The sequence below is a fragment of the Saccostrea echinata genome, unplaced genomic scaffold (assembly GCF_033153115.1).
Source record: "Saccostrea echinata isolate AGI-Se365-2 ecotype Australia unplaced genomic scaffold, CSIRO_AGI_Sech_v1 ptg000005l, whole genome shotgun sequence".
NCBI lineage: Eukaryota > Metazoa > Mollusca > Bivalvia > Ostreida > Ostreidae > Saccostrea > Saccostrea echinata.
Genome location: NW_026889754.1, coordinates 208 through 72,296, shown reverse-complemented (window position 1 = coordinate 72,296; position 72,089 = coordinate 208). Strand labels below are relative to the sequence as shown.

Sequence of the window (72,089 nt, the reverse complement as noted above, 5' to 3'; positions counted from 1 at the left end):
ATTTCGTTTCAGTATGTTCTGTTTCTTTCATAGTTAACGGATATCTTTGAGTCCCTCCCTTACATAAAAACCTCTGACTTAGGGGCTATGAATTTCAGAATTTTGAAAGATGCATGCTTGCTAATCATAACCATGCGGTCATTTTATCTGCTAAATACCCATAGACAGAGAAGACGTTTTTTAAAAAGAAAAATACATTTTATATGTAATTTTGGGAGATAAAATCTTCCAACAATATTGACGACCTTTTATCAATAAACAATATTCATACTCATTCGTACGTTGATTCAATATATCCTTTTGACGCAAAATAAAGGACACCATAGAGTCCGACACATCTGTTAAATAATTGGTTATTTTACAGGAAAAGGCTTTAATGGCAACCTAACAACAAATCTTTATGATAAACGTAATGATTGTATCTTTTTCTGTTATCACCTTCCATCATAAATGTAGCAACGTCATGCTCTACATTCGAATAATTACTTAAACGAGGCAAGATATTGTTAAGTAAGCTGATGATACAAAGATATCAACAGTCCCGTTTAAAGTCAACATAATGAAAATTCCATGGTCGATACAATGACCTTGTAAGCAAATACAATCTATCGTTAAGTCAAATGTTGAATGACGTTTTCTATGCAAATTGTGAGGCCATTTTTTTCACCATGACTTTTGTACGGATTTTTTCCGTTTGCTTGATCATGTCAATTAGCACACGGCTTGAGTGACTGGTCTACAAGGGATGTTTACTGTTCCATGGCACCTGATCCATCCTCTGATCTTTGAGACATCTGTGTTTGCTCTGCTCGCATTACAACATGTAGTATTCTTCCAATGGACTTTGAGCCTAATTACTATTTGACATCTTCATATTTATTTTTTTCACTATATGATCAATTAAGCTCTGCTGTCACACCAGAACCCCTAACCAAGTTTCCAGAAAATTAACAACTTTAGAAAAGGCACCCCTGTTTGTCATAACCATGCATTTAAAACTTTCTTAGGTGAATACCCTGGAGCTTAGAAGAGGTGTTTCGAAGAATTCATACATTTTCTGTATATGATTCCTGCTCTAAAAATAATAAAAATGGTCCGTAAATTTTATGTAAAAAAAAAAATCGGCCTCAAACGTCATGTACCTTGTTTATCGCAAATAATGTGTCATCATATTTTTGGTAAATATTTTAGGCTGTAACCGTGTAATGAAATTGTCAATGTGTTCCAGTTTATTCTATACGGAAGCCTGTAGGTGCCAGATAAAAATAATATTATTTGGCGGCCGCCAGATAAATTTATCGTCAAATAAAGACATCTGGCGATCACAAAATAAATATTTCTAGTAGTCACATGAAACTTATCAGGCGGTCGCCACATCAATTAATGACCATATAAATTTCATGCGGCCGCCAAAGATATAGATCTGAGGGCCACCCAATAAATATCCATCTTTTTAAGAGAAAAGCACTGTGAGTGGGGTCCATATTGGTATTTTTATACAAGAAATATTGCAAGTGCATGTGTACTGGATAAATGGTATGTCTAGTTAAATAAAAAAAACTTTCTTAAAAAATCACTGGGCTCTGGTGTACTTACTGTGTATGTGTGAGGGGGGGGGGGGGGTTAATGTTCACATGCCAATGCGTAATATAATGTTTCCGGACAGGAAAATACTTCTGTCTTTTTTCACAACAGAGAAACCTTGGCAGATTAATCCTTGTCATTATAGATTTTTACTTTCTCTCCACTTTCACTGAGGCCAGTGGGTATTGTTTTACAATTTTACAACATTTTTTTGGAAGGTAAGGAAAATTGAGAGTTTTGCCATACTTCTGATATTCTTTTACACTGCAACAAAATATCTCTTTTATATTCTTTCAAAATGTGAAAAAATATCACTAAGCTCTACAAAGTTCGTAAAAACAGTCAATAGGAAAGAGATGGGCTACCCGAATATTTTTTGCATCCCTTTACTACTAAAGTTCATATTGTCAGATTTATTTCTTAAGTTAAAGATCTATTCTTGGTATATACTTAAACTTCTTTGCCACGCATTTTCTCCAACTTTGATGAAAGTTTTATCATTATTACAACTTGACACTATAAACATATTTCATAAAAATGTGTTTGCTATGTGTCTTGGTTGCCATGGTAACAGCCGAAAAGATTGGGGAAATTGAGATTTTCAGGTACTTTGAATTTATATTGAGCCCATAAAGACCAATAAAAACAAACAAACCATTCTCACAAAAAAACATGACACATTGTTGCCACCTCTACTATAAAGAAACAATTTATAATATATCTCTAAGTAATTAAAAACCATGGGTACATTTAGAATTCACTTTTTTAAAAATGCTAAAAATTGTTGAAAAACTCTCAATATTCACTTATAATAGGTGTTACATGATCAAACTCAATTAACAATTCTCAATTTTTGAAAAAATCAACTCAAGAAAAAAAAAATTTTTTTCCTAGATTTTACCCAGATAACTTATCCGAATTTGAACAACCCACGCACAGATTTTTTGCTTACATTTTTGTTAATTATTTCTTTTATCCGATAAACAGTCCTAAAACATTTCCAAATGACATGTATAATGCATCTAAATTATTTCTCTTTGGTTTCTGTTTATCAAGTAAAGTTACGCTATTTTGAGAGAATAAGACAGTGTACGATTTACTGCTTGGCCGTAATTGATTAGCGATAATTGATTCGTTCAATTAAGTAAATCGCACCTTACCAGAGTACACCCGAGAGACCGGACGTATTTCATAGCGGTCCGGATTTCTTTCTTTACAACTGATTATAAACTTCAAATAAACATGTAACATTGTAAATAAATAGTATTTGGTAGTTTAGTAGTAGTACTAGCCGTTTTTGTTTTTCTATTTCTTTTATTTTTATGACTTCTTAACTTCTTACTTTGTCCTGAGGAAGGGACAGGACGTCCCGAAAATTTGACAATTTCTATTGTTCCTGTCGTTGGTCATTTTTAGTGCTTATATATATATATATATATATATATATATATATATATATATATATATATATATATATATATATATATATATATATATATATAAGCATGAAGTCCGGTGGCAGAATTGATTTCATTGTTAAACTTAGATAAATGAATAAAATATAAAATAACTCTTACCAATCAATTCGTCATTTTTTACCAAAAAAATGTGTTCGTAGACATGAAGTCCTTTAGTCGATTCTATTTTATTTATTTCGTCAAGACTTTTTCCCAATAGTCTATATAAAAGTGACGTTTTGCCAGCTCCAGCACATCCTACCACGATTCCTCGAGCGTGGCGAACTGCAGTCTTTCCTTTTTTCATATATGCCATAAACCTTTGAGGTGGGATTGTTTCTGATGTTGAACTGAGTTTTTGCGTAATATTTGTGAGGTGATGACCATTATGTTTACCAAGAATGATGCATTTAAAACAGACGGGAATGTCACATTTCTCACAGTAAAGTTCACAATGTTCCTTGGTGTGGTTTGGACATTTTGGGTACTTATGCATAAAATTTCTTTTTTTGTATGGTACAACATTGTGTGTTTTTGAAATATGATACTGTAGACAGGAGGTACATACATAAATATGACAAGTACTACAATAACTCTGTAATGCAGGTGCGTTACACAGGGCACAGAGAGGATCACTGTTTCGGAGATTCATGACACAGATACTGTAAACAAAATTAAAAAAAAAAAAACATCAATATACATAGAATTGTTTTATACTTGTTTTTAAACGGAGGATTTAAATATATAAAGACCATCAAAATTAATTTGGTATAAAAAAAAAATAATAATAAAAGCCGTTTTGTTAACAAAGTAACGACTGCACTTATTCTCCTTAGAATTATTTTCAGATAAAAAGGTTAAGATATTCAGATTAACTCGCAAGAATTGATACGCTGTAACACAAAAAATGTCCAAATGATTATATAAAATTAAAGTTTTCCTTAAATGGCAAATGCTTCCATTAGACGGCAAACTACACGACCAACAAAGAGACCATTTTCAAATGTAACATTTGTGTCTTATTTTCTGAATCTTCATTGTGTGTTTTGATTCCGTTTTATCTTTTAACGCCGAATACTTACAAATCAGATTTTAATTTAAACAATACAATGATTCCCTGTTCATTTTTATTTAATTTAAATTTTAATCAGTATATTCGAAAAGGGGATTAAATCAGATGTTAATACTTAAAAACTCAAAGGAACTTTTAAGGAGATGGAAATCAAAACATCAAAACGTAATGACTTTTAAACACTTCATACAACCATTCCCCACGAGAAATTGAAGTCAAACCTTTTTGAAATTACAGGAAGCTTATTTTTCAATAAAATAATCTCTTAAATTTATTTACCCTGTTATTGGCCATTTGCAAAATCTTTTTGCTAACAACATTCTGATTGTACACAAAAGTACTCTGCAGTTGATATGAAAAATATGCTTTAGATTCTGATTGAGAATATCTTTGTAGTTTTTTGGAGATCAAGTTTTTAAACAACTTCTTAGAATTTCCGTGGGTACCAATTGCGCCCCGATATTAGCAGATCAAATTTTGTATTCATATGAAGATAAATTTATTTAAAAATTTATACATCTGCTATGGCCTTCAACTCGACATTTAGATATATCGACGACTTATTATCAAATAACAATAGTTTCTTCCATTCATATGTTGACTCTATATATCACAGTGAACATGAAATAAAAGATGCAATAGAGTCTGACTCTGTTTTATATTTGGATATTTTACTTGAAAAAGACGTGTATGGTACCCTAAATATAAAACTTTATTATAAACGTGATGACTTCACCTATTCTATTGTCAACCTCCCTCACATATGTAGAAATATGACCCTTATCACTTGCACATCGGGTTTATGTCTCCCAGTTGTTACATTCATAAAATCCTGTGTATTGTACATGAAGGAGAGAATCCCTGAGTGTACCGATTTGTATTGTTTCAATGGACTGTTATAACGTTTGAAAATAAATTCAAAGTGCGTTAATTTTGGGACCAAGTTAACGCACTCTGACAAAAAATATTTCTTTTCAAAGTGCGTTAATATCTACCATATTAACTTATTTTGAAAAAAAAAAACGTGCAAGGCTTGTTTTATATTCGTGCAACTTTGGGTATGATAAATAATTATTTGAGTCTAGTTAGATAACTTTTCGGTGATGAAGTCACTTCAGGATCTGAGATATAGACGTTATAAAGTTATAAAACTTTTAGAGGTTGGTTTGTTCCCGAAGGTTCTCGTAAATGTTATAAAAGGAAAATGGGTCTTTTAGAAATGATGAAAGAATGATTGTTTAATAGCAAAATTTCGTTTCTCTTTTATTTTATCCAGTCTGAAATAAGTAGGGGTCAATAAGTGACTTAAAGCATCGCATTTTTCTTAGGGAAAAGGGAGCAATTATGATTTTTCCATACCATGAAAATTCTCTCTCTATCTCTCATTCTCTAAATTCTCTAAAATCTATCTATATATCAGTCTATCTATCTATCAATCGATTATATTCATCTATCTTTCTATTGTGAACATATATGAAACAATGGTTGATTCATTTATTTGATGGTTAAAAAAAATAAGCTTTAGCCACATTACTCACTCGACTGAAATTTTTACCTCGTTCACTAATAACTTTTTCTCAACAAAATCTTGTAAGCGAAAGTTATGCAGTCAGAATAATTCTAAATCTGTAATTTGATATCATAAAAAGGCTAGACATGTCAAAAAGCATGTTTTAGTTACCCTGAAATGCCATTTTTTTCCTGAGGAATCATTGTGGATACATTTTGAATACCTGTCTTCTCCTCGTTCCCGAGTCCAGAATTTTAATTTTATACATATTTTTTCAGAGTGCATTAAGTGTCTCCATAGTTTTTTCAGAGTGCGTTGAGTGTCTCCATAGTTAAAATGTTGATGTACACTCTTAACGAACTTTTTAAAAAAATTCAAAGTGCGTTGATTTTGTCCCAAATTTTACGCACATTGAATTTAATTTTCAAAGTGCGTTGATTTTGTTCCAAATTTATTGTACTTTAGTGCATTGCCACAATGGATTTATGAGCTTAATTACTGTTCGTTATCTGCATATGTTATTAATTCCTCATTCTGGATCATTTGGTTTGAGGATATGAAGTTTAAAGTTAAACTTGATAGATTTCTACGTTTTGTCAAAATTTCGCTTTTTTCAGCTTACGCCCCTTACCTTATTCTCAGGAATAATTGGAACATATGTCCATGTATTGTGTTTTTACAGAATTGGATGGCTTTTTGCATCGAATTTATAGTATAATTTGAAGTTTATCTTCCAATGGAATGGATTTAAATCATGAGTATATAATTTTACAATGAAAAAGGTGAAAAGTGATTTATCTAAAAAAAAAATCTATTTAAATTACAAATCTGTGAACAGGGCATAAAAAAGGAAACCGGAAATTTCAGAGGTGAGATCAGATACTTAGATCCCTGATGATCGGTCACACCGACCGTAAGTCTTATGTGTTGATCAGTCAGACGGAACATTCCGTACTCGAATTCAGTATAAAAAGAAAGGCCTTACAAATGGAAGAAGTCAAAATTCGATCCAATGATAAACTATATTTTTCAACATAGTCATTATAATGACCATAAAATTTATCAAACGCTGACTTTAAATGAGGTTGTTGAAATCGCTTAAACGTCAACTTATCTGTCAAAAGCCTGTCTCGGTTTAAAAATTATTTATACTCAGAGCTTATTAGTGCGTATAGAATGAACGCCATATGCTGTTGATAGCGGATTATTACTATATTAATGAGGAGACTTAACGATGGAAAATCTGATTTATATATTGGGTCTCTGCTGTGTTCGACCAAAGCGACGATATTAACCCGGCTGTATATCATGTGACAAATTTTAAACTTGAGAAATATGTACAGATTCAAAGATCATAAAAGTTCAACGATATACGGATATCTTTTAGTTATGAAATTAATTGTGAGAAATTAATCATATGGAGACGCAAAGTTCTTTCAACGTTTATAGAATAAAAAATTTACAGAAAAGGGTGACTTGGAAAATAAAAACAGGTGTTTATTAAAAATTTTCTCACCTCGCTCACACCTTGACGCGGATCATAATTTGAATTTATAATTTGGATAACTTATAAAAAAAAAACTAGATTAAGATAAAATGATCACATAGATATTGAAAAATAATTTAACAATTATTTCTAACTGTAAATCCTAGAATGATTATCACAATTATGGCAAGATAAATTTTCTTTAATTGGAGGAAGTAACTCGAGTTTGTGATACCAATAACGCAAACCGCGATGATGTGGAGGTGTGTACGCGTACCGCGAGTGTACTTCTGATTTTCTCTCTTATCCAAAGATTGGCTTTATATACCCTTTGGCTTGTCCGTACCTAGGGATGTCAGGTCATTCAACTATTTGAGGTCTTCATTGCAATTTACACACACATGCCCCATAACAATTATATTACACACGCTCTGATATGTAAAAGGTGAAGGTTCGAACAGTGATCGTTCTCAAAAAATCTATAAATAATGCAAATATGTGAAGAGATCATAAAACATGGACCCCTGGAAATTTCAGAGGTGGGATCAGGTGACTAGGAGGAGTAAGTATCCCTTGTTGACCGTTCACTTCCACCGTGGGCATATATATTGATCAGGTAGACGAACTTTTCGGTACTAAAATTCAGTATAAAAAAAAAACAAAAGCCTAACAATTGCAAGATATCAGCCGAAATACGACCCAATGATAGGTCATACTTGCTAACAAAGTAATTATAACGACCATAGAATTTACGAAATACCGACTTTCGACGAGGCTGTTGAAATCCCTTTAACATAAACTTATCAGTAAGCAGCATGCATCGCTATAAAATTTGTCGTACAAAGAGCAAGCTACATACAAGGAAAATTGAAAATGGAAAAGCTGAAATCATCTCGTTTGTCATACAATTTAGTTCCTTTCCTTATCGTCTATAGTCAGTACAGTATCTCGTGAATGTTGCAGGATAACCTTTGAAGTCGAGAAATGTTGTTTGGAAATATAAAAGTCGAGATTTAGATCCGAGACGTTTATATTTCGAACAACATTTCGTGACGGAGGAGGTTATCTTGGATCATTAAACTTTTTATTACAGTAAGTAATACATGTACATGCAAAATTGTTTTTAAATGCTAATGTTGTCTCCAAAAAAGGGAAAAGGTGTTCCATGCGTACCCATCTTAGCAAACCAAGGGTTTTTGCCCCCCCCCCCCCACCCCGAAAAAAAACTGGACAGCTTACTCAAATACAACTAAACCGTTCAGGTAGCTCAGTCGGTAGAGCGCTCGCTGCGTGATTGGGAGGTCGTGAATTCGAATCTCGGCCGCGACTGATGTTAGTCAATAAAAAATGGGTAGCAACTGTTCCTTCGCTATGCGCTCAGCACTTTGAAGTGAAAGTTGAGGGTCCTTTGGATGAGACCTTAAAACCCAAGACCCCGTGTCACGACAGATGTTGGCACGATAAAGATCCCTCACTGCTCAATGACCCTGAATGCCGAATAAAGGTCAAAATTTGAAGCCCTTCACCGGTATATGGGGATGTCTCAATATGAGTGAAAATACTCGAATGGGACGTAAAACAACAAACAATCAATCAATCAAATAAAACTGTGGCTGATATGGTGTTTCTTCCAAGCTACACCCCCGGGGCCAATGAGTAGACATCTTTCATGTCGCATTACGTCATTAAAAGAAACAACTGACAAACAATCATCTATAAACGTTTTGCTACTCCGTGTTCTCTGCTGTTCTTCAGTCTTTTTTTTTTTGTGTACATCTTCATTTTTGTTAACAATGGATACCCAACTACAACTTATAAACCGTTACTTGATTGGCTAGAATCCAGAGTTAAGATTTAGTGCGTCCAGAAGGTTTCTCATATACAGGCCAGTTTAAGATGTGTATTCTATCATTGTTTGTGGAGACTAAAGCATAATGAAAACCCTTGGCTTTGCGAAAATGATGCTTACCATTTAAATGTCTTTTGGTATTTTTTGTGTCGCCTGAAGAATAGAGCGACATCTATTCGTCCGTCTGTCATCCTGACCGTCTATCACACTTAATAGCTTGAGAACTGTTAAAGGTGGGATTTGATATCTTAATCATATATTGCATGAAAAAAACAGGGGTACTGACATCTTGACCTTTAAACTTGACTTTGACCTACTTTTCAAAATACACCATAGTGCCGATAAAAACATATTCTTTGACCTCTGAGAGGTACCCCCGGTAGGTCTGTGATAGTTGACAAGTGTACAGCTTCTCATAAAAAAATGTTGAAAAGATATCAGTTTTAGAGTTCACCTAACATCTATTTATCAAGAATACTGCAAACCATTCAGTTTAGATTTTGAGAGGTGAGGCTTTGATAACTAACATTAATATACATGTTTACAACCTCAGAACACTTATATTCAAGCTGGAATAGCTACACTGACCACACAAACTAAAATTGAAATGCTTAACAGTCGGATTGTCACAACACCTTTTCCGTAACCCGAGATAGGTATTTTTAAGCATTGACTGAAAAGACCTTGTGATGTTTGGATCAATATACCAACTTGGCTTCGTTAAAAATGGGAGATTGTTGAAATGAACTCATGAATAAATATTTTTTTTGAAATGTTAATTCAATTCAATTATTCATTATAACTTGAAATTCTATTGATTGTAACTTTTCTAACTTTCTATTGATTATTACTCTTCCTTTTTATGATGCTATAGCAGGCGACACATGTGTTCTTTGAAACACCCAAGTTTATTAATATTAAGAATGCAAAACTTTACTTTTATATGTGTTCTAATCAAGTAATGACTTGCAACCTTGTATGAAGTCAAACAAAATTCAGCTTAATTTAAAATTGTTTTTTAAAAAATCATACATTAGAACTAAAATGTAACAGTATTTATAATGTTTCCCAAGAGTTGCAAAAATGTGACAGAGTGATATTTTGATTATTTTTTTATAGATTTTAAATTTTGTTCAGGTCTTGCGTGAAATATAAATGGTGGCAAACAGTAAACGAGAAAAAACAATGGCCTAGATTGAAAAAGTATTTAAATGCATAATTAATATTAAAAGAGCAAATGTTAAGTTGAAATGTAACTTAAACAAATAGCTATAAAACTAACTAAATGTTTGTGCGAAAGGGCGGTTTAAACCGTTTACTACCTGAAAAGGAAATATTGTTGGCCATTTAAGTTTCGGCCATTTTCAGAATAGCTGCCATAATTTTCAAAATAGCGTTATTTCTCATATTGCAAATTTCATTTTTTTTTTTGTCAAATATTTTAAAATCTGATCAAACTAAGACGAGTAAAGTGTTATTACACGTATTTATCCAGTTAGTATGCGTTAAAGTACAGGTTATTGCTGTTTTATAGTTTTATAAGACCAGATCTTTAGAGTAGTTAAAGCTGCATAGAGCAGTACATGGTAATTGTACCTGAAAGTCATTATCCCCGAGACGATGTAGTATAGCCTTAAAGTTTTTCATATTTTTTTTATAGCCAGCAAGTTCTATATTTATATACATATATACGAACCTTACATATTTTTATAAGTGTTCTGTAGAAAAAAAAAGAGTTGGATTAATTTTTGATATATGTTTAAGTCATTATTATATATACTGTGATGATAATTGTATTTATCTATTTTTACCTGCACTGTGATCATGCAATCGTCCGTCAAATCAGCTTTGGGTTCAAATCGTCAGTCAAATCAGCTTTGGTTCTTTAAGCAAACAAAAAAAGTACTGTGACACTGAACTCCAGTTGCTTAATACATTATTAAAAACACATTTCTCGTTAATTTGATAAAAGAACCGGATAGATACCGATCTCAACATCATTTTCGTCAACTGCTATACTAGATTTCTACTTTCACTTTCATATCGTATAAAATATGCAAGCGTAGCTATTAACAAAAGGGAAACAAATCTGAAAAATTAGTAATGCTAAATTATGGCTTTTACATTCATCGTAAACAAATCCAAAATTACTTATTGATCAGGTTTGTCGGCTTTTTACGAACTGCATTAATTTAACAATTACATACACACAACACACGATACAATGACTTTATTCTCATAAAACTGGTTACAGTTGTAGAAAACAATAATTGAAACAAATATATGTAACCAGGGTTATGTACTATTAAAATATTGAATGCAAAATATGCTGCGTATGTGTGAGTATGTGGTATGAAAGACTTTGTGTGAATGTGGTATTGTTAGTTTTAGACACTGGTCACATGACTTTACAATTCTATTCACTAAATTCCGGCTTTCATTTACTAACATCGGGCACTCCTTGCCTAGCCATTGAATTGGATAGACGTAACTTCCAAACAGATAGCAATATTTGTTACTTTGCTCATGTGTCCCGATAAGAACTTTAAGTTATAAAATGTTTCCTAAGTAAAGTATAGTATGTTTTAAATGTCTGTCTAAATGTTCGTCTATGTGTTTTATGTCGTCTATATGTTGTGTGTAATTGTAATATTTCAGGTTTTTGTTTACCATCTTATCAAATATTTGAACCTGAACCAGTCTCAATTTTCTGATATATCTACCACTATCTACATATAAATGACAATGCGCATTGCTTGGTAAAATTAAACAGGAGAGCGAACTCTCTCGATAATCTTTTCTATAAATTTACATAGCTTTATCAACTGTTTCTTTTTTGTAATTTTAAACAGATTCTCAAATTTGTATACATTCTGATTCACAGAATAATAATTAGATAAATGTTATGACCTTGATTGTTTTAATATTGCGTCAGTACAATTGAATAAATAATGAATCTCATCACAAAATTCTTTACAATTACATAGATTACAGAGTCTTGATTCTCTAGATATACCGTGCCATCTCCCTGTTTCAATAGGGAGCCTAGCGTTATCAGTTTTCTAAATATAAAAAAAAAAAATTCAGAAATTTCACTGGTAAAATGTCAAAACATTTCTCAAAGGATAATGTACTCTTAAATAGCCTATAATTAAGTGCTTTTGGTGAATTGGACAATTCACTATACAATGATTGTTGAAATTGATCTATAAGAGTATGACATACTTTACTTTTTAATCACTTGACATTAATCGTATTACATTTCCACATATATGATAAACCACATTCATTTAAAATTTGTTGTACAAATTTACACCATGTGTTTCAGGAGTTTTGAAGATATTTTTGAATTGTTTGATGCAATCAACTTAGCCCAAAAAGTAATCATTCTAACCTTAATATTAATTAACATTGGATATCTTCCCAGTTTACCGTATACCATTGAATTAGGAGTAGATGACTTCACATTTAAGATTTAAGATGTAGTTTTTCAATTAACAAGGACTTATTAAAACCCCATACTTCACAACAAATTAGGTTTAACAACTTTATCAAAGAGGCCAAGCTTGCATTTCATAGATAAATTGTGTCTTGTGGCTTTGCTAATTACTCCATACATTGCTCTTGTTGCTTTGTCATAAACTCTTTTATATTCAAATTAAATGACACACTTTTGCAAAATGTAATACCAAGATATCTGTACTTGCTAACAACTTCCCATGGGACTTCATTATATCTAAAAACTATATTGTGGTTCACTTTATCTCTGACAAAAATAATAATCTTAGTTTTGTTAATATTCACCTTTAAATGTCATTTTTCACAATATTTAGAAAAAAATATCTAATTGATGCTGAAAGTCATGTTGGTCTTCTGAGAGCAAAATAGTATCATCTGCATATAACAAGACATACAGTTTCATATATAAGCCAATACTCTTTTCTGTTATATCTGACAATGTTGATAAATCATTAACATCATTTACAACAAGAAATTCTTCTAAATCATTAAGATATAGTGAAAAAAGAATAGGTGACAGGTTTTCCCCCTGTCTTACCCCAACAGTACAAAAATCAGAGCTTTGTCCATTACAAAATACTTTGGACTTAATATTTTTGTACATATTTTTAATTATTCTAAAACACTTTCCAACCAGCTTGATTTTCCAATATAAGGGAAATGCTTTCTGTATTTATACTTATTCTATCATTCAGAACAGAAGTAAAAAATTTACCCAGACAACTAATTGAGGTAATTGGCCTATAATTCTTTGGATCAGTACTATCACCCTTATTTTTATAGATGGGTATGCGTATACATATAGATACCTCTTCAAATGTAAAAGGTTGATTTATATCATGATTTAATTCTACATTTGAGAGAGGTTGAAGATCTTCCTTATTTAATACATAATGGCTTTCATTATCTGAAGTTAGATTACGGCATTCCTTGTAAGAATTAAAAAGACCCTGAATGTCAGCATTACATTTTGGTTTATTCTCATTAGTATTTAGAATTTTCCAATATTCTTTAGGATTTGTTGTGCTTAAAAAATTCAATTTCTTAGTCATTTCCGATCTGTGTTTATTTCTTGCACACTTAAGTTTATATTTATCCTTTTTCTCAAGTTCATACAGATTGCTTTCAAATATACAACTTCCATATTTTTTATAAATCCGTTTTGCTACTAGTGATGAGAGTACTAGAAAGTTTGTAGTTATAAAAGGTTTTATAAAATAGTTCGGGTTCGGGATGTATATATTTGTATACGTCACGATCAGCTGATCACTGAAATACCATATCAAACCAGTTGTGAATTTACCCTGGATGTATACGGAAGTCTGTTGACACCTGTCCCGTCCGGAGTCCACAGCTCAGGTGGGTTGTAACCTATGTTACCCCTCACCATTTTCACAAGTTATACTAACTAAATATTGTACTCCCTTATACTAACGCACTTCACAACATTGGCGTCGCCGGTAGGATTCCCCGATCGGTTAAGTGCGACATTGTGTGTTCATATTTCGCGCCATTTTTTTTCTTTGTTTTTTCGTTATTCTTATCAAATAAAATTCTTTTTCAAAAAATAAATTCAATGGCGGTTTCTATCATTTCCTATCTTTTTTCTCATTTTTTCATTTAGATTTGATTGTTGTCGGATTTTCTGATAACAATCATAAACATTTCACTCTCGATTTTCTGTCGGACTTTCTGATAGTTAATCAACAACACGTCTGTTTCTTCTATCTTTATTTTTTTTCAACAAAGTAGAACTTAATCAAAATGGCAACTAGTGAAAACCCTGTAGACATAAACAATGCCAGCTTTGGGGAATTAAAAACAATCCCAAACATAGGAGAAAAGAGGGCAGGGTTAATCATGAGACTTAGGGAAGAAAAAGGGACACTTTCTGTTGAAGACCTAAAAACATTAACAACAATCCCAAGCACAATCTGGGACCCCCTTGTAAGTGAGGGTGTGATTGTTTTCAGAGAGAGAGTGACACAACCAGAAAAAACACATCCAAAAATTGAAGATGCTATAAGTCAAATTACAAAATTACGATCAGAAATTGGTAAGCTAACAAAAGACATTGAAAGAAAAAAATATACAAATTTCTCAGTCAGAAAAAGACATCACTGCTAGACAACAACAAATGGAATTTTTAGAACATACATTAAGATCTGAACATGAAGAACAAATGCACAAGTTACAACAAAAATTTGAAACAGAGTTAGAAAATACAAAAGCACACTACGAAAACACAATTAGTAAAAAAATGACAGCAAAGGACGAAGAACTTGCAGTGATGGAACAAAAACTTTTGGAACAAGACAGCAGGTGGGTAAGTAAACTACAACATTTAGAAAATAAAATCAAGCAACTTGAGGATGAAAAAATCAGTCGAGAAGTAGACAAGTTAGCCCCACAAGGAGTTTACAGAAAATCTTCGTCGGTTAGCCTTGACACCAATGAACCAAAGGGACCAAGTCCACCAAAATGTCTACATTTGATGGAAAGAGTGACTGGAGACCCTTCTTCACACAGTTTTCCCACATTGCATCAAGATACAAATGGTCCGATGAACAGAAACTGGACAAACTTATTGAGAGTCTTCGAGACAAAGCCTTGAAATATTTCAGTTCCAGACCAAGTTCAGATCAGAGAAGCTTTAAGAAATTGAGCGCAAAAATGAATGAGAGATTTGGCAAGAAAGACCTGCCTCATATAATACGAAGACAACTTCAAGATGTCAAACAAGGTCCTGAAGAATCTGTAGAAGACTTTGCAGATAAAGTTTTGGAAATGACAACAGACGGATACCCAGACACACCAGAAGACTGTCGACAAACTGTTGCAATAGATGCATTTTTGAGAGGCTGCACAAATAAACAAGCTGCACTCATTGCCATGGACAAAAACCCACCCACATTAGACATTGCAACACAGTACATAAAAAGTGCAATCCCAAATCAAAAGCTTATTTTAGGTCTTAAAAAGTCTGAAACAAGAAGGGTGAAGTTTGAGAGTTCAGAGAGTGAGGGTGAGGAAGATGAAGAGAAAGTTAACAAAGTTAGGGCTATTTACAACACAAAACAAACATCAACACCATACACAGAACAAACAAAAGTGTCAAGACTAGAGTCAAAGGTCAAAAGATTAGAAGATGACACAAGAGAAATAAAAACAGACATTCAAGATATCCTAAAAATTTTAAAATCCTCTAGTCAGAAAAACAATTACAGATCAAACAGTAGAGAGAGTGCAAGAGTTAGATCTCCTTCGAGTAGCCCAAGCAGACAAACTTGTTTTAAGTGTAATCAAGAAGGTCACTATGCCAAAGACTGTCCTAATCGTAGGAATAGGTCACCATCACCCCAGTCTAAACCTTTAAACTTCAACAGGTTGGAGATGTAGGCCATTCTCCAACCTTTTCAGATACATCAGACAGGCCTCGTCCTAAAGTAAAATTTAAAATACAAGAAATTGAACTTTACAAAGATGATAAATTGCGCGGATCATCAGATCAAACGAGACGCGAAAACAATTGATGCTGTGATAGATACTGCAGCACAAGTCACTGTTATGAATTATGAACTTTTTGAAACCCTCAAACCCAAACCAACACTGAATAGAGAAATAACTTTAAAAGGGGCAGGTAAACATAATATCATCAAAGCCAAAATAGCAGAAAAGGTTAAGTTAAGAATAGGGCCAATTGTACAAAGATGGGATATAGTGGGTGGGGAGATTGCAGACTCCTTATTACTTGGCCTTGATTTTTTGAAAGCACACAACAGCATTATCAATATGCAAAACTTGACTCTTACATTAGATGAAACATCAGTACCAATCACTAAGATCAAAACAGAGGGTTCTAAGAATGATGTTCAAATATACAGAATTTCTGTACAGAAAAGAACTGTCATCCCACCTCAAACAGTTCAAATTACACCATTAAATGTTGACAAATCATTCAAAGGTTCACTTTGTATTGAAACAGAAAAAAACTTTTCAAAGGGTATTATGCCTCCCAATTCTGTGATAAATTCAAAAGAAGCAAGAATTCCCTTTAGAAATCCAACAGACAGATTTATAACTTTAAAAAAAGGGTCAAAATATAGGTTTTGGAATGGAAATAGATGAAGTAGTTGATATGGAAGATGACGAACAAATATCTGTCAATAAAATTGACATAGGTCACTCCATTATTACCCATACTTCAGAAAATTTAAAATCTCAGTTACCACCTCACTTACAAGACCTATATGATAGATCAATTACTAACCTAAACAAGAAAGACCATTATGAAGTTTTCTCTTTGTTAAATAGATCTCAACATGTTTTTGCCAAAGATGATTTTGATTTAGGTCTTTTTAATGGGGAGATAACTCATAAAATTAACACTGATGGAGCAAACCAAATCAAACAGAAGTTGCGTAGAACACCAATGGGGTTTGAAAATGAAGAGAAAAAACACATTGAGCAAATGCTTGAAAAGGGTATAATTCAACCTTCTAATTCAGAGTGGGCCTCTCCACCTGTATTAGTGAGAAAGAAAGATGGGAAAATGAGATTTTGTATAGACTATAGGGCCCTTAACAAAGTTACAACAAAGGATGCTTTTCCCATACCAAATATACAAGATTGTATTGACACTTTAGGGGGAAATACTTTTTTCAGTTCACTAGATATGGCTTCAGGTTACTGGCAGGTACTAGTAGATGAACAAGATAGAAGCAAAACAGCATTTACAACTAAGTATGGCTTATATGAACATGTTAGATTACCCTTTGGTTTATGTAACAGCCCAGCCACTTTCAGCAGAGTTATCCAACAAGTTTTAAGGGGATTAACATGGCAAGAATGCTTAGCCTACTTAGATGATGTTATCATTTTAGGTAGTGATATGCTTTCCCATACTAGAAATCTTTCTGCAGTAATTTCCAGATTTGAAAAATACAATCTGAAACTCAAACCCCAAAAGTGCGATTTATATCAAAGAGAAATCAAATTTCTAGGAAAGTTAGTCAATCAAAATGGTGTTTCAGTCAACCCTGAAAGTATAGAAATTATCAAAAAGTTGCCAGTCCCTAAAGATACAAAGCAATTAGAATCATTCTTGGGATTTGCAAACTACCATAGAAATCATGTTAACGAGGTTGGATCCTGCCATCAAAAGTAATGAGAATTTTTTATCAAGTATATTTTTAGAACTTATACACGTAGCTTTATTAAAAATCAAAACAAAAAATGGGGGTCAATGCGCTTCTTTTGGCGCTACAGAGCATTTAGTTTGACCTTTTTGCACTGTAAATACGTCTTACACATAACTCAATTTTTAAAGTTTCTACTCCAATAATTTTTGTTCAAATAAATAATGGGGACAAAACGGTCTTATTTCATCTTAAATAGACACATTAAAATTTGTGACAATGAAGAAATTTTCAAATTACTCCGCATGTTCAATTATTTGACCTTTTTGCACTCAAACATTTTCATTTTTCTGGCATTAAAAATTTAACAAGCAAAGAAATCATTTGAAAGTAATGACATTTTTGCTGAATTTAAGAAGAATGGTTAAAAGTATCGTATATATTCAGAAAAGAAAATCAAAAGTGGGGGTATGTGATGTTAATTTTTAGATATTACTAAAACAGTGCTAATTTTAAGCTTAAATTAGGGCTATTTTTTTCCTTCATGTTCACAATATATTTGCTATATTCATCATATATGATGATAGAATTCATGACAGTTTATTTAATAGATAATTTAGGACCAATATAAAACAGTCCAATGCACAAAATAACTATGTGTGCAGGCTGCATGTAAAAATAGGAATCCAAAGTTAGCATACTTTAAATACTTCGAAAGAGAAAAAATGATCATTTTCTTCTAAAAAACCTTCCGCCACAAAATATAGTTCCTCGCTTAATGCTTTTAGTATGGAATTTAATCATGGAGTTTTAACTGAATATAGTTAAATTGGCATTGTAGAATTCAAATTTATTGTAAGAATTAAAACATTATGCAGAATTTTTGAAATATAGGTTAAGATAAAAATTTGCTCAAAAGCTCAGGAGCGAACCTCGTTAAGGGTTTTGCAGAAATTTCTCACTTATTATATCAACTTGTAAAAACATCAAAAAAGTCAAAATTTGAATGGTCACAAGAACATCAAAATGCATTTGAAAAGATCAAACAATGCATCATTCAGGCTTTGACATTAGCATACCCAAATTCACAAGATACCTTTATTTTAGACACAGATGCATCAGATAATTCAATTGGTGCTGAATTATGTCAAATACAAAATGGTAAAGAACAAATTGTAAGTTTTGCTAGCAAGGTATTAACACCAGCCCAAAGAAAATACTGTACCACTCGAAAAGAACTCTTGGCAATTATTACATTTACAAGACAATTCAGACATTTTTTGTTGGGAAATACCTTTATTCTAAGAACTGACCACAATAGTTTAATATGGCTTTTAAATTTCAAAAACATTGAAGGTCAGCTAGCAAGATGGATTGAAGAATTGTCACAATATAACATCATTTTACAACATAGACCAGGAAAAAACCATAGTAATGCAGATGCCCTTTCCAGAATACCAGAAAGTCTAGATCTTTGTAATGAATAAAGACCTGGAATAGAATTGAGTCAATTACCTTGTGCTGGGTGCCATTTTTGCACTCGAGCAAAACAACAGTGGGCTACTTTCGAGAATGATATAGATTATGTTATTCCTTTGACAATAAGATCAGTTGACAGTTTTGATACAATTGCTTTCGGGTTGTCAGATATTTTTGATCCAGGTGAATTAAATAAAAAACAAAATGAAGATAGTGATATTCACAAAATCAAAACTTGGATAGAGTCTGGGATAAAACCATCTCAGAAAGAGTTATTATTAAGTGGTCCCAGTGTTAGATATCTTTGGTCATGTGAATCTCAGTTACACCTAAAAGATGGTCTTCTATATTATCTATGGGAAGATCATGTTAATCCAAGATATTTATTTGTGGCTCCAAAAAATATGCAACCTGAAATATTGAAACATTGTCATGACTGTAAAACAGCAGGACACCTAGGTCAAACAAAGACTTATGAAAAATTGAAACAGTGCTCAGTTTGGTATGGTATGTCACAAGATTCCAAACTTTATGTTGAAAATTGTAGTATATGTAACAAAAATAAAAAGCCCAACATCAAAGCTAAGGCTGCTCTAGGTCAATATCATGCAGGCTATCCTCTTCATCGTGTACACATTGACATACTGGGGCCCCTTCCTGTAACCAAAAATGGAAATAAGTACATCTTGATGATCATCGATCAATTTACTAAATGGTTAGAAATTGTCCCAATACCAAACCAAAATTCTGAAACAGTAGCAAAAGCTGTGGTTGATAATTTTATATCAAGGTATGGTTGCCCTACAGAGTTACATTCTGACCAGGGTAAAAATGTTAATGGTGTACTTATGCAAAAATTGTGTCAGCTATTACAAATAGCTAAAACCAGGACAACACCCTACAACCCTCAGTCTAACGGTCAAGTTGAAAGATACAACCGTTTAGTACTGCAGAGTATTCGATGTTATTTAAAAGACAAACAACATGAATGGGACCTCAATTTACAACAAATTGCAGGTGCAATTAGAGCAACTGAAAATAGACAAACTCAGTTTACACCAAACTTTATGTTTTTAGGAAGGGAAACAACTCAACCTATAGATTTGATACTAGGTACATACAACTTGAACAGCTCCGAGAAAGAAATTCCTGAATACTTACAAGATTTGAGGTCTAATATTACAGAATGTCATCAAATTGCAAGAGAAAATATTTGTAAAGCCCAAGATAGACAAAAAAGATACTTTGACACCAATTTATATCAAAGTATATACAATGTGGGAGATGTTGTACTGAAAATTGATTCAGCTACAAAATTGGGTCAAAGTTCAAAATTAAAGTCTCCTTGGAAGGGTCCATATATCATAACTGAGGTCAAATCTCCTGTTTTATTTAAGATCATTGATAAGAAAAACAGAGAAACTGTAATACACCATGATCGTATCAAGCTCTGTAAAGATCTAAATCATCCCGGCTGGGTAAAAAGATTCAGGAATAAGTTTTTCAATCAGAGTGATGGGTCTTTGAAGCAGACTGATTGTCCTTCCTCAGCTACAACATCTGAATCTGATGATGTGATCTCAGATTTTGTAAACCTTTTTGCTAGGGATGATGCGTCGGATATTCTGATGCATCATCAAAACTCCAATACAGCTTCAAGTTCTCTTTCTACAGAAAAAGAACAGGTTAAAAGAGGTCAAAGGACAAGACAAAGACCCCGTTACCTATCTGACTATGTATAGGATTAAATTAGCAGAAGTGCATGTGAATTTTAAATAACTAACATGTTTTATCAACTTTATTAACTGTTTTTAATGTTTTATATATATAAAAAAAACAAACAAACAAATCTAACTAATAGATAAATACACATACCTATTTTTATTTATTTATTTATTTATTTATTTATTTATTTATTTTTGTATATTTATTTCATTTTACTTAATTAGTGCCATTAGTGCCAGTGGTTTATATCTGTATAATAATATCAAAAACCTACAAACATCAAGCACATTTAAATTTTGACAAATTTATATATTAAGAGTAACTTGTATTAAATGTAGAGTACAATTGTTTTAGAAATGTAAGACTAAGAAGATCATTTTGTTCCTGACTATGAAGAAGAACCTCAACCAAACCCTGTGCAAGGTTCCACTTTAGGTAAAAAAGGAAAAAAGTGCCCTGTTTATAACTCGAAGTTTACACATGTTCGACGACATGTTATTCAAGAACATATTCCTTGGTTTCTTTATCCAACGACATCATGTTGGACATGTGAATTAGGTTTTGGCCAGGAAAGATTTTTAAGACTACATATAGAAAAAGAACATTTTGATGACTCCAGCTACTGTAGATATGATACTAACATTCATGGTCAAATTTGGGTTGAAAAAATATCTTCTTTAATCAACAGATTCAACAAAATTAATGTGATATCGTCTATAAATTCAAATGAAAAATTTTCCACATGTTTAGGAACAATTTGGCAAGAAGATGACCTAGTACAAATAAAATATTACTTGGATGCAACACATCAACACCAGGCATTAACAAAGACACCTTATCCCGCTAAAAATTTCACAAGTCTATTACACTGGAAAATACTCAGTATTCTTTTGGATATTAGCAGCCCTCCTGCTGAGGTTCTACAAAAATGTGAACTTAACAAAAACAAAGAAATACTTATAATAGGATCCTCAATTATTCATTGGGCCCATCAAAGATCAATTATATTTAAATGGCATTAAGTCGGATGTTCTGATTTGTGCCATACCTTGGGGTTCGTTAAAATGGGGAGGAATGTAGTAATAAAAAGTTTTATAAAATAGTTCGGGTTCGGGATGTATATATTTGTATACGTCACGATCAGCTGATCACTGAAATACCATATCAAACCAGTTGTGAATTTACCCTGGATGTATACGGAAGTCTGTTGACACCTGTCCCGTCCGGAGTCCACAGCTCAGGTGGGTTGAAACCTATGTTACCCCTCACAATTTTCACAAGTTATACTAACTAAATATTGTACTCCCTTATACTAACGCACTTCACAACAAGTTTATACGAATCTGTAACCGTAATGAAATGATCTAAATTTTACACTCTGAACTAAAAGTCTTTAAAAACCTTATCTGAGATAATTTACGTTTTGCTTTTTAACACCCAACACTTCTGTTGCAGAAGTGACGTCAAACATGACTTACACTTACATCAGATAAAAACCGAAACCGGTCCGGAAATAAAATGTGGAATGATTTTAATATTACTCATAAAATAAACCCAACCATAACGAGTTTTAAATAAAATATAAAATAATTTATTCTTAATAAATTTAGTTTTTCAAGAAAACAAATTTTGAATTTTATGAAAGGATTTTTTTTTGGGGGGGGGGGGGTCACAGAGTACAAGTTTTTCCCCTTTTTATGCGAGATTCTTAAGGAGATGAGAAGCTTGATTCTTTTAAATAAATATACATTTAAATTTGCCCATCTTGATATATGTTATTGAAATTATTTTTTAAATCATGCAGTGTACTTGTTAAAAATAACATTAAATTATTCATATTAAGCTTAATATGAAATTATTCAAGTGTTAACTGATTAACATTGAATAAACATATTTTTTATCTCATTGAATTGAATAAAAATGCGTTTTAACTGTGTATAACAAGGACAAATAAATAAACACGCACATATCTGTTTCATATGATTCTCATAAGATCAACTTCAAAGCATTCATCTGATTCTCATATGCAGGACCTTTCATATGTGTATCATATGTATATTGCTTCATATGATTTACATTTGTGTTTTCATATGATCCACATACGATTTGCCACATGATTGAATATATATATGATCCTCATATGAAAGGCAATGCACATTTGGATCATATGTGGCAAAATTGCCTATGTATGCAAGTACTTCTTAGCATAAGCCCGTCAATAGCGCCAAAAACAGCCTGTATGGAACCCCAACTCCGCATTTTTTTTCACATACTACTATAAAGATGACATTCATATTGTCACCCCCCATGTATGTTCTACTTCCAAGGCAGATCATTAATATGCTCATAAGCAGAAGTGCTATCAAGGAAACCCTGTTTAGGGTAAAGATGTCAGAAAGATGGATTTTATGTTGGTGTAATATATTCTTATATTAGCCTTCTCTGAGGTTGCTATAAACTTCTATGATCTTAGCATTGCAAAACCCCGCATTCTTCTGCTTACGATAACTTAGATATTTACATCAGTTTACCTTTGTTGTTACTACTAAGATATGATAATTGATTGAATTCTTCTATACCATCTTCTTCAAAGTTACCTTACCACTTTTCTTGGTTATAACTCTTATTGACTTGTCTGTCCGAGTGTAGGACAGATGTGAAAGGTTGTCTGCAAAGTCTAGTTTAAATAAAAAAGAGATATAAGAGGAAAATAAAGAGGAAAATTCTTCTTCATAGTCTAGGCTGTATATTCTAAATAACACTGCTTAGAATCTTAAGCAGGTAGCAGTTCTTTCTTGGTACAAAAAGAAAAATGGCGCTTCTCCACTTTTTTGCAAAGATTAAGCTCTCCCTCCCTTGGTTACAGGACCACAATGTAAACTAGTAATGTGTTACTAATTGTACTATATCCTGTCTAAATCAAAGAATTTATTATTATTATTATTATGTTTTTTATACCCCCGCTTGATGAGCGGGAGGGGGTATATAGTGATGGGGGTGTCCCTCCGTCCGTCTGTCTGTACGCCCGTCCCTTATGCTTTGGGGTACCAATCTCTTACCCGCAACTCCTTTTATACCACAATAAAATTTAATGATACTGTCATAGATTCTTCATTACATAGTGCCCTTGTGCACCTCCTATTTTACTTTTTCATCTGATACTTATTTCGGGTCTCCTATAGCAAAACGTGGACTTTGCCATTATAATGAAATGGGAGGCGGGGTGTCATTTTGTGACCTCAGTGCTCACATTACCTGTAGTGTAGTTATATAATTAGTCCTTCTTCCGTTGATTAGGGATTTTGTCTGTTTTTCACAGCTTCTTTAACACATAATACATAATAATTATCTTATAAACCTCGTTTCATCAGTTAGTATTTTGTCAATTCCTGCTGCTCTTTTATTGAAAAGAAAAGATTAAACACTAGTAGCTGTTGTCACTTCCTTCTCGCTTCTTCAAGCTATTTCTACATCCACGTCTTTCCCATGGTAAATCGTATTGGTCTTCCAGAGTTTGGTCTATTTAGTACTTCATTGATGTGTTTGTTTCATCTATTTTGTTGTCCATTTATACCTACCTTTACAAACATTTTTTTGACCTGGTTGGCTAAAACAGATTGGTTTTTTCATAGTTTTTTTGATGTTATGTGATATTTTATTACTTTAAATCTCCTGTATGAGCAGCTAAGCAAGGTTATTCATAAAGTCTCTTGCCTGCAGTTATGATCGACTTCTTTGCCCAGCTCCTGATATTAAGTGTGGAGCAAACGGTTTTGCATTTTTGTTTTTGCATCTTTCTTAGCTTCCTACCAATTGTTTTAGTAACATCAAATCTTCATTGAATTTAGTTTTTTTTTTTTTTTTTGACGAATGTCTTTGCCTGCATCCAATTCATGGTCTTATGTTGTATCTAGACTTGGAATTTTGATTTCATTGTAGGATTGGAAATTCTTTCTTTCTTTTTCAACAGTTTACTTTTACCTAACTGTTTTCAGAGCTCTTTTTATCTCTCACTTATCATTACAAAATCAGCTAGTTATCATAAATCCATCTTCCCGACTTCCATTCTTTTTTAATTCATATGAAGGAATATGGAGCCTCCGATTACAATTGAATTTATTTCATAAAATTCAGCAAGAAATTCTTTTCCATTTTAGTGCACGCAACTTGTGACTGAATTACAATAAAGGAACAATATACATGTATTATGGAATTGAATTGCGTTATGAACCGTTATTTAGCTTTTGCTTTACAATGTGATTTTTAAGATGTCTTTAACAAAGCTTATTCATAACCAAAATATATCACAAAACGGTCAAGTATAATAAATATTACAGTTAATCGATCGTTTCTTAGTCCAAGTAGTGTAGAAATGTCGGTTTGGTTTTAGCGGCGGCCATCTTTAAAATGGCGGAAATTGCGATGGCCATCGATGATTTTAGAAACCATATTATCTGAAGAATAATTCTGACAAAGTTCACGCTTGTATCCACAAGTGAAATATTTTGGTGAAATTTTGCTCTAAGTAGCTACACTGTTACTGATACAGGTATGTCTATTAATAGCAGTGTAAACAACATGTCAACCGAAGCAGAACCTATGTTTTACTTGGGAGAAACCAGGGCAGTATTATATGAAAGTAAAGAATAAATAGAAAATGGAATCACTTTAGAGGAACTATACGAGCTGGGGAAACATATGGGCAATTCAATTAATCAACGCTTTAATAACATGAGCGCAATTATTGATGCTTAGAATAAAAGAAAAATGAAGGCACTCTTTAAAAAGTTGGTAAAATATGTGAAGAAGTAGTAAGACTGTCGAACACAGTAAATTCTATCGAGAAAGGGATAAGTCCGATTAATCGAACAAAGGAGAATTCCATGAAAATCTACAGGGAATGAACAATATATTCGATGGAATAAAAGAGCAAGTAGGTAAGTCGGAAAATAAAATGCAAGACTTAAAAATAAGACTTGATGAAATGGAGGAAAAAATTGTGAAATACACGTCTAAGAGAGAGACCAAATTAATGAATTAAAAAATACGAAGACCTGTCAAATCTAATTATCGACTGACGATGTAGATCTATGAAATACAACCTGATTTTTTTTTCTGTTTTATATGAGATTTTGCAAAAAAACAGAAGAGTTATTACGAAATTTCCTGGAAGAAGTACATGATTTTGATTTAAATTCGGATCCACAAGTGTTTACAGATTTAGAGAGAAAAAAGGGCCCGGCCAATCGTGGCAAAATTTATCTACTAACAAGATCATGATTTTGTACTCCAACGCACCAACAAAGTGAAAGGCAAACCCTACCAAATTAATTGCCAATTTCCACGTGCACAGAAAATTGAGCAAGCTCATACCCCATTAGGAAAGACCTACGACTCAACGGTGAAAAAATGAAGCTGGTTTGGAACATCCGACATATCAACGGAGAGTCATTCTACCCAGAGAATGCAGAACCAATTGAATCACCGAATCATTTCAATCGGATCTCTACAAGATATCGAATCTCATCAAACAAACGTCGGAGAATTAACTCTTCACCAGAAGGGTACTAGGAACCCTCAGGGGAGTGTGTAAGAAACTGCAGACAAACAAACAACAAATTACAAATTCTTTCATTAAATTGTTGCCGAATAAAGAAAACATTAGATTACCCAGAATTCAGTGAACTAGTGAGGCATTGTGATATCTTGTGTTTTCAGGAAAGAAACTCAACTGACTTGGATGAAAAATGGAATTAGATATAGTAGAGTAAATTCTGGAGGTTAAATACTAGCAGCTGAACATAAATTCAAAACTTCATAAATATTCTCGAAATACAATACAAAGCTGCACTACGTTTGGAAATCTCAAAAAGAAATTCTAAATGTGTGTCACAGGGTGAATCATATTAATTAATTGATATTACTAATTATCATTCATATCATTTTCATATATAGTAGCTAGTGAATACCGTTGCCACTACGGAATTTACTACGTTCATTGATTGCCTTATTCATTCATACATTCATTTATACGGGTGAGTGGTCAGTGAGAGTACGGATGTGTGAGTGGTCAAACTGGTTTTAATCTGTCCCCTGCGCATTCACGAAAATACTTATTCTCGGGCACTCCAACCTTAGATTTTAGGGAGAGAAGACGCTCTCTCTCCCAAACACAAATTTATCTCACGATAATTGTGATATCAAGTCTAGGATTTACGGTAAGAAATAATTGTTAAATTATTTCTTAGTATTCTATTATTATTCAGTATCAATTTACCATTTTATTTAAATGAAGTAATTTCTAAATTATCCATATTTATAAGTTTAAATGATTCGCGTAAAAGTGTGAGTGAGGTGAGAAATATTAAAAACCTGTTATTATATTTTAGGTCACATTTTTTCTGTAATATTTCATAACTGTAGAATACATTATATCGAACCCAGCAGCCTTGTTGTGTTTTATTTATTCAAATTTAATACTTAGACATGGCTGTGACATATGAAAAAAGTATTGATTGGGATAATATATATATATATATATATATATATATATATATATATATATATATATATATATATATATATATATATATATATATATACCTCTAGGAAAGTTAAAATACAGCAGAAAGGATTTATCAAGTACACTTAAACTAGAAATGGAATAATTAGATTCCGAGGACAAAGATGTTGTGTTAGCAGAGCAAAACTGTAATAATCTTCTAATTAGTATGTCTCAAATATGCAAGTACTTGAAAAATAATGACTGTTGTTCATACGAGGGTCATTCAAAAAGTTTTGTCCTACCCAGTCCTCGATTAAAAAAAATGAATGTTGATCACTTCAAACACACTTGTAATGGTTCATTGAATTCTTTATCAACCACACCGTCCTTGAAGAAATAGAATTGCTTGAGTTTTTGAAGATTTATTAAGTTTTGAAAATACCCTACACGTGATACTCTATTGTTTTATCATGGGAAAGAAAGTAAGTACAACAGCAGAAATAAGAAGCTACATAAAAGCCTGAGAGGGAGTTATTGTTATCACTCACCCTGTCTACTCTTCAGATCTTTCCCCCTGTGACTTTTTTCTCTTCACAAAACTTAAAAGACATTAATCTGGACGACGCTATAACTCTATGGTATCACTTGACTCTGCAATACATCAGTTTGTGAAGGGTCTTCCAAAAGAGAAATTAAGAAAAGCATTCAGGAGTGGATTTCTCGTTTGAAAAAGTGTATGCGTGTTAAAGGGGAGAACTTTTGCAGGAATGAAATAAAGAAATGCTAATGATTTTATGTCTTTATTTTTTTATTGCACTAAGGACAAAACTTTTTGAATGGCCCTCATATATTGTTTTGTGTTTAAAGCAGCAAAGTAATATCAGTCTGAACTGTTCAAAAACAATGAACGAGTGTGAAGGAAAATCAAACCATGGAATCATTCTAAGGAACAGATACATGTACAATCTATTGATACTGAACAATTAAATCAGGCTTTGAATTGTTCCACGTAAGCAAATCTGAAAACGCTAAAGACGTTAAAGACGTTGTTATGGATGAAATCGTGGATGAATTAAATAAGCTATATTTAAATATTGATAAAGATTCTTCACCTCGCCATATTTTTCAGATGTTAGGCATAAATAAATAGAAGCATTTGTCAGCATTAAAAAATCGTACATTTTTATTATACAGTATTATAACAATTAGGTAAAAACTTGTTCAAATACATAATTGTGACACTAAAAGTTCTAAAATAATTGCCACTTTATAAATATGTTTGAATTGTGAATATCAGGGAAACCATTTTACATTAGAAGTACAATAAGGAAACATGCCTGAATATAAATACATGAGAAGGAGTTTTTGCCCTTAGCAACATTTTTTAAAGATTGAAACAATGATTAAATAAAGAAAATCATCATTTTTTAAATTCTTTTGCTAAACAATATTTGTTATTACACCTATTGGAAAGCATTCTTTCAAAAGATATACATGTATTTCTATGGGGTATGAATTTAAATAAATAAGAGGGTTTTTTTTGCAAAACCTATGACATCACAGGAGGGTGGAAATACCTTAAGGTTCATTGATACTCTGATAAGAGAGATTACACATAATGACATAAATGTCTATTATTCCTTTATAAATTTGTCAAGTTGAAGTGTCTTTTTTGGTGAATTCTTAATGGTGTCAAATAACTCAGAAATATTTTGGAATATTATTATACTATTAATGCGTTTAAAGGTAGCGTAAAGAATTATTTTCGCCTCCCTATTGAGGATTCTCAGTGATGCAAAGCTTCCAATTGTCATCCTCTATTACCTTTGTCAACTTACATGGGAAAACTTTGACAAGCAGCAAAAAATTATCCAAAGCCTAAAATCCGAAATCTCTCGGGAGGTTTTATATCATTTGTTTTCTGACCTTCTTTAATAGCATTTATTTTGTCACACAAATGCATACTAGATTTAAAGGAATTGGGCATATTTATATGCTCAAACAAATTATCTCAGAATTTTTTCGTCCACTGAAAAGTAAAGTAATATATATAAAGCATGTAGATAATTAATTTAAAAACTTTGAAGAGCTGAAAAAGGAGGTGCCAAAGATTAGAGCCAAACACGTCAAAAGATCAGAGCTATGCATGAGGGAGGTCAACCAGTTTTCCGTGTTTACAAAAAAATGGTTTGACTTTGTAGTAGGTTCGCGTCCAATCTGTTCATGGAAGTTTAAATTCAAATTTTGGCTTATTTAATTTCCCATATTTCGCTTTAACAGGTAATTATGTTAATCTAGTATCAAGTTTTTATTACATTTAGATAACATGGCTAAAATACATTTCCAATTTAGTATAATGAATATCTAAATAGTTCGTTTGATAACGTTTTAACAATGGATTTTATTTGTTATTACTGACAAAATATGCTCTTGATCAAGGGAACAAGTATAATAACAGCGAGAATAACCGCTGGCCGAAAAAGCTTATTTTAGGGAAACAAATATAAATATGTATAGTGACAAAATACGCACAGCCATATGTGATTTTTAATTAAGATCACAAAGGAGTAAGCATTTCCCGTTCGTCGGTTACACCTGCTTATGTATTTATCAGGTATATGGAGTACTCAGGTTTTAAAGGGGCATGGCCACAGTTTCAGCTAAAAATATTCAAATTTATTTTTCCATTTTATTTTCATATTTACAAATACTCAACTATGGGTTTTCTAATGAACATCAAAATTTTGAATTTCAGTTGTCGAGATACAAGACAGATTTAGAGCTCCAATCCTTTGTTATGTAAACAAGGCCCGTGTCATGTTTTTGTTTACATAGGTTACATATACTAATATATGTTAGTTCAAAACAAATTTTTCAATAAAGAAGTTAATTCTTAATACAATTAGATACTTTCTAGTGATTTGCTGATTCTCGTTTTGTTATAAATATGATATTTTTTTTGTATGTAAACAGAAACAAGGCACGAGCCTTGTTTACATTATGAAGAATTTTTAAGTTCTTTATCTCTATTCCAAATCAACAAATGATGTTCACATGTTTGGTGATCATTAGAATTCCCTTAACTAGGAATTATAAAATAAAACTTGCTTAAAAAAAATCAGTTGAACTGTGCTCATGCCCCTTTAAAGTCAACTATAACAATAACTACAATTGTCAGACAAAATACGACCAAACAAAAGATAATCATAACAACTGTAGTATTTGCAAAAAATGAATTTACATGTAGTTGTTAAAGTTTCTGTAGTAGTAACTTATTTGTCAGTAGCTTTTCTCGATTTAAAAATTGAGCTCAAAGGATGTGTTGTGCATAGTTGTACATGGGGCTCACGGCTGGTGTGACCGGTCGAAAAGGAAATTCTTACTCCCCCTAGGCACCTAGTCCCACGTTTGGAATTTCCAAAAACAATTGTATCCTGATTGCGATCAATAATTTCCGCCTCAAGCAAAAAAATATTAACTCAATTGCAAAACAGAAATAGTAGGTAGAACTCTGTTGATTTACTCAAAATTTAATTACTATCATTTTGCAATTTCGTCGTGTAGTTTGACAGATTACACCAGACCATTTACAGTATAAAGGGGTAACATAAATTTTTATTCATCGATGGCTTTTGTCAGGCGGGGGGGGGGGGGGGGGGGGTAAACTTTTTTAAAGTAATCTATTTCTAATTTGATTGAAAATGATTTCTGACGTTGGATGCATGATCCTTTCTGTATCCAAATCTCTGGAATTGTGTGCCCATACACATTCGGGAGTGAAAAGAACCAACAGGAAGCTTTGTAGCTGTTCTCATATATAAGTAGTAATAACAGTAGGCTCATAAAAAAGTACTTACACAAAGATTGATGAATCCTTATGAATATATCCCCCAAATAACTTCGGAGATATACTCTACCATTAGGATAAAGTTATCCAAATCTTCCGATCATGAACAATCATGATTAAGAGCACTGGTATAAGTATAAGTAATGTCTGCCACGTATGAATTTTTGGTATACGTAACTGCCTTACAGTCATGCGCACAAACGTTTTACCTGGGAACCGATATCCAAATAAAGTCTTACTTTCTTTTCTTTTTTTTCAAATTTGATAGCATTGAAATTCGTACCGATTGTAATGATACTGTATCATAAAAACTGCGGTCAATTTAACGCAGACAGGTGCTTTTGCTGAGCAACTCAATCTTATGAAAATTCTACGCTGGGTTTTGTCGGTTTATTTTATGTCTTAGTCCGTACAAGCGGGATGTAACAAGTGAAAAATACTGAGTTTCTGTAGATAAATTGTTTCAGATTACTTATGTGAAATGTCTTTAAAATATCCATTTTAAGGAGACAAAGAATTTATTGATCCCTAGGGAGGAAAAAGCCATGAGGAAAGCTAAAATTCTGTTTTCTAAGGCCTATCAATAACACAAGAATCACAGAATTCATCTTTTAAAAAAAAATGTCTACTTTTTCTGTTCAAAGAGACATAGATTTCCTGAAGATGCACGATTTTCACTCAAGTTCATTTTGCCAGGTGGAATTTCCCGACGGCTATTCCTCCATGTTTTTTATGTTTGGGTATACTAATATTGTTCAAATCAGTAGATGCCAATGAAAAGTTTTATAAATTGTATTTCCTGACAAGGTCATTGTATCGACCATAGAATTTACGAGATGATGACTTTTCACGAGACAGCTGATATTCTTGTTTCAACTTGTTTTTCAATAATTTACCTCGTTTTAGAAATTGTACATACGTAGAGCATGCTCTTGCGTATCGAATCAACTAAGAGATATATTCCCCGCATGCAGGTAATGAAGGTATATTGCTGCATAAGTAATGGAATTTGACGATTTAAAAGTTAAAGTCATCATGTTTATCATAAAACTTGAAATCATGTTTATCATAAAACTTGAAATGTACACTACTGTCCACCTGTGATGTTTCAATTAATTTTATGTTAGATAACTCAAAACTGGTTTCTTTTCAACGTGTCGATCGCGTTGTGCAGTGGTTAGAGCGTCTGCTCTAGAGTCGCGAAGTAAGGAGTCGATCCTTACGTCGCGGGTTCGAATCCCACTGTGGGACGTGGAGACCGGTCCTTCGGATGAGACCGTATAAACCGAGGTCCCGTGTCGCAGTAGGTGCTGGCACGAAAAAGATCCCTCACTGCTCAATGGCCGTAAGTGCCGAGTATAGGACAAAATTTTCAGCTCTCCACCGGCAAATGGTGGCGTCTTCATATGAGTGAAAAATTCTCGAGAGGGAAGTTAAACAACATAAAATCAATCTTTTCAACGTCAAAATATTGCTGGTGTATAACAATGGAATGTAAAGGATTTATGCGGTATATGAAACTTAAAAAGCATGCGTAGCTATAGTTAAAAAATTTAGGAAGCTTTATATATAGTGATTAACCGGTTTTTAGGTTTATTACATATTGCAATTTGGGGTTTATGTAGAAAAGAGATGAAAATGAACAGTAATCGGTCTATAATAAAAAATGATAAAAATACAAATATTACAATTTGATGATTTCTAAAGGTGAAAAATGTAAAGATAGCAAAGAGTGATCGATCTGAAAAAAATCCAAAAATACAGTTTGGTGAACAAGGCATACATAGTCGGAAAAATACATATTCAAGAGGTGAGATCAAATAGATATTCTGGAGGTGAGATCAAATGCAAGAGCATGCTCTACGCACATACATTTTCTAAAACGAGGTAAATTATTGACAAATAAGTTGATGAAACAAGAATATCATCTGTCTCGTTTAAAGTCATCATTTCGTAAGTTCTATGGTCGATACAATGACCTTGTAAGCAAATACAATTTATCATTGAGTCAAATGCTGACTGACGTTTTTCATACTAATTGTTAGGCCATTATTTACACACTGAATTGCCGACGGATTTTTCCGTTATTTCCCGATCATGACAAGGAGCACACGGCGGGTGTGACCGGTCGGCAGGGGATGCTCACTCCTCCATGGCACCTGATCCCACCTCTGATGTTTAGAGGTCCATGTTTGCTCTGCTCCTATTTTGTATTGATTAATGGACTTTTGAGCTTGAATACTGTTCGTTTTCTCCATATTTTACATGCTTAAGAGAAGTAAGCATCCCCTGTCACACCAGTCACACCAATCTGAGTATGTTACTTAAGTCTTGTTAGCACTTCAAGAACATTCAAATAGAATTCTCACAAGATGAAATCATTTCATTCAATTGACTGAAATCTACCTGAAAAAAATCTTCAAAACAATCAATTGTTAGTTTATACTATCTTCACTATGACTAATAACAAAAAATTCAAAAGATAAACTAACTCAACAGATTCATCTTACATGTATTCTTTACACTGCTTTGTAGGTAAGAGTTTAACAATTGCCGGAAAACAACATCTACAAAGCTCAATAAATATCCTGTAACTTGTTGCACCATTTGCACAGTTTTGTCTAAAATAGACTAAAAATCTATATATTTTGAAATTTTATAAAAACAGGAATCGATAGTTGAAATATATAGAGATAAGGAAGAGTATACAAGCACAAAAATCTATTTAAACAATAGAAATAATGAGCAGAGCAAAACAGACCTCTAAAATTTCAGAGGTGTGCTCAGGTGCCATATAGGGAGTCTGGGAATCTAACTGTGACACTGCATTTCATCAATGTCTAATAATATGCTTGTATACTGCTCTAAATATGAATTTGTTTTTTTTTTTAATTTCTTGACATGGAAACTACATAATATATATTATCTTAAAAAAATTCTCATGCCCGATAATAGTTCTTATCTTGTTGTACAGTAATCGCTTTGTTCCAGTGTTTAAACTTTACTCTCGATTAAGTTATCAATTAGCAAGTTCTATGTTCGATACAATGACCTTGACAGCAAATACAATATATAATTATATCAAATGCTGACTGAAGTTTTCATACTAATTGTTAGTCCATTATTAACACACTGGATTTTTCCGCCTCCTCAATCCTGACAAGAAGTACACTGTGGGTGTGACCGGTCGACAGGGAACGTTTACTCCTCCATGGCACCAGATCCTATCTCTGATGTCCTAAGACGTCCGTTTTTACCATGCTTCTGATTTATATTGCTTCGGTTGTGTTTTGATCTCCATATTTGATTACAAGAGAAATAGATTTTTTAACAACTCGAATTTGACGGAATTCTGTCCCTATGATCTTATCTGAAGCTTCGATATCAGTATCTACTATAAAAGTTTCGTCAGCATCTGGATGAGCATTTAAAAAGAATCTTTTTATTTTTTTTAAAATGTGTCTTGATATCCAACGACCTCATTAAACTTGGAACGTATACTTACGAGATAGTGCAATGGTACAACAATGTCAGGAAAATGGTCAGCATACTTTTTATCTTAAATTACAGAAACAAGAAATGATACCAACTCTTCAAAATTTGTTAGAAATTGCAAATAATTCATTTTTATGGTATATTTCAGGAGTAATCATAATCCCCTTTCCATTGACTGTTGTACATTAGAACTTAATTTCTGTCTGAAAAAATGGCATTTCTTCAGTGTAAGTTGGAAAGTACTATTTAATTATTGATGGTACAAATTCAAGCTTTTTAAGATGGTCATCAAAATCTAAAACTAATTTATCGTCTAAAAATGCTGAACATTCTTGTTACGAAATGAATTATGATTTTAACTTCCAGATGCTGTATTGAAAGTGTTTTATTTAAACTCTATTTCTTTTTTTACGATCTCTAACATATTTATGTACTCTTTCTTTTTTTACAATAATGAGCTGTAGAAACATCCGGTCTATCAGTAATGCCCTATATAACTTTACAATTTTTATGCCGTTTGAGATGCAATACTGATATAATAAGAGTCGCATTTGACCCAAATTGGAATTTGCTGCATTCATGAACAAAAACATTTTACTGTTTAAATGTTATATTTCAGCAATATAAAGAAAACATTCAAAAATTTCAGTCGGCCGTGAAATGACAATACTGGGGCTTTTAAAATCGTAACCTCCAATTCTTTTTTATGCCGAAGATAAGGTGAAATTTCATATCTAAGGTATCCTATCAAGTGAAGTTAAATGGGCCGTTTTCATACATTTTTTCATATAAGATTTAAGATGTGTATTTCTTTCTCATCACTCAAAACACATAGTGTAAGAATGTATATGAACTAAAATTTCCATTAAAGAGTGAATCTCAAGTTTAATATAGCTTTTTTCTTGGCATACAATTTTTTCTTTGCTTAAACCCCATTCTTTTCACAATTTAACCAGCTATAGAACATTTAATTTCCAATGGTTGTTTTCTATCGAAGAAATAATTTAAAATAGCAATTTTGATAATTTATCAGTGATAAAAAAAACACGTCGGTTTTTGCTTCAAACAATGATTCTTTCAAACCTCGTCTACCATTTTGTCTTTGAAAAACTATGTACACTTTATTATTATTAAAGTTGTAATAAATTGATTCTGTGTGGCATTTTATGCAAATAAATTTTTACTACGGAAAACTTTGGACATAAGTTTGCCTATCTGAAACTTTTTTTTACACAAGATGTATCTGATACTTATACAGCTCTGCGCACTTTTTAAACTAGCATAGTTTTTCGTACAAATTAAGTCACATTGTTACAATGAGAAATTGTGTATCGAGGCAACACAATATATTTTAAAACTGACTGTTTAAGTCCATTTTGATTTTGCTTCACTAAATAACTCACATATAATAATTGGTAGGACTTTGATATGCTCTAAGTTTAGATATTATAACTGTTCTAAAATGGTTTTTCCTGGTTTCTCGACAAATGCAGCCGTCTTTGTATCTTCTCTTTTAAAAGCAGTCCTTTGCTTTGCCTAGACACAGAAACAGTGTAGCTCATGTAATATCTGTATTTTCCACATTAACATGACTCTAAAGCGCAAGATAATAACAATATTTCTCATCTCTTCGACTGCTTTCCGTGTTAAAATACTGGATTTTTTTCAGATTTACGTTCTGAAATCTAGCATCATGAAAGATACATCCAACCACAAAATTTTAAAGTTTTAAAACAGTAAATTAAGAACTGTCCTTTCAATAGTAACAATTAAGGAATGTTTTTAAGTTTTGTGTGAGTTATTGGTGTGTAAATCACACAGACATGTCACCTAGGCATATTTCATGATTCACACTAAACTTAAAAACATTCCTTATATTTACATTTTACAAGTTTAAAAGCACCATTAATATACTCAATATTTGAATTTCTTGTTCCCCTATATCTTACATTTTTATTTACGTCTCTGTAGCCTCATTGTGACGTCACTTTAGCGCGAGTTTCACCGTGTATATTTCTACCCGTGAGTATACACAAAAATTACTTTCAAACGAATTGCACAGTTGGCTTAGTTGAAAAACACAGCAAATGTAAATATTACTATTTTAAAAGATAAGCAATTCTTCATCATCCTGTCTTTTGGCATGGTTTCTATATGCAGCATTGTCCTTTTTCGGCGTTACATTTCGACATAACAAAGAGGAGTATGGTAAATGACTAAAGTATTTAGAAAAAAAACTCATATTTAAGAACTCAATTTGAACATTCCAACTAAATAGTATCAAAAAAACTTGATTTATTCAATTTGTAAGTACTTATGGTAGAATCATACAGATGTAACATCGTATCATTTATTGATAAAGTCCCCTTTGAAACAGGGATTTTTAAAGGACATGTAACTTTGAAATGAGATATTTAATACATATTAGGGTCATATAGTCTTACTGAAGTTCAATAATGTTAAGTTTTATTACAAGAAGAATGTGACCTTAATTTGTGCAAAAAACCATGTGAGCATAAAAAGTGCGCATTGGTGTAACAGTAGTATTTCTGATTTGTTTTCTTTTTTTTTAAATGGGCCTGGGCTACTGAGTTTTTAAAAGAATGATGTGATCATTACAATATGTTTATGTTGACCTTGGACTTTTATTCAGATTCTATCATGCTTGATGTATCATGTTACGACTTACCGTTAGATATGATGATACTTGAAATCGTCATTCTATGGTAGAGTAAGCAATTTTACTAAGTTTTGTTTACAATGCTTAAAATATTCTACCCATTGCCTTTTATTTAACGAAACCGAAATGAACGTGTTTAATGCTTAATATATTTAGACATCATTCCAGTATATTACTTCAGTTTCTTAGAGAGTAAAATGTCCTTATTCTCAGATTTGTCTGGTTTGTATTCATTTTTATTTTATTTTACATTATTTTATTTTTAGACTGATCACCGCTCGTAATCTTCATAGCTTGAATCGCACAATGAATAGGGTTAAAAAGTGAGAAGTTGATCCTAATATCGCCGGTTCGAGTCCACTAAGAAACGTGCAGACTGGTCCTTCGGATAAATTGAGGTCCTGTATCACAGTAGTTACTAGTACAAAAAAAACCTCACTGCTCAATGGCTCTGAGTGCAGAATATACTGTAGATTCCTTATTTTATGTGAGTATTGTGGGGCACTAATATTTGCGACACATTATCTTCGGCTCTCAGACGTCAAATCGAGGGAACAATAATTCGCGAGTGGACGGTTAATCAGGAGATTTTACATGAATTTCATCACCATAAAATTAAAAGCGAAAAAAAATTATTTAACGGATTACACTTCTCGCGAAAATACACGATATTTGATTCGCTTTTACTTAGAATACTACAGTAGGTCTAAAATTTGCAGCCCTCCAAGCTGTAAGAGGTGGCATATCTCGAAAGGGACATTGAACAAACATATGTTTCATCATTACCTTTACCTGTCCTTTGAGAATTGTTCCCCATTGTTTTTAACGATAAGAAATAATGTTTTTTAAAATGAAACATATGGAGATAACGAACAGTATTCAAGCTCAAAGGTCCATTAAACAATACAAATTTTGGAGCAGAGCAAACACTGACCTCTAAAACATCAGAGATGGATCAGGTGCCAAGGAGGAGTGAGCATCCCCTAGGTTAAGAACTCGATTTTAATCGTCATTTTATTCCAAATGATTAAGAACATCTTTCCTCCGCAGCATTTTTTCATATTCTTGAAATTTTTATTTCTGAAATATTGTCTGTCCCCATAGACTCTAATGCAATCTTTGTTGAATAATTACTTCTTACCTGGTAGGTTGACGATAGAAAAGTTAAAGACATCCTCTTTATCTTAAAGCTTTGTTGTTAGATTACCATTAACGTCTTTTTCAAGTACAATATCCAAATATGAAACAGATGTGTCAGACTCTGTAGTATCCTTTATCTCAAGCTCACCGTATATCGTATCGACATAAGAATGGAAATAACCATTGTTAATTGACAATACGTCGTCGATATATCTAAATGTCGAGTTGAAGGCCACAGCAAGTGTTTTCTTCTTTTCACGTATACGATTTTGGACAAATTCTGCTTCATATGAATACAAAAAAAGGTCTGCTTAAAACGGGGTGTAATTGGTAGTCATGAGAATTCCAATAGATTGTTGGAAAACCTGGTCTCCAAAAACCACATAGATATTGTCAATCAGAAACTCAAGCGACTTGTGTGTACAATCAGAAAATGTTTTAACAAAATAATTTTGCAAATGACCAATGACAAGGTAAGTAAATTTACGAGTTCCATTTTTATTTAAAAAGCATCAATCAATGATATCAAAAAGCCTGGACTTTATTTTATCGTGAGGAATGGTTGTGTATAAAGTTGAAAAGTCGTAAGTTTTTAAGCTATAGATTTTGGTAAATTCTAGTGATTTCAAATTTTCCAAAAGTTCCTTGGAATTTTTAAGTATCCACATCTGATTTACCCCACTTCTCGAATATATTGTTGCACAGTACTCTTGAAGATTCTCCTTCACCACTGTTGATATCTAAGTGAGGAGTAAAGAAAGAGGCTTATTCAAAACTAACATATGATTTTGAAGAATTTCTTCCTTAGAAAGGGAACTATGAATATAAGTTGGATTATCACTTGTAGAATTAAATCCCAGTTCCTCTAAAATACATTTAATATAATGAGCCTTACAAACAAAGATAATGTAGTTACCTGCTTTGTCAGCAGGGATCAGTCCGTACTGATCATGTAATCTATCTAATTCTTTTTTCACTTCTGAATTACTGAATACAGAAGGATAGATGGTTATCATATTGCCCCTCAATCTTTTAATGCGCGATTTTAACATATATCTGATACATTTAATCCATTCTGATAAAGAGCCAAGGTCTTCTTTTTCATGTCTGGTCCATCGCCTGGCGTAATCCTCTACAGAATACATGATATTCATGAAATTCCGACGCCAGTTGAAGGATCGGGGTTCCCTATATTTAGACTTTTTAAAATTAATGATCTAAGGTCCTCATTATTAACTATGTATACGTCACGAGTAATAACGTGTCCAGCAGGACTATAGTTATAGGGTGAAGAAGAACATGAACACGATGGAGGATTATGTTTCAAATATTCGATATTCAGGCCCTGTAAAGTTTTCTTGTAATTCAAAAGTTTGGAAGCAATAGTCGATGTATATTTGTAGGAAATAGAAGGTGTAGTCTTTAATTTGAAATATGGTGGAATACAAGACTGGACCCTTTTTGTGATTAAGAATATTACTTATATTAGCCGCGTCAATTCCTTTGTTGGCATATTGTAGATTAAGGAAAAAACGGATTGTTTTAGCTGCATTTTCTTCAGTAAAACGTGGGGGTTTAAAAAGCGTATGATTTGCAATATCCATACACACAGATCAGAGCCTATATTCTGGTGTCGAGGAATCAAAAAATGGACTTTCCTTGACCTTATCAAGAAGACTTTTTAAAAGTTTCAAAGGGACAGCGTAAAGTTTGGTGCGAATATGATGTAGATCTAACTGTTGATTTACGTAAGGTAGTAATGAATCAAAAGAGACATCGTGTATTAAAGGTTTATTGTAAGACAAATACCCATGACTACGCTTACGTCTCTGTGTATAGTTAAAAAGTCCAATCACACTTACATTGTTACACTGTGGACTGGAAAGATTTCCAACACTTTCGACATTGTCATTACATCCATAGGGAAAGGCTGTCCCTAATTCTCTAATCCCAAATTCTTCTCGTTATGTACTCAGTGATGCACTGTTTGTGTGGTGGTAAATCTTTTCTAGAATTCTAACTTTCATTGACAAAATAGAATAATCAGGGAAATTAAAATGCTTGTATAAAAACTGCTGACCCCCATTACTTATATGAAATCTATGACCTGATATTCTTTTATGAAGTGATCCCTTGGTTTCACCAACATAAACAAGTCCACAAAGATTACATTCTATTCCGTTGACAACATAAGAAGATTTGCAGTTCAGATTTTCCCAAGTTTTGGTATAGAAGCCCTGTCCAGTAAGATTACTGGTGAAAAAGGTGTTAATTATCAAAATGTCACAGGTTTTACTGTTTCGCCGAACGTTTTGACATAGAAGACATGAGATCGGAAAAGGAATCGTCAAATATATCTCTTATTGAAACTTTACATTCTTTCTAGTTTTTGTATGAACTATTGGTTTTATACCAAAACTGGGAATCTTAAGACTGTACATATGCCATGTGTTTAATATCCCTGAGGATTGTCTGAGGGGCACCGAATGAACTCCTCGAGTCTGTATCCCTTATAGACTCAAAAGAGTGACGCCTTTTTATACTGGGCGATGCGTCTGCCAGTATCATTTTGTTATTCTGTGTAAACATGCATGAATAGGTACCGAACGACAAGTATCCTTGGGGACAGACTATATTTTATATTATAAATAGTAATGTTTATTATAATGTTTAGTCTATTGTATATTGCATAAATATCTCGTTATTATGGATATTAGAAATGGATTGTGTAATTTTCTAAACAGTGGTTAATCGAATTGAGTCTGTTTCTATTTGCATTTTATACAGGTTGGGTAACAGAGCCACTCCCCAAAATCCGTGGGACGCTCTGGTCAAGATGGTTCTAAAGCATTGGAGGTTTAACTTTCAGATTGGAATGCTATCTCAAATAAATAAAAAAAAACCAAACGAAATCTTTGTAACATACCCGAAAGCTGGATAGGTTGATTTTTGATGATATAAAACCAGAAGTCTCTGATGAGACTCTAGCTCTACTGGTCTGTACGTATAGCAAAGGAAAAGTAGCACTTGGATTTGAAACTTTGCAATATGGAACAATAAATAGAATTATGTATAGTAATATAGTCTATTTCTGTGCCAAGTTATATTGAAATCATACGAAAACTGTTGGAGGAGTAGCGTTTTGAAAGTATTTCACAGAAATTTCTATCCTTAGTAACAATGGCAACACCATTCACTGAAATCAAAAACTGATATGCATATTATGTATTGTAGTGTTTTCTAATTGTGTGCCATATTAGATTGATATCATACCAAAACTGTAAGAGGAGTACCGATTTAAAGGAATTTCACAGAAATTTCTATTTTCAATAACCATGACAACACAGTTCATCGAAATCAAAAACCGATGCACAAAATTATGTATCTTAGTGCAATCTACTTGTGTGCTAAATTATATTGAAATCAGACCAAAACTGTAGGAGGAGTAGCATTTTAAAGGAATTTCACAGAAATTTCTATTTTTAGCAACCATGGCAACACCGTTCATCAAAATAAAAAACGGATGTACTAAATTATGTATCTCAGTGTAGTCTACTTGGTTGCCAAGTTTTATTGAAATCAGACCAAAACCGTAGGAGGAGTAGCGTTTTGAAAAATTGTTTACAGACGGACAGCTAGACAGACAAACAGACAGACGGACGGACGGACGACGGACACCTTACTATCGCATAAGCTCTTCTAGTCTCTAACTAGTAGAGCTAAAAATCAACTAGTTATAAATAGATAATTATATCGAGTTTGCATCTCGTTATAACGAGTTAGCTATCTCGATATAACGAGTTAATTATCTTGTTATTACGAGTTAATTTTTCGTTATAACGAATTCGTCATGTCGTGATAACCAAGTTATATCGTTATAACGAGTACTTGTACGTTATCTCGTTATTAGTCCCCTACCGGTGAAACCGGAGGGGACTATAGGTTTCCTCTGAGTCTGTCCGTCCGTCTGCCTGTCTGTCCCTCTGTCTGCCTGTCCCTCTGTCTGTCAGTCTGTCCCACTTGGTTTTCCGCATTTTTTTCTAAACGCTTGCAGATATTGAGCTGATTTTTGGGGGGTTTTTTTGTTGTTTTTTTTTTGGTACATTTTTGGTATGTAAGTGTATATGGATGAGTTACAGATCAACTTTGAATTTCGTTCCGCTCCATTGATTTTTGAGGGAATTACGGCCTTTTTAATTTTGAGTGGTTTTCCGCACTTTTTTCAGATATTGAGCTGATTTTTGGTGTGTGAGTCTACCCTGATGAGTTAAAGATGAATGTTGCATTATTTTCCTCTTCAATTATTTTTTATGGAATTACAGCATTTTTAATTTTTCAATTGGAACCAGATTACACTTGCCGATAGGGGACCAGTATTGCTAATGCAATATTCTCAGAATGCTTGTTACGAATTGATTTTCCAATTATAACGAGGTGACTAACTCTCTTTATTGAGATATCAATTTCGTTGATGGAGAAAGGTAATCTACGAAAAGCCCTGTAGGGGCCAGTTGATTTCTCAAAAAAAAAGTAAAAATTAATCTGAGATTTCGAATTACACAATCCGTTCCCACAAATTATCAATTAGTTCCCTTGATTTACAATTCGAGATCTCGAATTACATAATCCGTTCCCACAGATTACCGATTCGTTCTATCGATTTGTAATTCGAGATCCCACTTATTATCACTCCGTTTTCTCGGATTTCAATTAGATGTTTTACGGCTTGGAAATCCATTCCCTCGTATCAACTCATGTGTTCTATTTTGTATCGACAGATTAACAATGTGGAGGACACGAGCACTCTTCAACAAGACCTGAACAAGCCATGCACAGGTATTGGAGTCTGACTGGATGATAAATTTAAACCCAGAAAAGTGATAAATTATGCGCATCACCAACAAGAGACGTATAATTAAGACCAACTATTCCGTGCACGACCAAACTTTGCAGATTACCACCGAGGCAAAGTACCTGTGCGTCGTCATCGATAACAAGCTTAAGGACATACGCAATGTAGTTTGAACTTTATTGTCTTTTTCCCTGGAGTTGAAGAGTTCCAATACTTAAGGGAACTGTGTGCTACATTTTAATGTCTATATATGTTGTTGTACACTTCTTCTAAAACAAGTTTTGATAAACAAAACATCTAGAATACATGCTTAGTAATTTTTGTATATTTTTCTTTGAATTATACAAGAATTTTCATCAATTGATACCTTTTCAAAACCCCTGGTAATGCATGCTGATTTTTTGTCTATGAATATTTGATAGCACTATTATCTTAAATTAAGAATATCTTGAAAAATTATCAGTAGGTAAGGTACGTTGCGTATGTTCTTAACTGGGGACTACGAGTAATATCGATGTTTTCATCAGCCGTAACCTCTCTGGCTGCTCACGGCAGCCAGTTATAAAACCCTAGTGAGGCCCTGGTCTTATACACCTCCAACGTATGGCTACATACCAACAAGACTCATATTAATACATGTACAACGTAGGGCTGCACGAAATATCATTGGCGATTACATCAGGGAGAGCAGTGTTACATGAATGCTGCAATGACTCCATTTTGATACCCTGAAGTCCAGGCGGATAACATCTCGAGCCAGCATGATGTACATAGTTGTGAATGACCTTGTAAACATTCGATCGATTATTTATAGCCAACACCTAAGTACACTCGGGGATATGTATAGAGGTTTTTACAACCGTTCTATCATCTCAAATGCTACCAGGACTCCTTCTTCCTAGCCGGAGTAGTGACCTTGAATTCATTACCAGCATCCATGGTCACAGCTGATTCACTCAAAGATTTCAAGTACCTAATCTGCCCCTATTCATTTTATATAAAAAAAAAAATGATAATTTTATTCAAATTGTAACGAGGTCTTCATCCAGCATGTTTTTAAACTTTATACACGCCCAGCATTGGAAGAAGATGAAGTGTAGCACTGGTCTGGGATTCGGAAGAGACGTCAGTATAAAATGTTTAGTCTCTCTATTTCTTATGAATACAGCTACCGATAATGCATATGTATAGGAAACCTTTTAAATCTACCAATCAAACATTATGATTAAAATAAATAGATTGCAATACTCCAATACCCCATTAAAAATGCTATCGAGTACCGATCCTTAATTAATAAAAAATTTAAACTCTGTTACGTTTTCGGGTACCCGTCTATCATCCGTAACCTCTTATAATATTGAATAAAATTTTATTACTTTCACAAAATCTATCCTTGTATTACATATTATAGTGCCATTGTACACACCCTATTTTATTCTAATTTTCATCGTGCAAATATTTCACGTTTTCAATAGCAAAACATAGACACTGTCATTCTTTCTATAATATCAGGGTAACATATTTCTTATCTGCAATTCCACTTGTATTAACTGAATAAAATTTTACGACACTTTCACAGAATCTCTATCATATAGTCATATTTTGCACCTCCTACTTTATATCTTGACCAGACAGATATTTGGGATTTCTCTTAGCAGAAATGGACTCGTATGGAAGCAGGGGGTATCATTTTGTGAGTTAAGTGTCCACAGAATTAAAGATAAAATATTGCAGCAACTATTTACCTTTGATGAAAAGATTTTAAAAAATTAACTCATTTTGATTAATTACTATTGTACATTAAGAAAATTTAGAAAAAATAAAAATTCTTGCGTCTACATATTTATTTCACATACTCATGCCAAGTGAATGGAAACGAAAAATGTGTTAGATACAAACACTGACATATCTTCTTTTCTTCCCTCTAAAAATGCTGCTTGTTAATTGTTATTAAAATCGTAAGGAGTAGTAAGCTTCTCGTCTCATTTCTATTTTTATTTATTAGAAAATTTTGACAAAATGTTATGGCATGCTTTCTTGCATTATCAATTAATCAAATGACCTGTATATTATGAATATATATATATATATATATATATCTTATTTTCAATGCGCTTTCTTCGCCCGGCACTACAAATGAAAGTCACGGATGGGACCTTAAATAACCGAGGTCCTGTGTCACGGTAGGCGTTTGCAATATAAAGAACTCCCACTGCTCAATGGCCCTGAGTGCCTAGTATAGGTCTAAATGTTAGACCTTTCACCGTTATAAAGTGACGTCTCTATATGATTGAAAATTTCTCGAATGGGACGTAAAACAACATTAAATCAATTAATCAAACAAATATATGACTCATGCATGGATTAGGCACTAATCACAGCAGACAACACTGTCTATTCCACATCCTTGAGCCGACTCGGCGTAAAACAACAACAATCAATCAATCCACATCCTTGACATCGCTTTCAAAGCTATTTACCCGTACTTTTAATGCCGATATTAAATCAATTATTGTCTGAAAATATGTTATTTATTTTCAATGTCACACAATCTTTTGTCGAGTGATGCTTTATTAATTTGCAGAGCAGGTAATTTATTTGATATATAGCATTATATAGCAGTAGTTTATTTGAAGAAGAGTCCATGAAGTGTTCTTAGAGAAATACACCTCTTTTTGCGGTGTATTTTGGATCATCCTTACAATAGGCTGGGTAAATATCAGAATGACTCCAATATGATATTCGCAGTTTCTGCAATTGATGTTGCCGACATGATTCCTTATGCACTATACATCAGTCTACACATACACAGAAATTATTGCCCTTAGAGAGAGGTAACCAAACAATATTTGATCCAGAGATTACTGAATACTACTCAATCCTCAATAATCAATGTACTGTGTATTTGCAAAACGGTTTATATATTTCAGAAAAAACCAACCAGATGCATTTTTGGATTGCTACATGTTTATAATTCTCTTAAAAACAAAATTGACTCCTGAATTGCATTTAAAACAATTTTTTACACAGATTACACACATATTTTCAGAAGCAATTCAAAACATTGCCATACTGCTCTACTCAAATTACGTTTACATTAAAGTAAAATTGATAAATATACAAATATGAAAAATGAAAAAAAAGGTAAAGACAACGAACAGAGATCGATCTCAAAAAAATCATGAACAAATTCGTGAACAGGGCATAAAAAACAGTCCCATAGAAAATTCAGAGGTTGGATCATATGCCTTGGATAAGTAAACATCCCCTGTTGACCGATTATTCCAGCTGAATTTTATTTTCAATTAAAGATAAAATAAAATTAATGAAATTCCAAAGCTTTTACCTCTGAACAGATTAACAAAGCTTCATTGCATATAGTTTTAGCAACTCTTCATAACATATATTATTCACTTCATATCACATCCAGATTTCACAAGTTGTTGACAAATTTTAAAACAGGACAAAAAAAATAAACTCAGATTTATATTTTCAAAGAATGGTTTCCAGGTTCACTCATGAATAGTATACATTGATGAATATTTCATGGGAGGTATATGTCACTTTAACAAACAAGAGGCCCAAGGGCCTTAACGGTCACCTGAGTATAATACAACAATTTAGAGGATCCATAGAGTATGAAATGAACTGAAAGGTGAAGCTTTGTTGCCCAAAAGCAAGAAAAATAGGGTGATCAGGATCAACAAAATAATAAGTCTAGTATTCATTAACAGTACATAAATTATGTTATCACTCTCACCAGACAGTATAAAAACAAACTATCAGTGCTTCTGTACTCTTTTAATTCCTTGTTGAAATTGTTGCATTGTTACATTGGCCTCTCTTGGTCTTCGATGAACATTTAATAAGACGTGTTATTTTTGTCTCATTTTTATTCATCTATTACTTACAAGTCTACCTGATCATTAAAACTATGAAAGTAATTTTTTTATTATACAATAAAAAATCTTGCATAATTCTCTTATTCTATTAACCTTTTAAGTACATTATTTACAGTGATTAATTATCACACGTAAATGGCAAAGGGGAATAATCCTCTCAGTGGAATACAAAATAATAGAACCCTGGCCTGGACGAGAACACTTGACCAAATGGTCCTGATCATGTTAAAAAATCTGGTAAAAATACCCTTCCTTATTGAAACTTTTACTCTTTTTGCCTCTGATATGCCTAGGTGCAGAGAAGATTTTTAAAGCATTTTCACTATATAATAAATAGAGCCCTGCTCTAACATCAGAACCTCTGATCCAGGGGTCATGAAATTCACAATTTTGGTAGAGTCACCCTTGCTTATCATAATCAAGTATTTGTTTAAGTAATAACCAAGAATAGAGAAGAAGATTTTCAAAGATATATTGCACTTTCACTATATGATCTATATAGCCCCGCCCTAGAACCAGAACCCCTGACCCTGAGGTCATGAATTTCACAATTTTGGTAGAGTCACTCTTGCTTATCATAACTATGTATTCAATTTGTTTCAATAATACCCAGGAGTAGAGAAAAAGATTTTCAAAGAAATAATGCACTTTCACTATATGATCTATATAGCCCTGCCCAAGCACCAGAACCTCTGACCCTGTAGCTATGAATTTCACAATTTTGGTAGAGTCACTCTTGCTTATCATAACTATGTATTCAATTTGTTTCAATAATACCCAGGAGTAGAGAAGAAGATTTTCAAAGAAATATTGCACTTTCACTATATGATCTATATAGCCCCGCCCTAACACCAGAACCTCTGACCCTGGGGCCATGAATTCCACAATTTGGGTAGAGTCACTCTTGCTTATCATAACTAGGTATTCATTTTGTTTCAATAATACCCAGGAGTAGAGAAGAAGATTTTCAAAGAAATAATGCACTTTCACTATATGATCTATATAGTCCCGCCCTAGCACCAGAACCCTGACCCTGTGGCCATGAATTTCACAATTGTGGTAGAGGGTTCAATGCTTATTACAATCATGCCAACAGTTTGACTGCGTGATGTCCAGGAGTAAAGAATAAGATTTTTAAATATTGCATTAATTTTGATGGTTTTGGCCCCACCTCTCAGGCCCCAGGGGGGCAGGGGCCACAATTTTCACAAATTTTGTTCCCCTTCATCCATAGATGCTATATGCCAAAATTGGTTGAAATTGGTTTGCTGGTTCCAGAGAAGAAGCTGAAAATGTTCAAAAGTTTACGAACGACGGACGACGACGGACGAAAAGAGATAGCAATAGGTCACCTGAGTGACTCAGGTGACCTAAAAACGATAACCAATGACGTGAAACATTTACTAGGTATAAGATTTCGTATAAATACCAAGATATGGACAACTGAACAACGGATACTTAAACAAGACGAAATATGAAAATAAAGAACAACTTTTATAAACAGTTATATACTCAGTACTTTATGTTATCGCATTTATGATATAGCTGTATTAAAATGACTTCATAGATTCATCTAAGCTCTATCTAAGGTTAATCAACGATTCTGATTTATTCTCAACTGTTGTCTCCTCGGTGAGTCTATACTATTATATCTTTAGCTTACAAGTATTTTGAGAAAGCAATATAAATAGTCTTGATCTTCACAAATACCGTTAACTTGTCCTAAAACACTCCCCAAATATTTCTGACGCTAATGCTTTAATTCTTGATGACGATTTTTGCATTTTTGCATTTAAATCCTCTAAAGCATAGCCATACTCAACTCTCTTATTTGCAGGCACATGTACACCATTCTCGTAATAACATTTAGGGACACCAGCGCTTACAATAAGAACTGTATATGCTCTCTGTTCCTTTATCATGAATCCAGGTGAACCTGAGGATCCGGGGGCAAATGTCGTGTTAAACAGTACCTTTTGTGGTGCCTCACGTAGCACGGAATAATAATCAATTCCTTCAGGAAGATTCTTTTTACTCCAGTCACTTAACTCTTTAATGCGTTTGTCTTCATAGTTGTCTGTTTTAATTATGTTAGGGTAAACTTGGCTGTCTTCTTTCATTTGCACGCCGCCGGTATGACCAATGAGGTGAATCTCTGAGGGATAACTCATTTTACCAAATGAAGTCAAAGGTGGAGCAAAGATTACGTCACGTTCTTGGTGTGTCTTCATTTCCAAAATAGCCACATCATATTCTTTATCTGTGTAGTGAAGAATTGGTTCAAAGTTGAATTTCATTCTTGGTTCATCATTCTGGGCCACTTTTGTCTTCCCAAACTGAATGCAAAATCTGTCACACTCAAAGGAATTTTCATCTGTATTACAAAGATATCTTTTAAAGCATGTATAGAGAGTATAAAGCTGAAATCATATTAAACAAATAGAATAAATGAGTTTTCCTTACTTGTATATCAGTAAAGCTATATTTGGATAATTATATGATGAATTTTTGTATTAAAATATTGTAATTTATTTTAAGATGCTTCAGTAAATCAATGCCTACTACTTTTTCCACAAAAGTCTTTGTGAAAAAGCTGTTTATGCTCTTAGATCCACAAAAAAAAATCAAAAAGAAATCATCAACAGAAATTGCACAGTATGGGCAACATAATCTTAGGGAAAATGAAAGTAGTAGTATGAAATATAAAGATATCGAACAGTAATCAAAGAAATTCATTAAATTGTAAAATTTTGTTTCTTTGAAGCTGTTCTGATTTTATTCGAGAATGTTTTCCCGTTAGGTTGGCATTTCTCGTCATGTGTACTTTACTACTTATGCTCATTTCCGTGAAAAACGATCCCTTTCATGAACATTCAACACTTATGACAAACCCATTTATCAGTGCAATGATGTTTGTACATTTTTCTAGAGGAAATCTACAAATAGATACTGGGAAGAATTCAAAAAGTATATAAAGTGGCACATATAAGGGCTTTCAATTTCTTTTTTTTTTCCTACAAGATTAGCTAATTGGAATAAAACAAAGGACTACAAACCTATGATAAACTTCTCAATAACATGCAGGCAAGTCATTATATATTTTTCCCCGACACGAAATCCTGTTCCCTCCGAAATTCCATCCCTGAGAATTAGCCCTACGCTTCTGCTGACATCTGCTTTAATAATGCTTGTCATTACATCTACTGAATGCACTCCTTTTGCAAATAGATACTCCGACTCTGTCCTTATTCTTTTGCTGTTCTGCAAGGCATGTATCAGAATGTAGCAAATAATATAACATTGAAAAAAGAAAAGATTTGGTTTATGTTAAAATATATCTTTTAGTGTATTAAACTGCCGGATTGATTATTTAAGAAATAAGATACAATTTTCTCGAAGGGCGTTATAGTAGATTTGATCACGTACCGACTTCATGTCATATCCCAATGAAACTCTAAAAAATAATATTTTATTTCTTATATTTATATTTCCTTTTTTTATTCGTGTTCAAGGAAAAATAGGCACTATTTAGACTTTGTTATGGAAATGCAACATAACATATCTACGACGAAATGTGACGTCACAATCTGAACTTTCCAAATGGCTCGTGCAGTTTGCTTTCCAAACGCAAATAAGTTTGATCAAGTGACCAACTGCATGTCATTGAAAACTGAATTTGAATTTAATTTGTATTGTCATACAAGGAAAGACATCAGCAAATTTAAATATATTCTGTTTAACATCCCATTCGAGAATTTCCCAATCATATAGAAACATCACCGTATGCCTGACAAGGGATTTAAAAGTTAGACCTATACTTGGTACTCAAAACCATTAAGCAATGAGGGCTATTTAACGTGCTAACACCTACCGTGAAAGAAAAACTCGGTTTTTAAGGTCTCATCCGAAAGACCCATGACTAAAAAGAATTTTTGTTTCACCGGGGGGGGGGGGGGAATGTTTTAAAAATATTTTCCGTTTTCCGTTGATTTCTATTGTAAAAAAAAAACAACAACAAAAAACAAGTTTTACCAAAATTATAGAGTTATCTCTCTTTGTGTTTCTGAATAAGTTACATATTGTGAAAATTCACATAAATATCAATATAAATATGTTTGTTTGTTTGTTCGTCCGTCTCGGGAATTTTTCACACGTATGGAGAAGCCACCACTTGCTGGTGGAGAGCTGCAAATTTCGACCTATACTCGGCACTCAGGGCCATTGAGCATGACGGATCTGTTTCATGCCAACATCTACTGCGACACGGGGTCTCAGTTTATACGGTGAAATATGTGGAGATAACGAACAGTATTCGAACTCAAAAGTCTATTAAACATGAAAAAATAGGAGCAGAGCAAACATGGACATCTAAGACATCAGAGGTGGGATCAGGTGCCATGGAGGAGTGACCATCCCCTGCCGAACCGTCACACCTGCCGTGTGTTCCTTTTCATGATCGAGAAATGACGGAAATATCGGTCGAAAATTCAGTTTGTAAATAATAAATAATTGCCTAACAATTAGTATGAAAAACATCAGTCAGCATTTGACATAATCATAGATTGTTTTTGCTGACAAGGTCATTGTATCGACCAAAGAACTTACGAAATGATGACTTTAAACGAGACTGCTGATATTCTTGTTTCATCAACTTGTTTGTCAATAACTTACCTCGTTTTAGAAATTGTATATACGTAGAGCATGCTCTTGCGTATCGAATCAACTGAGAAAATATAAACCCCTATTGCATGTGATAATGGTATATTGATGCATAAGTAAGGGAAGTTGACGATTGAAAAGTTGAAGTCATCAAGTTTATCATAAAACTTCGTTGTTAGATTACCATTAACGTCTTTTTCTAATAAAATATCCAAAATGAAACAGATGTGTCAGACTCTGTGGTTTCTTTTATGTGAAGCTCACCGGGATATATCGCGTCGACATAAAAATGGAAATAATGTCGGGCGCTTTGCGAAGAAACATTTACTACCTATGTTTATATCTTAAGTTTGACGCTGCATGGCGAAGGAGAATCGATCCCGGGTCTCCCGATCAGGAGGAACATGCCCTACCACCAGGTCCGTGATCGGTTTCGACTGCCAGATAATACTAGAAATAGCATCTTTAAAAAAAATAATCTGAAAAACTACGGGCCATAAATGTAAGAATTAAGTGAAAGCTTTGTTACACATGTTGGTAACCTGATGCCACATCTGGAATTTCCAGGGGTTGGTATTTTATGCCCTGTTCACAGATTTACATTTGTTTAGATCAATCACTGTTATTTTCATATATCTCACTTCATATATTGATGCATCATTATATGATGATTCTCTTAAAACCAGTAAGGCCATTCCACGTTTTTTTTCTATGTTTAGCGTTTGCGTGCGCCTAGGTTTTTGACTCCCAATATCAGCAAAAACAAACAAAATCAGGACTCCTGAAACTGATTATTGTGGTCAAAATCTTTGAATTCTGTCAATTTCTCTAAATATTTGTCTACATTGTGTCATTTAAGATAAATTTTAAGCATTAAATATCCTGATTTTGCTTAAGAATTATCTATCTATGAGAAAAATAGATTAATTAAATAAAATTTTTTGATTGACCTCATTTTTATGATTATAAATTCCTTGTTTTTTTTTTTTTTTTTTTTTTTTTTTTTTTTTTTTTTTTTTTTTTTTTTGGGGGGGGGGGGGGGTTGCGAATAGGTAGGTAGGTTTTTGAAAGATGGGTGGATGCTAAACAGAGAAAAAAACTTGGAATGGCCTAATTTAAAATAAAACAACCGTTCCTATAGAGAGATATTTTGTGTCAGCAGTGCTTCGCAGGTGAGTTAAGGCAAGGTATAGGCATTTCTATGCAAATAATCTAATTAAAATGCCTAAGGACTATATTTTTTTTACAGAGAAAGTTAAAACTTATTGTCTAATACATACTTGGTATCCACAACATAATATAGCCAGTACACATTATGACGTCATATTATGACGTCATTGTTCTTTACTACACAAGATTGTAATGGATATCAACAAAACAGCTTCGGCGCAAGGGCATGCTCTATTTTATTTAACTGAAACAAGGTATATTTAGAAGCAAAATATTCCAAAGTTTGCTGGTATTGCTGCACAAATGTCAACAGCTCAGTTGTATAATTTCAATTTGTAAAGTTTTAAGTTGAATAAGGGTAAAAATGCACAGTCCAGCATAAGTTTCCTCAAATTCCGATCAAATGAGAAAATGCCTAGGATTTGTGCAGCAGTTTTATTAATCTATAGAATATTCCTCTTAGCATTATACAATTTTTATGTAAAAATAAATAGGGTAATCCCTTGCGCCGAAGCTGTTTTGTTGATGAGTTTTATTACATCCAGTAGGTAAGATCAGTGACGTCATAATATGACGTCATAATGTGTACTGGCTATAACATATCGTGGGTACTAAGTATGCATAAGAAAATAAATCAACATTTCTCTGAATAATAAATATACTTCTTATGCTTTTTTTATTAGCTCATTTGCATAGAAACGCCTATACCTAGCCTTAACTCACATGTGTTCCAATTTATTTTAAAAATTGATGTACAATCAATGTATTTCTTTACATGTAATTTGTATAACCACCACATAATAAATGTTATCCGATTAAGGCAGAGCAAATTCAAAGTTCTACTTACGAAGAAATAGGGAAAAGATTCTTTTAAAATCTTGATTAAGAGCATGATTAGTCAGACAGATTTGGAAGCATTCTCAGGTAGGATTAAACAAAGTGCCCATACTATATCCATACTAGATAAAGGACGTTACTAAGACAAAGGAGTTATTGATGGGTTGTGATGGTCACCATGCTCATTCTGGGAAAGGATATCCTTATCCACCCAACCTATTTCCGATATTTGTCCATTTCTGACAAATTAACTGTTCTTGTTATAAAAAATATCTTGCATGGTAAAAATATAAGACTCGGAAAATATTTAATCGTCTGTGAACAGAACGCTACGGACTGTCTAGATCACGTGGTTCGCGCATGGACAGAACGGTTACAGATGTGTTTTTAAATTAGAGATGACCACTTTAAAAATAATGAACACTGACACCTTACTTTATTTTTTTATGGAAGCAATTCAATTATTTTGCGAACTTTTTGATCACGCCTCGTATAAAACAATAATTTCAACTTGCTTGCATAAATATTTGATCTCTGACATTGTTTCAACCTAATTTAAACAAAATTTTATGTTTTGGCGTTATTCCGTTCGAATGGCCGACGTCGCTTTTTCCGTCATTTTTTGAAACTTTTTTTTTCTTGCGAATTTTTTACCTTATATTTTCACTGGATGTATAATAAACGATAGTAGAAACTGATGACAGCTGCTTCATTTCCAACACATTTATTTTCTATTAAGCTTTGACTTCTTTTTAAAAGAAAATATTTTTTTAATAACATTTTAATCAGAACACACTACATATGGGCCGTACACACTATCTACGAGCTGTTTAAATCCTGAATTTTTACAAAATGTTTAAGTTCAAACAATAAAAAACAAACTATTCTGATTTGAATTTTCGTAACAATTATTTTGATATACAATAAGTATATCTAGAACTATTTATTGTGGCAAAAACGTCATTGTCCACAAATTTTATAGACAACCCTCGTTAATAAGCCTCCTATATCACATTTCTTTTTTCTTTGTGTTGCAATCACAACATATAAATAATTAAATTACATCACATATGTACTTGTAAAACAATCTTCATTCCCAAATTGAGAAAATGAGATATACCTTTTCCCAGTAGTGGACTCCTATATCATGTTTTTCCTCACAAGAAAAGCACAGAATGTTGTCATCTGTTGTACTAGATGCTGTTGCACGACCATCAAGATTTCCTACAGACGACCCTGAATTCTTGGAACAAACATTCTGAAAAAATAATTCTTCATTGGAGGAAGAACAATTCTTTACCAGTATCGATATATCATCATTAAGAAGGAGCTTTGTAAATCATGTCTATATACACTGCATACAATATTTGTTCACCTATAGTCAGTCAAAAGTCAATCAATAGAAATGAGAGGGATTTATATTATGCTAGTTGTTTCCTCGATATTATAAACATATAAATACAATACTATTTGCCTTTTAGTGGATCTTTTCACAAAAAATCTTACGATATATTCTTATTTTAAGTGAAAACTTACTATAAAAATCGTTTTCACAAAATTCTAAAGAAAGTCGCAAGTGCAAAATATATCGTAACTTTACATGTACGAGAGTCCCATTCCTCTCTTAAGGACAGATGAAACAAACACATTTTTGTCAAGAAATTTCAAAATAACAACTTGAATCATGTTTGCGTAAGTAAAATGAAAAAGTTTAACCGTATAGTTTCTAATTTTTCAATCAAAGTTTCACAAAAATGAGATTTGAAGTGACAAAAATTTATATAAATTATGAAGGATGGTTGCTGAAAGGTATAATTTTAAACATCATAGAAGGTTTACAATTTCTTAATATTTAAGAGATTTATTATTCGCATCATTAACAACAGAAATAGGCCCAAAAATATATACCAATCCAGACATCCATTTTTTTTCGTTTATATCACCTGTCCTTAAGTAAAATAGAACTTTTAAAAGTAACTTCCAAAACTATTTTATATTTTTTTTCACGATCATTTTCGAAAAAAGAAATGAAATACGTTACAAAATATTTACAATGTAAGTTTCACTTAAGATTTTCGTATGAACTACTTTTACGTCAGACTTGTGATTGTGACGTCAAATTTCAAACTTCTTGCTTCACAATCGATTGCACTTGTTATTCGTTGTCAATAACCTTGTTTTGCTGACAAATGATGAAAACTGAGCTTTATTTTTATTTTCATCCACTAATATAAGAAGTATAAAGCATATTGAGATCGTTGCTAACGACGAAGTCTATCGTAAGTAAAATCTTATGTTCAATTAATTTGCTACGAATGCGTTCGTGAAAAGCACTTATGATTTGTTGTAAGAGATACTAAAGTTAAAATCTTACGTAAAAAGTTAGAATTTTTATAAAAAGGACTACAGATATCAAATGAAAACGTTGCGAAGACATATTACCAAGTCCAAACGAGAGACTGACACAAATTATCTATTTGAAATAATTCGGTTTAGAAACAACAACAAAAATGTACACACCTCTTTCCAGAAACTGAGTGTCCAATGTGCATCTATTTCATGTTTATCCACAATTGGACAGTTGCATTGAACTCCAGACAGTTCCTTTTCTGGAATAAATGTTAGATCTTCTATACTACAGAAACGATTTAGACATTTGTAGCCTTTTAGGAAGGTTTTCCTTTCATCAAATGTCTTCGTCAATTCTGTTAAGGCAATTTCAATTGTTTTTCCAATTTCACAGGAAACTTTGGGATTCAGATTCTTGATTCGTAAGACTTGAATCTGTATGTCGTTATCGATGATACCAACGATAACTGTGTGATTTTGGGTTTCAAAAATTGCTGCTGTGTGATACAGACATTGACTTTTGTCTTTATCCAACTGCACTTTCCACTTGAGGGAACTCATGCAATATGCAATAAGCCTATAATACACGAACATGGCAAAGGATGTGAATCGAAAACCCAAAATGGACGACTTATCTAGGGTCTGTTCAAAGATGTCGTGTGTAAAAGGCTTATTGTTCATGCAGGGGACATACCAGGAGAATTCGCCTTCTATGCTGACTAACATCCGTAGTCTCTCCATATATGACATCAGTGCTGCCTTGTGTTCTAGGTATGACGATTCTTCTTTCCATAGAGCATCTATAAGAGAATCGCTCAGTTTTCCCGTGGCATTAAAATGGTTCCAATCTTTTATGTATCTTCGTTGACATTCTCTGTTGATGTGGGTCTTGTCGGCAATAAGTTTACTGAATGCATTGGAAAACCATTGTATGCCGAAAATTGCATGTGTTCTCAGTCCTTCCTCCATGAAAAATAATAACATTCCATTAGAATGGAAAAAGGACAGAAAATCATATATTTCTTCTTGACTCTTCAATTGGTATTCTTCGGGAAGTTTCTTATTCTCTTCGTTGATGTCACTGATTGACAAAATTGGCTTTTCTGCTTTTTGTAAGAGATGTTCAAGAAGAGCCCAAGCTGAGGGAACTTCTATCTTTGTGTCCATGCCTTGCGACACTACTTCAGCTATTGATTTTTTTAGACTTTGCAGAGTATGTACCCCTTCTTCATTCATCTCAATTAGTCCTAATGCAAAATCCCTGTCGTAAAGCCTGGTCTTATCTTCCTCTGGTACTAACGCCCAAAGACTCTCCCAAAAAGAGTCCTTTTCCTATTTTGAAAATATTATTATAATTATTAAGTGTACAAAAAAGTTAAATAAAAGGAGTCACAAATGTGTTCACCATTAAATTGCATTATTGTGATTTAAACGGTTTAAGGAATAGAATTAAGCAAATTATTAATCTCCCACTTCAACATTGAAAAATAATAGCATAAAAAAGAGGCCATTAATCGAGTAATTATTAGTGCAATATATTGAAGCTTTATTATAGTCTACTGATTAGGAATCTTTTCAACAAATTCTATCAATACCTCTCCTGTCTTGCCTTCTGTATGCGTAGCCACAGTAAGAACTTGTGCAGAAGTTCCACTAAACGATTTTATGGAGTCAAGCCAGAAGTAAAGATAATCTAGGAACAAAGTATAGTAAGTAATATCAATAATTCACATAAATCAAGTATTAACAAACACATACACATTAATAGGGCATACAAGAGATCAATGGACAATAGTAATCACCTAAATTAAAAGCACCTGAATCAAAACTAAATCCCTTTTGTGAACCTTCATTTTAATTCTTGGAATGCAAAGTATAATTAAAGAATGATGATTGCTACCCAAGTTATACTGTATAACGTTGGGTAATGATTTTTTTTCTTAATATTGTTTATTTTAAAAAAAACGGCTAACCAATTTCGATCAAGCTAATACAAGTATAACTTAAGTACTCATTGAATTCATGCCTTCTCGTTTTCAATAAGTTATATAGCATAAATAAATAAAACATTCTTCTCTTTAAAATGACTTGGATATGGTGCGAATTTTTCATGTATGAGTAACTTCAAGTGGATGGAACCGTTTTTAGTAAAATTGTGACGAATGTAAAGCAGATGACATAAATATACAAGAGGTCCAAGGGCCTTAACGGTCACCTGAGTATGATACAATAATTTAAAGGATGCATAGAGTATAAAATAAACTGAAAGGTGAAGCTTTGTTGCCCAAAAGCAAGAAAAATAGGGTGATCATGATCAACAAAATAATTGGTCTTAATATTCATTAACAGTTCATAAATTAGGTTCTAATCTGTTCCCCATTTATCACTATCACCATACAGTATATTAACAAATTATCAATGCTTCTGTACTATTTTAATCCCTTGTTGAAACCTCTTACATTGGCTTCTCTTGGTCTTTGATGAACATTTAATAAGACAAGTTATTTTTGTCTCATTTTTATTTATCTACTACTTACAAGTCTATCTGATCATTAAAACAATGAAAGTACTTTTTGTATTATACAATAAAAGTTTTTGCATAATTGTTTTATTCTATTTACCTTTCAAGTACATTATTTACAGTGATAAATTATCAAAAGTAAATGGCAAAGGGGAATAACTCCTCTCAGTAGAATACAAACTAATAGAGCCCAGGCCAGAACCAGAACACTTGACCAAATGGTTCAGATGTTCAAAAATCTGGTAAAAATTTCCCTTTTCTTATGAAAATTTTTACTCTATTTGCCTCATATATGCCCAGGTGCAGAGAAGATTTTTAAAGAAATAATGCATTTTTACTACAGATTCACTATATTATCAATAGAGCCCCCCCCCCCCCCCCCCGAAACACCAGAGCTTCTGACCCTGGGACCATATGTTTGCCCGTCATAACTAATTACTTTGTTTACCTGCTTAACACTAAGGAGCAAACAGGATTATTTAATAGAATTAATGCATTTTCACTATATTATCAAGAGCCCCACTCTCACACCAGCGCATCTGACCCAGGGGTCATGAAATTCACTACTCTGGAAGAAGCACTCTTGCGCATCATAACTATACACTTAGCTTCTTTGCTTTTTTAACCAGAAGCAGAAAAGAATATTTGCAAAGAAATTTTGCTTTTTCACTTTATAATCAATAGAAACCCCCCCCCCCCTTCACCAGAACCCTTAAATCTGCGGTCATAAAATTCACAATTTTGGAAGAGGCATCCTAGCGTATCATAATAATGTACATAGTCTGTTTAAACAATACCCAGGGGCAGAGAAGAAGATTTTCAAAGAAATTATTCACCTTCACTATAGGATCTATATAGCCCCGCCCTAGCACCAGAACTCCTGTCCCCGGGGCCATGAATTTCATAATTTTGGAAGAGGCATCCTTGCTTATCATAATAATGTACATAGTTTGTTTAAAAAATACCCAGGTGCAGAGAAAAAGATTTTTAAAGAATTAAAACATTTTCACTTTATAATCAATAGAGCCCCGCCCTAACACCAGAACCCCTGATCCAGGGGCCACGAATTTCACAATTCACAAGATGAAACACTTCCTTTAAGTTTGGCTTAATGGTGGCTTATAGGTCCTTAATGATGGTTTAATTGTTGTCTTTAAGTCACCATTAAGCACCTTTAAGCTACATTTAAGTAATAAATACACCACCATTAAGTTACCATTAAGCCATCTCAAAGTCCTTAATGGATGCTTAAAGGTAGCTTAATGGTGGCTTAATGGTGGCTTATAGGTGCTTAATGGTAGCTTCTAGACAATCATTAAGTCACCATTAAGCCACCATTAAGCCAGACTTATAGGTACTTAATGTCCAAACTCCATTAAGCTACCATTAAACCACCTTTAAGCCACCATTAAGTCACCATTACGCAGTCGATAAAACTGCTTTTATGGGTTAAATATTATTTTTATAATGATTTCTTCACAAAAATTACAAATATCGAGTTTATACATTTGTTAATTCAGCGAAAATAATGTAAAGGAAAGAAAATTAAAAAATAATAAATAAATGAAAAAAAAAGCGTTCCCAACAGGATTCGATCCCATGACCTTAAGATTGGAGGGCGAACGCTTTAACAACTGAGCTATCAAGGCTGTCGAAATTGAAATGAAATATAAAACCTTTATTTTTAACAAAACTTGTTTGGAATGGTTACAGGTACCTGTATATGTTTTTTTTTTCTGATGTCTATATTTATTAATCAATAATACGAATAATTATATTTATTTATATGTATATATTTTAAAAAAGAAATTTTGATAAAGTTTTATATTACGTTAATATTTCTTAACCGTGGACCGGAGTTCGGTGTGATCGTGTGAAACAACTTTTTGATTTTAAGTAACTGAATTCCTCGTTCTGTTATTCGCAGATTTATAAGCATGAAAAGACTGAAATTCAACAGATATAACAAATTTTTTTATTAAAAAGGAATATATCATCGAAAGAGAACGATTGGGAAAAAAACAGATTATAGTTCTTATAAATATGCTGCGGATATTTACTGTTTTTGACAATCTTTGCATAACAATTAAATAAGTTATAAAATATTTTTGTAACATATCATCTTCAGTTTTAATTCTTTTTATATCATTATGAGTATCAAAATAATTGTCTTTTTGTGTACAATTATAATTTCTAATTTGTTATATGCTTGTGTAAATTTTAAGTTTTGTAAAAAAAAAAAAAAATAGATCATCAAAATCTGTCACTGTACATTCCCGTGTATAGTTTCCTGTTAATTGACCGGGGGGGGACTGGTGGGGACACCTAATTAAGGTCTATTGTCTAACTAATCGATATACTGTACACTGATTATTTTACCCCGCTTCTCAATGTGTATAAATCTGGTCAGATACCCTGTTTAATCTGATCGGCTGTTCTTTTGAAAATTGATTTTGAAATAACAAACATTGAAGATTGACTATATTTTGATTAGTTCTTACTTCTGCATTATTTTTAATAAATTCTTACTTCTGCATTATTTTTAATAAATTCTTACTTCTGCAGTATTTTAAAAGAAAGGAAAAAATAATGGCACTTAACCACGAATTAATTCAAATTATTCATGAATTAATTCAAAGATTGGCAATATAATCTATACCTATATATTTTTTTATATCTTAAACATTTCTCTACCCAAAGAACAATTAAGAGACTTAGAGATATTCCAGAAGAAAATGACTCTAATCACATTTCCTATCAATTCGGCAGTGGAACGTGGCTCTCCAAACACGAAAGAAAAATATGTGATTTTTTTAAATTAATATATATTATGTATTTATGGATAAAAATAATTTTAAAACAAGTATTCAAACAAACTGATTTTAGGGAGCGAAAATTTTAAGGCATTTGGTGAAGCTGTTCTCAGTTCCCGAGTTTATACGCATTGTCAAAGATGTTAGAAATAGCAAGAAAAATTATGAATTGAATAAGTATTTGCGTAAATGATACTGAAACAACTTCAAACTTAACAAGTTAGTTTAAAGACTTGATACTGGATGCGTTAAGGTGGTTTAATTAAGTTTGGGCATTAAGTAACCATTAAGTTGCAGCTTAAAGGTGGCTTAATGGTAGCTTAATGAAGTTTGGACATTAAGCACCTAGAAGCTGCAGCTTAATGGTGGCTTAATGGTGGCTTAAAGGAATTAACTTCTATAAGCCACCATTAAGCTACCATTAAGCCACCATTAAGCGATTGCTTAAAGATGGTCTTTCGTCCTGTGATTTTGGAAGAGGCATCCTTGATTATCATAACTATGTATTTAATGTGTTTCAATAATACCCAGGAGTAGAGAAGAAGATTTTCAAAGAATTAATGCATTTTCACTATATAATCAATAGAGCCCCACCCTAACACCAGAACCCCTGACCCAGGGGCCATGAAATTCACAATTTTGGAAGAGGCACTCTTGCTCATCATAAATATGTACTTAGTTAGTTTATCTAATACCCAGGAGCAGAGGAGAAGATTTTCAATGAATTAATGCATTTTCACTACATAATAAATAGAGCCCCACCCTAACATCAGAACCCCTGCCCCTGGGGCCATGAAACTCACAATTTTGGAAGAGGCATCCTTGCATATCATAACAATGTACATAGTTTGTTTATTTATTACCCAGGTGCAGAGAAGAAGATTTTCAAAGATATAATGCATTTTCACTATATAATCCATAGAGACCCGCCCTAACACAAGAATCCCAGACCCTGGGGCCATGAATTTCATAATTTTGGTAGAGGACTCAATGCTATTACAATGATGCCAACAGTTTGACTGCTTGATGTCCAGGAGTAAAGAAGAAGATTTTTAAAGATTGCATTAATTTTGGTGGTTTTAGCCCCACCCCTCAGGCCCCAGGGGGGCAGGGACCAAGAAATTTTTGATCCCCTTTACCCATAGATGCTATATGCCAAATTTGGTTGAGATTGGTTGAGCGGTTTCAGAGAAGAAGCTAAAAATGTTCAAATGTTAACGCACATCGCACGACGCACGCCGACGGACAAAACGGATAGCAATAGGTCAGCTAAAAAGGTGGAGATAACAAACAGAGATCGATCTTAGAATTCTTTAGGTAAATACAACTTTGTTAACAGGGCATTGGGCACGGAACTGGAACCTTAAGATGCCTAGGGGAATCCCTGTTGTGCGGTCACACCCGCCGTGAGCACTATGTGTAGATCAGGTAGACAGAGTTGTAAAGTTGACCATGTTAAACTTGAAGTCATATCGTTTATCATGCAATTTATTTGTGAGTTGAACATATAGTGTATTTTCAGTAAAACATCTAAATAAGAAACAGATTAGAAAGACTTTGTGATAATTTTCAATTCAAGTCTCTTAAATATGGATATGTATTATCCCGCTTGTGCGTAAGTATGTAAGAGAAACTGTAACTTGTATTTGCTGAGATGTACATTACAGAAATTGTGCTCTTTTTTCGCGGTGGTGCCCGCTTTGCGGTGCCTTCATTGTTCTTTAAGAAAGTTAATCTTTCCATAAAATCTTTGAATCCTATCTAGCCGAGCGCAGCAGTGTTATGCTTCGAAGGAACTTGAATCTTGACAAGCATGTCATGCTTGCAAATTAAACAAGAGGCCCAAGGGCCTTAACGGTCACCTGATTATAATACAACAATTTAGAAGTTAAATACACTGAAGCATTGTTGCCCTTAAGCAAGAGAAGTAGGAAGATCAGGATCATCAAAATAATTAGTCTAGTATTCAGTATCAACTCATAAATTAAGTTCTAATCTGTCCCCCACTTAACACTATCACCATGCAGACTATTAACAAACTATTAGTGCTTCTGTACTATTTTTAAACCCATATTAAGACCTCTAGCATTGACGTCTCTTATGGTCTTTGAAGAACTTTTAATAAGTTATTTTTGTCTCATTTTTATTTATCTATTATTTACAGGTCTACCTGATAATTAAAACTAAGAAAGTACTTTTTGAATTATACGATAAACATTCTTGCATAATTATCTTATTCTATTAACCTTTCAAATACATTATTTACAGTGATTAATTATCAAAGGTGAATGAAAAAAGGAGAATAACTTCTCTCAGTAGAATACAAGTTAATAGAGCCCTGCCCAGGACCAGAATGCTTAGACGAATGGTCCAGATGTTTAAAAATCTGGTAGAAATACGCTTACTCATATCATTTAAACTTTTACTCAGTTTGTTTCCGATATGCCCAGAAGCAGAGAAGAATTTCACAGGCACAATGCATTTTCACTACAGATTCAACAAAGCCTTACCTAACACCAGAACCCAAGACCAACGGTCAAGAAATTTACAAATTTGGAAGAGTTACCCTCATCATCATAACTATGGACTTCAAAGAATTAACACTTTTCCACTATATTATCAAAATCCCCCCCCCCCCATTATGCTAGAAGCCCTGACCCTAGGACCACAAGATTTACAAATTCTGTTCGAAGTTCCCATTTTCATCATAGCTAAGCAATTTATTTATCAGCTCAACACTAAGGAGCAGACAGGATTAATTAATGATTAATCAATAGAATTAATGCTTTTCCACTATATAATCAATAGAGCCCCAACCCTCCTCCAGAAACCCAAAAACTGAGGCCATATATTTAAAAATTTTGGAAGAGGCATCCTTGTCTATCATAATCAAGCACTTAGTTTGTTTAAATAATCTCCAGTAGCAGAGAAGAAGATTTTCAAAGAATTAATGCATTTTCACTATATAATCAATAGAGCCCCGCCCTAACACCAGAACCCCTGACCCAGGGGCCATGAAATTCACAATTTTTGAAAAGGCATCCTTATGCATCATAACCATGCACTTAGTTTGTTTAAATAATACCCAGGAGCAGAGAAGAAGACTTTCAAAGAATTAAAGCATTTTCACTATATAATCAATGGAGCCCCGTCCTAACACCAGAACCCCTGACCCAGGGGTCATGGCTTTCACAATTCTTGAAGAGGCCCACCTCCTCATCATAACTATGTACTTAGTTTATCACCTTAATGCCCAGGAGCAGAGGAGAAGATTTTCAAAGAATTAATACATTTTCACTATATAGTTGATAGAGCCCCGCCCTAACACCAGAACCCCTGATCCTGGGGCCATGAAATTCACAATTTTGGAATAGGTACTCTTGCTCATCATAACTATGTACTTAGTTACTTTATTTAATACCCAGGAGCAAAGAAGAAGATTTTCAAAGAATTAATGCATTTTCACTATATAATCTATAGAGCCCCGCCCTAACACCAGAACCCCTGACCCTGGGGCCATGAACTTCACAATTTTTGAAAAGGCATCCTTATGCATCATAACTATGTACTTAGTTACTTTATTTAATACCCAGGAGCAGAGAAGAAGATTTTCAAAGAATTAATGCATTTTCACTATATAATCAATAGAGCCCCGCCTTAAAACCAGAACCCCTGACTCTCGGGCCATGAATTTCACAATTTTGGAAGAGGCACTCTTGCTCATCATAACTATGTACTTAGTAACTTTATTTAATACCCAGGAGCAGAGGAGAAGATTTTCAAAGAAATAATGCACTTTCACTATATGATCTATATAGCCCAACCGTGGGGCCAGAACCCCTGACCCTGGGGCCATGAATTTCACAATTTTGGTAGAGGGCTCAATGCTTATTACAATGATGCCAACAGTTTGACTGCATGATGTCCAGGAGTAAAGAAGAAGATTTTTAAAGATTGCATTATTTTTGGTGGTTTTAGCCCCACCCCTCAAGCCCCGGGGGGGGGGGGGGGGGCAGGGACCATGAAATTCACAATTTTTGTTCCCCTTCACTCGTAGATGCTATATACCAAATTTGGTTGAAATTGGTTAAGCGGTTCTAGAGAAGAAGTTAAAAATGTTCAAAAGTTAACGGACGACGCACGACGACGGACAAAAAAGGATAGCAATAGGTTACCTGAGTGACTCAGGTGACCTAATGAAAAGAGTGGAGGTAACGAACAGTGATCGATTTCCAAAAAATACAAATCTGCGAAAAGGGCTTAAAACTGAACCCTTGAAATTTCAGAGGTTGGATTAGGTGCCTATGAGGAGTAAGCGTCCTTGTCGACCGGTCACTTCTGCCGTAAACCGTAAGTGTTGATAAGTTAGACGGAATATTTTTAACTGGTTTGTAGCCTGCTGTTTGTTGATAGAAGTTTTTATTTAAGCCCTGTCAAGCTTTTGAATCATGATAATAGATAATTACCAACTTTAATTGGGAATTGCATTCGATGAAATGCCAATTTTTACAACATTTTAAACTTTTTTTTCTATTACATCGTTTAACAACATACCCTGAAGAATGGTGGATCACACCAGAAACTGCAATAACACACGATAGAAATAGTTATAATGAACAACGGAAACATTTATAACACCCTCTCGATCATTCTCGCATGCTTTTATGCTTCAAATAGCTCGGGTTAGAGGTTTAATGAAGTTGGTTGCTGGGCAAAGGTAAACAACGGAGCATATGGGAAAACGCCATAAAATATCTGTGGATTATTTTTGAAATTTTTAATAATTTATTTTGATAAAATTTACATGACTTCTAGGAGGATTTTACCAAAATGTTTGCCAGGAAAGCCATTGAGTGTTATGTCAACCACTTCCTTTGGCATCAGTGACATAAAACTCCAGGGTTTTCCCGCCACCACCTTCGGATAAATATTCCGGTATGCCATCTTCGAAGTATCATATCACGGTTCTCCATCATATGTATTTTTTTTAATTGTTAAAAAATGCTGATCGGTTTTATAAATTTCATGTATGACCTTCTTTTATTCAAGAGAATAAAATGTCTACAGTTGAAGTATTTTGTAATCTTTTTTTATTGTATCCATACCTTTGTATGTCCACGTAGAGAAGATAGAACCCTCGCATTCAGTTGTTTCACCACTAACGACGTCCTGGAACGCTTTACTCATATCCATCACCAGAACGTAGAATGCTTCAGACCTCATGTAGATCTGATGACAAGCATAATAAGCAAATTGTCCAGCAAAATCAAACATACTGACACTTGTTTCATTTTCCCTGGCATCCAATATCTTTTCCATTACATCCCTTGCCAATTTTTGATCATTTCTTTCATTTTCTCCGGTATATAATATTTCACTTTTTGCATCCTCTGTTAGATCTTGATCAATTGTTTCATCCCGTGATTCATCTATTATATTTTTCTGTGGAGCCAGTGCACTAAATTCTTTTCCAGCATTCATATCAGCCTGAATGCTTTCCATACTAGCACTGTTTCCAGTTTCTCTCTCAATTTTGTTATGTGTTGAGTCATCATTGCTATTTTGTTCCTTCTGTTCAAGCTCAGACGCTGGAATTCTGATCAATGGTTTCTTAAAGGACTCATTTTCGGTAGCTGCAATATTGCACAAAAGAGGAGTCAGGGGGAAATCTTTTTTCTGTTTAGAGACTATTTTGTGTTGATGTTTTTGGCCCTGTTAAGCCTAAATCGAAACAATCAATTATTTTGTGAACAACATCGTTTTTGACCGAATTTTTAAACCTTGTTCTCTTAAAAATTCAATAAATACATGTATTTTGGTTTAAATTCTGAAAAAAAAACATTGAAAATAGCTTAGTTTGAGAGCTGAAGTGCCACCAAATACATGTGACGCCATTTCATCATAAACATCTTACAAAAATGCGGGTCGGAAGAGTCTATCATTGTGCAGTTTTTTTTATTAATATCCTAACACAAAAACACTTCAGTCTTTCGGCTTGCATGCGAAGACTACTCTAGATCACCATATTTTTTCACGACCTTATTTTTGCCAGATAAAGGGATAAAAATTTCAAGAATTCTGGCATTTGCTATATCAATACTATATTACTAAAATATATACTATACCTTAAAATAAATTGAAATCGTAAGTATATTACTCAATTTGTAATCAATGTAAACATTCTTAACCTTTTAACAAGAGGCCCAAGGGCCTTAACGGTCTCCTGAGTATGATACAACAATTTAAAGGATGCATAGAATATAAAATGAACTGAAAGGTGAAGCTTTGTGGCCGAAAAAGCAAGAAAAATAGGGTGATCATGATCAACAAAATAATTGGTCTTAATATTCATTAACAGTTCATAAATTAGGTTCTATAAATCTGTTCCCCATTTATCACTATCACCATACAGTATATTAACAAATTATCAATGCTTCTGTACTATTTTAATCCCTTGTTGAAATCTCTTACATTGGCTTCTCTTGCTGCTTGATGAAAATTTCATAAGACAAGTTATTTTTGTCTCATTTTTATTTATCTACTACTTACAAGTTTATCTGATCATTAAAACTTTGAAAGTACTTTTTGTATTATACAATAAAAGTTTCTGCATAATTGTTTTATTCTATTTACCTTTCAAGTACATTATTTACAGTGATAAATTATCAAAAGTAATGGCAAAGGGGAATAACTCCTCTCAGTAGAATACAAAATAATAGAGCCCTGGCCAGGACCAGAACGCTGGACCAAATGGTCCAGGTAAAAGTTCCCTTCCTTATTAAAACTTTTACTCTTTTTGGCTCTGATATGCCCAGGTGCAGAGAAAATTTTTAAAGAAATTATACATTTTACTACAGATTCACTATATTATCAATAGAGCCCCCCCCCCCCCCACCAGAGCTTCTGACCCTGGGACCATAAGTTTTCTCATCATAACTAAACACTCTGCATATCTGCTTAACACTTAGAAGGAAACAGGATTATTTAATAGAATTAATGAATTTTTACTATATTATCAAGAGCCCCACCCTCACACCAGCACATCTGACCCAGGGGTCATGAAATTCACTACTCTGGAAGAAGAACTCTTGCGCATCATAACTATACACTTAGCTTCTTTGCTTTTTAAACCAGAAGCAGAAAAGAATATTTTCAAAGAAATTTTGCTTTTTCACTTTATAATCAATAGAAGCCCCCCCCCCCCCCTCCCACCAGAACCCTTAAACCTGGGGTCATAAAATTCACAATTTTGGAAGAGACATCCTTGCATATCGTAACAATGTACTTAGTTTGTTTAAACAATACCCAGGGGCAGAGAAGAAGATTTTCAAAGAAATAATTCACCTTCACTATAGGATCCTACAGCCCCGTCCTAGCTCCAGAACTCCTGTCCCCGGGGCCATGAATCTCACAATTTTGGAAGAGGCATCATTGCTTATCATAACAATGTACATAGTTTGTTTAAATAATACCCAGGTGCAGAGAAAAAAGATTTTTAAAGAATTAAAATATTTTCACTTTATAATCCATACAGCCCCGCCCTAACACCAGAACCCTTGATCCAGGGGCCATGAATTTCACAATTTTGGAAGAGGCATCCTTGCTTATCATAACTAGGTTTTAATTTCTTTCACTAATACCCAGGAACAGAGAAGTAGATTTTCAAAGAATTAAGGCATTTTCACTATATAATCAATAGAGCCCCGCCCTAACACCAGAACCCCTGACCCTGGGGCCATGAAATTCAAAATTTTGGAAGAGGCATCCTTGATTATGATAACTATGTACTTAGTTACTTTATTTAATAACCAGGAGCAGAGAAGAAGATTTTCAAAGATATAATGCATTTTCAGTATATAATCAATAGAGCCCCGCCCTAACATAAGAACCCCTGACCCAGGGGCCATGAAATTCACAATTTTGAAAGAGGCACTCTTGCTCATCCTAACTATGTACTTAGTTACTTTATTTAATACCCAGGAGCAGAGAAAAAGACTTTCAATGAATTAATGCATTTTCACTATATAATCAATAGAGCCTCGCCCAAACACCAGAACCTCTGCCCCTGGGGCCATGAAATTCACAATTTTGGAAGAGGCACTCTTGCTCATCATAGCTATGTACTTAGTTACTGTAGTTAATACCCAGGAGCAGAGAAGAATATTTTCAAAGAAATAATGCACTTTAACTATATGATCTATATAGCCCAACCCTAGCACCAGAACCCCTGACCCTGCCTGGGGCCATGAATTTCACAATTTTGGTAGAGGGTTCAATGCTTATTACAATCATGCCAACAGTTTGACTGCTTGATGTCCAGGAGTGAAGAAGATTTTTAAGGATTGCATTAATTTTGGTGGTTTTAGCCCCACCCCTCAGGCCCCAGGGGGGCAGGGACCATGAAATTCAAAACTTTTGTTCCCCTTCACCCATAGATGCTATATGCCAAATTTGGCTGAAATTGGTTGAGTGGTTTCAGAGAAGAAGCTAAAAATGTTCACATGTTAACGCACATCGCACGACGCACGCCGACGGACAAAACGGATAGCAATAGGTCACCTGAGTGACTCAGGTGACCTAAAAAGCCAAGATAAATCAATTAAACGTTTGATTTGCATGTATTTTCCCTACTTAAGTTAACAACAGTGATTTCTATTCAACCATATTCCGTTTTCTTAAAATATTTTTTTTGAGGATTAAAGCCTTCTTCTCTCTATTACCATTGTTACAAAACTGAAAATGAAATCTGTGGAAATCTTTGAAAACGTTGCTAAGTTTTGGTCTGATTTTTATGAAACTTGGTACATTTGTATGCTACGCTAAGACGGTCACAGTAGCCTAGAGGTAGGGCGCTCTCTTTGTGGTCGGGAGGCCAGGGTTCGATTCTCGTTCGCCGCGCCGCGTCAAACCTAAGACGTAAACATATGTAGTGGCTGTTCCTTCTCCAAGCGCTCGGCACCAAAACTGAAAGGAACGGGTCTTTCGGATTAGACTTAGGTACCGTTTCACGGTGGGTGTTGGCACGATAAAAAAACCTCACTTCTCAATGGCCCTAAGTGCCAAGTAAGTGCCGGCATACGGTGACGTCTCAATGAGTGAAAAATTCTCAAATGGGATGGTAAACTGCAAACAATCAATCTTTTTTTTGGTTTTGTTTTGTTTTCAGTTTATAAAGATTTTTAGGGTGAGGTTTTTTTTTTATTTTTTATTTAAATTTTCAGATGTTGAGAAACCTATTTAGGATTATTGCTAATGTATTAACTACTTATTGCATTCATGGCTGGTAAAAGAAACAAAATTGTACCTGATAAATCTCCATTTCTCACAAAAAATATGTGTTCGTAGACATGAAGTCCTCTAGTTGATTTTATTTCCTTAATTTTATCAAGACTTTTCCCAATTAGTCGGTATAGAAGTGTCGTCTTCCCTGCTTCAGCACATCCAACCACGATCCCCCTTGCATGACGAACTGTGGTCATCCCATTTTTCATGTATGCCATAAATCTCTCAGGTGGAATATTTACAGTATCTGAAAAAGTGAACAACTTATCCTATCCGTTTAAAAACCTTTATCAAGAAATTAATAATTAATTGGACTTTGAAATTGTAATCTTTTCTTTCATATAAAGCATATTAAAAAAAATATGATAGATTTTTAGAAATAATTTAACAAAGAGGCCTTACTTTTCTTAGGCACCTAATCCCACCTCTGAGATTGGGTCTCTGTTTTAAACTCTGATCAAAGATTTGTATTGTTTGTCGATTTTAGGAGATAGGTTGCTGTTCGTTATCTTCACTTTTTTCATTATTAATTTATATTATATTCATAAACTACATAAAATCCTTACAAAGGTACATGGCCCTTTGCCCATTATTTTAATTGTATTTTAGAGGAACTGGAATAAAATTCTACAAGTAGCGATGGAACTTATACCCATAGCTCCCCTTTTAAGGAAGAAATTCTTCAAAAGCATACGTCAGTTTATAATATTTTTAATATTCTCAACAACCAAAATGAATTCGAACTACCATATCTATATAGGATTCCGAAACTTCATAAAAATCCTTATAAACAAAGATACATAGCGGGTTCCATTAAATGTTCTACTAAGCCTCTTTCTTTACTCCTCACTAAAATATTTACAGCAGTGAAGGAGAAACTTCAGGAGTACTGTGCAACAATATATTCGAGAAGTGGTGTAAATCAGATGTGGATACTTAAAAACTCCAAGGAACGTTTAGAAAATTTGAAATCACAAAATTTTACCAAAATCAATATCTAAATGTATGACTTTTCAACACTTTATACAACTATTCCCCACAACATGCTAAAGTCCAGGTTTTATGACATCTTAGAGAGCTGCTTTTTCAATAACAAATGGCCCACGGGCCTTATAGGTCACCTGAGTATCATGTTACAACTTTCCAACAATTAAATGTGGTTGGTGTTTGAAACCAGAGGCCATGAAATTCACAATTTTGAAAGAGGCACCATTGCTC

General features: G+C 33.4%; 3 protein-coding genes across 3 annotated transcripts in view; 1 reads left to right on the top strand and 2 right to left on the bottom strand.

Annotated features, from left to right (window-relative positions):
* LOC133179905 (uncharacterized) overlaps nucleotides 1-815 on the bottom strand; it is an 11,452-nt gene extending 10,637 nt beyond the window's left edge. Inside the window, exon 1 of the mRNA XM_061314581.1 lies at nucleotides 767-815. Within this exon, the coding sequence (XP_061170565.1) occupies nucleotides 767-815 (49 nt within the window). The remainder of the gene's footprint in view (nucleotides 1-766) is intronic.
* A 20,360-nt stretch (nucleotides 816-21,175) lies between these two features.
* On the top strand, nucleotides 21,176-21,841 carry LOC133179904 (uncharacterized). Its single transcript, XM_061314580.1, is given in 1 exon segment — nucleotides 21,176-21,841. A coding segment is annotated over 1 exon segment (666 nt).
* Nucleotides 21,842-46,287: 24,446 nt separating this feature from the next.
* Nucleotides 46,288-71,118, bottom strand: LOC133179903 (uncharacterized; the record flags this gene model as incomplete). Its single annotated transcript, XM_061314578.1, has 7 exons — nucleotides 46,288-49,614; nucleotides 50,297-50,501; nucleotides 55,027-55,164; nucleotides 56,427-57,587; nucleotides 57,851-57,948; nucleotides 66,695-67,222; nucleotides 70,894-71,118. Coding segments are annotated over 7 exons (3,017 nt in total), but the record flags the coding sequence as incomplete, so codon positions are not given.
* Nucleotides 71,119-72,089: the final 971 nt, after the last annotated feature.